General features: G+C 41.7%; 1 protein-coding gene across 8 annotated transcripts; it reads left to right on the top strand.

Annotated features, from left to right (window-relative positions):
* Positions 1-43902: 43902 nt before the first annotated feature.
* LOC143023564 (3-hydroxy-3-methylglutaryl-coenzyme A reductase-like) lies at positions 43903-64941 on the top strand. 8 transcript variants are annotated; one of them, XM_076182151.1, is made up of 9 exons: positions 43903-43998; positions 45334-45440; positions 47072-47271; positions 48686-48876; positions 49761-49865; positions 52084-52239; positions 61358-61577; positions 62153-62294; positions 62817-64206. In XM_076182151.1, exons 7-8 carry the CDS (start codon positions 61394-61396, stop codon positions 62230-62232), a joined length of 264 nt encoding a protein of 87 aa, XP_076038266.1. In that variant the 5' UTR covers positions 43903-43998; positions 45334-45440; positions 47072-47271; positions 48686-48876; positions 49761-49865; positions 52084-52239; positions 61358-61393; the 3' UTR covers positions 62233-62294; positions 62817-64206. The 8 variants fall into 7 exon arrangements, with proteins under 8 accessions (XP_076038266.1, XP_076038262.1, XP_076038263.1 ...); XM_076182147.1 differs by adding an exon at positions 50489-50599 and having other exon boundaries at positions 62153-64206; XM_076182144.1 differs by having other exon boundaries at positions 62153-64206.
* The last annotated feature ends 7148 nt before the right edge of the window (positions 64942-72089 follow it).

Below are 72089 nucleotides of genomic sequence, written 5' to 3'. Positions count from 1 at the left end.
GTGCAGGTAGCAGGAAAGCACACACGAGACCATGATACCGTGAGAACGTGAGAACGAGTCAAAGTGAGTGTTTAAAGACAATGTAACACGTGTAAAATAGTGAGAAGAAGGATATGTCCATGCCTAAGCTTGAGAAAACCTAAGATCGTGAGATCGTGAGAAAGTGTGAGATGTCAGACAAGATACAAAATAATGAGAACGAGGATATGTCCATGCTTAAGCTTGAGAAAACCTAAGATCGTGAGATCGTGAGAAAGTGTGAGCTGTCAGACAAGATACAAGATAGTGAGGAGGAAACATTTGGGTTTGAAGAATTAATTCCGTGAGAGAGTGAGATACTGTAGATCCTGGGATCTGACAAAACGTGAGTTTACCGCTAGGAGGACCCCGTGAGAGGTCGTGAGATGGAAGGCCATCCATACCAGAAAAGCCATCAACGAGTGTCAGAGTTTCAGAGCGTGGGTGTATAATCCTGTGAGGTTGCGAAGGAGGAAGAGAGAAAAAGAGAGAGAGAAAGAGAAAGATAAAGAAAAGGAAGGAGAAAAGGAGAGAGAAAAGGGGAGAAAAAAGGAGAAAGAAAATGAAAGAAAACGAGAAAAGGAAAAAAGAAGACAAAAAAGACGAAGAAAAAGAGAGAGAGAGAAAAAGAAAAAAGAAAAAAAAGAGGAAGAAAGGGAGAGAAAGAGAAAGGGAAAGGGAAAGAAAAAGAGAAACGTAGACAGACGGACAGTGAGACAGAGGGGACAGAGGAATAGAAATAAAGGAACAGAGTGAGAGATAGAGATAGAGATAGAGAAATAGGGAGAGAGTGAGAGCAAGACAGTGATAGCGAGACAGTTTTAGCGAGGCTGTGATAGCATGACTTATAGCGAGACTGATTGCGAGACTGTGAGAGCGAGACTGTGAGAGCGAGACCGTGATAGCGAGACCGTGATAGCGAGACTATGAAAGCGAGACAATGATAGCGAGACAGTGATAGCGTTAGAGCAAGACAGTAATAGGGAAAGTGATAGAGACTATAAAAGTGAGAGGAGAAGAGAGAGAAAAAGAGAGAGAGAGAGAGGGAGAGAGAGAGAGAAATCAAATGAGAAAATAGTTAATTGAAGAGCAGGGATGAAAGCAAGCGAGCATATCGTGGTAATGTGCGACTCGAGCAGTCAGAATCTCTTTGGAGAGAGAGTTCAAGTTGATACTGGCGAGGTTGTGGCGATGGTAAAGGTGAAGGTGGAATGGTGGAGATGGAGGTGGACTGGTGAAGGTGGAATGGTGATGGTGGACTGGTGAAGGTGGAGATGGAGGCGGAGGTGGAGGCAGAGACGAGGTAGAGGTAGAGGTAGAGGTAGAGGTAGAGGTAAATTGGAGATTGAGGAAGAGGTAGAATTGGATATGGAGGTGGTGTAAGTCCTGAGAGGGAGGTAGTGCAGGTGGTGACAGTGGGCTCAGATGGCAGAGAAAAGAGGTATTGGTGATTACGGTGGTGGTGGTGGTAATGGAAGACTTGCTGTGGGTGGTGGTGGTAATTTGGTGCTGTTGGTGGTGTTGGTGATGTTGATGGTGTTTATGGTGATGATGGTGATGGTGAAAATGATGGAGGATTCAGATGGCAGTGGATTGTGGTGACTCAAAAAAAATGGGTGGTGGTTATGGTGATAATAAGAGTGAAAAAATTATCACACGTGGTGAAATCACACACACACACACACACACACACACACACACACACACACACACACACACACACACACAAAGACACACACACACACACACACACACACACACACACACACACACACACACACACACACACACACACACACACATACATACACACATTCACACACGTAAAGTGTGAAAAATTATCATAATGATGATTTTGGTTACAGCAAAGTGATGATGACTGTTGTAACGATGGTGATAGGAATGAGGATGAGATGGTGAATATGTGGTGATAGTGGTAAAGATCGTGGCGGAGAGTGAAAAGAGTTATGATGTTAAAGTTGTAGGATTTCAGTTCCGATATCAGCCTCAAAGATTTTCCTCAGAATATCAGCAGAAGCAGCTTCAAGCCCCTTACCGTGGTGCCCAGCCACGACAGTAGTCTCCCCAGTAAATAGCTTAAGCTAACGGGCCCAGGCGAGACTCGACCTGCCGACCCCGTGGTTACGAGGCGAGCGCGTTACCACTGTACTAGCACTGCCCCCACGGTGGCAGACAAGGAAAACAGAGGAATGGAAATCTATGTAGCTATGTAGTCTGAATTGAGAGTTGAAAACCATCTATATTTAACCTGGCGGTCAATTTTCGTAGCAGACATTCAATTTGTAATTCCCGATCTATCACATAGCTTTGTTTTAATTAGTGATAAATTGCTCATTACGTTGTGATTGTTATTCCAACAAATTAGATAACCGTACCTTTTCTATAAACGAACCGACTGTATTGTCACACCAATAGTTTCTCAATCACTCGCAACAAATAAAAATTCATACTCACACTTTTATGATTTCTCAAAGGTGCCATAAACCAGAGCCGCATTTAGATTTTAAAACTTAATACGGCCAAGATAATTAGTTTTAGATTATTTTCACCGTCATAGACTCTTCAACACGCCTAAAAGTTCGCAAACACGTTTCACTATACACGGACCTTAATAGAACTGATTAAATCACAATGGTGAGGCACAAAGGCTACATCTTCACCCACGATAGACCCTCCAGTAAACCACACACACACACACACACACACACACACACACACACACACACACACACACACACACACACACACACACACACACACACACACACGTACGCACGTACACAGGTACACACGCACACATGTACGGACGCGCACACACGTACACACACACGTACGTACATGTTCACGTACGCGTACACACACACGCACGTACACGTACACATACAATACATACATGTCTTGGTAAGAAAAAATCACACGGATCGCGTGTTTGCCAAGCAGACGATAGAGATGCGACAAACTAAGCTACGACTAGCCAGCAGGCCATGTAAATGTATGACTCTCGAAACGCGCGTGCGCACACACACACACAAACACACACGCACACGCACACACACAATTCAGCATCGCAGCAGTACGAACCGGCGCTTAACTCTGGTGGACTAGGAGTTGGGAATAGGATCCAAGGTCACACCATTATCCATACCTCTGAGCTCTCATCTGGGAGGGTAATAGCTCTCGATCACGTGTCCAACATATGACCCAGGACCAAGATTAATCTCTCTCTCTCTCTCTCTCTCTCTCTCTCTCTCAATCACACACACACACACACACACACACACACACACACACACACACACACACACACACACACACACACACACACACACACACACACATACACGTACGTCTAAAATCGAGCCTGCTATCTCCGTATCAAATATTTTTCTCTCTATTTCATCAATTGTAATGCCTCCGTAACAAACGTTTCTTAAGGAGGAATTATTAAACATTAAGACTGTTCTCAGAACCTGCGTGGAGCAGTGGGTTTCCTTCCTGTCTCGGACGGGGCAAAAAGGAACAAAATCTGATAATAAGGAATTTCTTGCTCACATATGACGAACATCTGAAGTGAAGTCCAACAAGGTGAGGAGACTATGTCAGGAAGCGCTTTATAGCTACGGCCGAAGCCGTCACCTTTGCCTGACAATCGAAGAGAAGTACGGGGTCGGAACACACAACTAAGTCAATGCCAGACCGGCATGCTTGTGATGACGCCACCAGCGTACAGACGTGTAGTAGACCAGTCCTGTATTTCAATTCTTAGCACCTCGTTAGTCCGGTTGAGGAGACTACACTGGTTTCTGGTTTCATTTACAAATACATCCACTCTAACACGTCCAAATCTCCACATTCGCGTCTCATCACAAATACAATCTTCCCAAGTCTCTTTAGGCTAACTTGGTTAAACACAAAGGCCGTTTCACGCAACCAAGGGATAGGCCGGTCATACAATGGGCAACTGACGCTAAAATCAAACCTCTTACAGGAATTCAAATTAAATCAACTCAGCCATCCTGAGTCCACTCTTGAACAAAGGCCACCACCATCGCATTCCACGATTCACACGAAAGCGCTGACCTCTGCTACGTCACTCCTGCAAACTTCTCAATCTCTTCTCTTCACCTTCTGTCTGGTCTCTCTCTTCCACGCTTCCCATCTCGCGGCGTCCACTCAATAACACACTTGCTCCATCACTCATCAGTCGTTCGCACCAACTTACCTACCCAATTCCATTTACTGTTTTACCGCCTCCATAATATATTTCACTCTAGTCTGCTCTCTCACCCAATTTGATCTCTTTCGGTCTCTCAGCATTACTCTCATCATTTATTTTTCCATTCTCCTCTGTGCAGTCCTCAGCTTTGTTTCCATCCCTTTATTCAGTTTCCAAGTCTCACACCTGAACATTATAGATGGGAGAATGCATACATTGTAAACTTTACGTTTCAAACATAAACGTAGAGAGCCTCTCAGGATTTTATCATACTTACCACTTTCCAACCAATTGTAATTCGTTCTTTATTTCATTATCGTGATCTTTGGTCACTTTCACCATCTGACCCAAATAATTATATTTTTCAACATCTTCAATATTATTACCATCAATTACAATATCTTCACTTTGAACTTTCGAGTTGAACATTACATTGGTTTTACTCTTATTCAGTTCTAAACCTACTTTGAGACTTTCTTTGTTCAGATCCTTGTTCATATCCTGCAAGTCTTCTGCTCTGTCTTAAATAAGAATAATGTCATCCGCAAACCTTATGTGGTTTAAATATTCGCCATTAATCTTCGAACTTTTCTCTTCCCAACTCAACCTTTTCAAAATCTCTTCCAAGTAAGCTGTAAATAAGTTGGGTGAAATTGTATCACCTTGCCGTACTCCTTTCTCGATCTTGAATTTTTTGTCTCTTTATATAGTCGAATTACAGCGGTACTTTTCGTATAAATCTTTTCTAGAACCCTTACGATCCGTTCGTTTGTACCCTGCTTGCGTAGTGAGTTTTGTATTGCTATTTGTTTTACCGAGTCAAAGGCCTTCTCGTAATATACAAAAGCCAAAGAGGTATATTATATTCTGTAGTTTTCTCGATTAGTTGGTTCATCGCTTGCAAATGGTCTAGAGTCGAATATTCGCTTCTAAAGCCTGCCTGTTCTCTCGGTTACCTTCCATCTAAAACTTGACTTAGTCTATTTGTAAAGATATTGGAGAATACTTTATATGCATTTGATAGCAAGCTAATAGGTTGATATAAACTAGGGTCCCTCTGGTCTCCTTTTTTACGAAGTAAAGTCTATAGTATTATACCAGGATTGAGGAACGCTTTCTTGACTTAAGAATTGGGTGTACAACTTAACTAAATTCTTTCTGTGTCTTTCAAAAGATCTATCGATATACCATCTTCCCCAGGCGCTTTTTCCCGTTTCATATTTTTCATTATATATATATATATATATATATATATATATATATATATATATATATATATATATATATATATATATATATATGCAAAATAATCACAGACAAACTTGTAGATAGACACTGTCCACAAATTTCTCTTCTCCTGTGATTATCATGCATTTGCGTATCACTGTGATGCGATTGCTTTCATGGATATATATATATATATATATATATATATATATATATATATATATATATATATATATATATATATATATAAATACATGAAATGATAATAACTAATAGTTTTTAATAAAAGAAAAATAAATAGATAAACAGATGAACAAATTAATGATTAGGAAAAATAGATATATCAATATATAAATAGATAAATGAATAGATAAATCAATGAACATATTAATAAACCAATAATTATATAATTGAATAATACTAGTATTAGATCTATAATTTAAATATATAAGTCATTACATGACCCTATATTTGGATGATTAAGTAGTTGAATAATTAAACAATTTAGTAATTGAAAATTAGACAAATAATAATGATAAAATCAAAATATCATATAAAATATTAAAGAAATCTTAATAATTAAAAATTAAATAATTAAATAATCAAGTAATAAGTAATCAAGTAATTAGATAATGGAATGATAAATACTCAAATATTAAATTAGATAATTAATTAATTAAATAATTAGATAATTAGATTTCTAGATAGTAAGATATATGTTTAAATGATTAAGTGACGATATAACGAGATATTTAGACAATGAATAAATAATCTAACATTTTAATAATTAAAAGAACGAGATATTTAGAGATAATGAATAAGTAATCAAATAGTTTAGATATTTAGATGGATAATGAATAAATAATCTAATAGTTTCATAATTAAATAGGCAATAAAGTAATTAGCCAACTAAATAGTTGAATAATTATAATTAGATAATTTGATATTTAAATGATAAAATGATAAATCGATTAAACAATTAGGTAAATCAGTAAATATTTAAGTAGATAACTGAAAATCATGACCAAAGGGTTGTTCAAAACAGCATTAAACTAAAAGAGAGGACTAATTTAAATGAGCTAATCTCGAGAATCTTTTTTCATCCATTTTTTTCTCCTATATTATTAGAAATTACGTAAAAGGTGACGTCATATTGAACTCGTTTATTGAACTCTAGAAGTTTAATTTCATTAAAGTAATAAATTATGTATATTTAAATTATTGGATAAAATCTGAATAATTAATATTATTAATGATCAATTGCTACTGATAATTTGTAGTCTATTGAAAAAATTTAAACATTTGAAATAAATACCGAAAATTCTGGTCGGTGAAAAGTAAACAATGGTCGCGAAAATTATAGATATTGCGTGTGGCCTACGACCGGATTCACTCAAATAATAGTTTTCGTCAAGTCAGGACGCTTAGAATTTGTGTCAACTGAAACTACAGAAGATCAATTTCGGAGGAACATTTACTCCCAACTGTAAAGAGAAACCTCTCTTTAAAGAATAGAATTACATAATTGAAAATAACGGATAAACTTAAAAGGGCGAAAGGGACGTAAGTATAACTCGGCCGAGTTAAAACCGGTCTCTCGAAAATCCGCCTTTTCTAAAATTTACATCTAAATTATCAAGAAGAAGGTAAGATCAACTTTCTCTTTTGAATTAGTTTAACTATAGTAAGAATTATTTGTTTGGATGAGGAAAACAGATCCTTTTCCAATATATTTAAAGAGAGGATTTATTAACATCAAGACTCGGCATAATCTAATTCGCCATAGCCTCCGTGAATTGATTCAGTATTCGAGCCTTTTAAGTGGGCCTATTTGTTTATAATAAAAAAGTAATTGTTGATTCACTGTGCCGATTATTATTAAAAGGCTTCACATATTCGTAAGTAAATTGAGTTGTTTTATATAATAGTTTCAAGAGTTCAATTAAATGAGTTTGTCAAGTTCGCCTAGTGTATACTACGGCCTATTTGTTCTTAGTGGAAACCTTGTGTCCAGGTTGGTTTGTGTAGTTGAATTATGGCGTATGTTTAGTGAAATCGAATTGTTTTATGTATAGGCTAGTACAACCTGAATATTTTTTTTGTAATTTGTATCAATACAGTCTAATCATGACAAGTGATAATGATAATGAGGATAAGGATGAAGCTGGATTTGAGACTGCATTGGTTAAATTGAAACGAGAAAGGGGTATACTTAAAAGAAAAGTTACTCTGATTCTTAATAAATTAAAGGATTCACTTAGTAAAAAGACATTAAACATTAATTTCTGTAGTAAACAATTAGATATTATTGATCAAGTTATAAGTGAAATTAAAGTTAAAGATGAACAGATTTTAGATCTTCTAAAGGAAAATGAAGTAGATGTTAAGAAATTTGACACATTTACTAGTGAAGTAGATAAGCAAGTAGGCTATCATATGGAAATAGATGAAAGTCTATCAGAATTTGAGGAATTTAAAATGGCAGGGAATAAATCCAATAATCACTCTACAAGCTCTATAGATGCTGATAGATTTGTTGAAACACTCAATAGGCTAGACCATTTTGATACTAAACCGCCTCCCTTATCTTGCGGCGTTTTTGATGGAACAGAAAAGGATAAATTTACCTTTTCTTCTTTCCTCAATCAGTTTAATAATGTCATAGGTAATAAGGAGAGTATGTCCCAGGCAGTGAAGCTTAGTTATTTACATAGTTATCTTAGGGGTTATGCTTTGAAAATCATTAGCCATTTGTCTATCATAAATGAAAATTATGATATTGCACTAAGATTATTGAAAGATGAATTTCTGGATGTACCCTTTATAGTGGATGAAACTTTCCGAAGGATTCTAAGCGCAACAGTTCCTCAAGGATATGACGAGGAGTTTTTTGCATTAAAGTCATTCATCATTGAAATTAGAGCATACATCTTTGAATTAAAGTCTAATCATGGCTATGATTTTACAATGAAAAATTCTCCTGGAAATTTATTATTGAGTCATATTCTCTTTAATAAGTTGCCTACAGCATTCAAAAGGGAACTGGTTCATAAATATAACAACTATCCTACCTTGACTGAAATCTTTGAGTCATATAATGACATTATTAAGACTCTAATTAAGACCTGTAAAACTACTTTGCCTAAATCTGATAAAATCAATAAGGCCAAAGAAAATTCAAAAAATGCACCCAAAGAAAATAAAAGTTTTCAAATTTTCAAGACAAGTCAAAATAAGGTTGCTCCCTCTAAAAACTTTATTTGTAAATTGTGCAGTGCATCAGGTCACTCCTTAGGACAGTGTGAAAAATATTCAACTCTTAAGGATAAGACAGAGAGAGTACAGGAGTTAGGTCTCTGTGCACGTTGTGCTGGATCTGGTCACAAAGAAGATGAATGCTTTGGCAAACAAAATAAATTAAAATATGGTTGTAAACATTGTAATTCTTATGGCCATATAGCACCCCTTTGTCCTGAATTTAAAGGACCTAATACTAGTAATAATCATCTTTGTTTAACATCTCAACAAAATTCTGAAAATGATTACATTTCCCCTACTGTAACTTTGGAATTTATTCGTGGTAAACAGAGTAAGAAAATCAGATGTTTAATTGATACAGGGAGTCAGCGATCCTACATGTCAGCAAGAGTTGCTAAAGAGCTGTGTACGGATTTAGACTCGTTAAATAAGATAGACTTCAATGTAAAAACATTCATTGGAGCTGAAGTTAAGAGCTTTAAGCAAACCTTAATAGGTGTTAAAATGAATAAGATAATTCAAATGCCATTTCTTATTGACCCTTCACTCAGCATAAGTTTTGTTGTACCGGGTATGAATGAAGCCCTAGAAAATATAAAAGATCAAGGATTTGAATTGGCTGATGAAGCCTTTGGATTAAATCAGGATAATGAATTAATAGAGGTGGATGCATTGATAGGTGTAGACTTGCTTCAATTCCTTCCAGAATGTTCATTTGCCTCATGCTTGCAAGGGAGCTGCATGGTAATTGGAAATAAAGTAATTCCTATTGGTAATGTCAATCATTTTTTGACTAGGAAACAGGCTTCTCAAATTAGTAAAAAAACGGCAAGTAATAAAGTTCAAATCTATCAATGTCAGAAGTCTTCTAAAGTTCCTGACACCTCAGTTAATCTGATACTTAATCCAATTAAATCTTATTTTAATCCTCTAGAAAACATTCTAAATGATTCAGATATTGAAAATGGGATAGAATATCTCTTTAGCTTGGAATCTATTGGAATTAGTAAGAATGAAATTTATAGTTCAGAGGATCAAGAACAAATTGCTAGATTTAATGAAGCTATTCAGTTTAAAGATGGCCATTACCAAGTTAAGCTTCCTTGGTATTCAGAAAAAATAGAACTGGTCCCTTCTAATTTTCAGGTTGCCAGAAAAGTTTTAGGGAGAATTTCAAAAAATCTTAAAAAGTCAAATCTATATGAAAAATATGAAGAGGTCTTTGATAAGCAGCTTCAGGATGGAATCATAGAGCAGATTGAAATAGACTTTTCTGATGAAAAGGTGAATAATCACACTTGGATTCCACATAGGCCAGTCATTAAGATGGAAGAGCAGGTCTCGACTAAGATTAGACCAGTTTTCAATTGCTCACTAAAGACTGATAAGAATCTACCTTCTTTGAATGAGGCTGCATATACTGGAGTTGATCTAATGGAGTCCTTGCTTAAACTGTTATTTTGCTTTAGAACTAATGATATAATCTAGCTGAGTGACATCAAGCAGGCATTCCTGTCAATTAGGCTCAGCCAAGAGTTTGATAAGAACCGTTTTTGCTTCCTTTGGGAAAGGGATAAATTGATTGCTTATAGATATAGAACTCTAGTATTTGGATTTACATCATCACCCTTCATTCTACATTATGTAATGAAGAAACATGCCAGTAAATTTCCACTTGACAAATGCACTGACATTCTTTCCAGTCAATTCTATGTTGATAATTTAATATTCACAGGCAATAATTTTAAGGAAATGACTGACCTTTATCGGCTTTGCTATGAAAGAATGGCTCTTGGTGGTTTTATTTTAAGATCTTGGAATTCAAATTCACTTGAACTGAGACAACTGATAGAAAAGGATGGCAAATTAGTTGAACATTCAAATGAGACAGAGAAAATTTTAGGATACAGATTTAATCCTAATATGGATGAGATGCAGCTTGCACCTGTTGAATTTCACTCTGTCAGTACTAAAAGACAATTGTTATCCGAGACTTCAAGTTTGTTCGATCCACTGGGGTTAGTCTTACCCATTAGTATCAAAGGAAAGTTATTGATGAGGAAGGTATGGCAACACAAATTAGGATGGGATGAAAAATTGCCTGAGGACATAATAAATGAATGGGATAATATCAAACCAGGTTTTGAGAAAGCCAATCAGGTCTCCTTTAATAGGCAGGCATTAAATGAGAATGAAGAATATGGACTTAATATTTTTAGCGACAGCTCACAAAACTGCTTTGGGTTTGTCGCTTATGGTACCAGTAAGGAAAGTAGTTCCCTCTTATTTGCTAAAGCAAAAGTGGCTCCTGCTAACAAGGAAAAAGAACATAGCATCCCAGTCTTGGAGCTACTTGGAGTGATTCTTGCTTTAAAGTGCATATCCACTATTTTGAATGCCTATTCCAATATAAGATTCAACTATATTAATATTGCTGTTGATGCACAAGTTGTGCTCAACTGGTTAATAACCAGACAGACTAAACTTAAATCTAAGTTTGTCAAAAACAGAATAGGTGAAATGGATAGTAAACTACAACAGCTTGAAAGGGATTATAACATTCCCATTAGTTTTAATTATGTCAAAACTGAAAATAATCCAGCTGATCTCTTAACTAGAGGCTTAACCTACAGAAAATTCATCGATAATTTTGAATTTTGGCTCAAGGGACCAGATTGGATGAAATATGATTTAAATACCTGGCCTAAATACCCATTGTTGAGTGTGGGTTTTAATCTGATGAATCAAAATATCAATACTCTCAATACCATGCAAGGAAAGGAAGTTGAAATGAAACCTATTTTTGACATTAATAAGTTTTCAAACTATAATAAAGTTATGAAAATCACTGAGTATCTCTTCAAGTGGATTTGTATGAAAAGTGGTGAAAACTCTCATGAGAAGGCATTGGATTATTGGATCATGATAAATCAGTCAATCAGTTTTGCTAAAGAAATTAGCTTCCTTAAACAAGTGGATACACTCAAGTCAAGTAACTTTAAAAATTCAGAAGTGCCTTCCTTAGTATTGAATTTAAACTTGTTTCTTGATGAAAAGAGCATCCTGAGATCACGAGGAAGGATTTCCAAATCACTTTATTTTGATTATAATGTACACAATCCTGTACTTTTGGGAAAAGATCACTTTTTCACTGTACTTTTTACCAGAATTTGTCATGCTCAGGTACAACACATGGGAGTCAGTACTACCTTAAATTTCCTAAGGTCCCAAGGATTCTGGATCCCAAAGGGTAGATCTTCCGTTAAAGCTTCTATTAAGGACTGCAAAATTTGCCAGAAGTATAATGCACTTGCCTATAATTACCCTAAAGTAACCAGTATGCCTAAGCAGCACATGAATCTGATCAGACCTTTCAATCATGTGGGAGTTGATTATACAGGTCATGTGTTTTTGAGGAAAGATAATACTAATGCTTTGAGTAAATATTTTATATTGATTTTCACTTGCCTTAATATCAGGGCTGTCCATTTTGAGTTGTTGCCTGACATGTCAACTAAGAATTTCATTCTGGCCTTTCAAAGATTTTGTAATCAGTATACTATTCCAACTTACTTGTACAGTGATAATGCCCGATCATTTGTGAAAGGTGGAGACATATTAGAGAAAACTCTCGAGTCGAATGAATTTTTGGATGAACTCTCAAAAAACAAAATCAAACATGTAAGAATCCCAGTATATTCAGCATGGGTTGGAGCAGCTTGGGAACGTCTTATCAGAACAGTAAAAAACTGTCTGTATAAGGCAATTGGAAGATCTAAATCAACATATTTTGAGTTTCTGACTGCCCTTTCAAACATAAAAAATGCCATTAATTCTAGGCCTCTCACTTATAGAGCCAGTTCAGAAGAATTTGAATTTATAACTCCAAATTCATTCCTCAAACTTAACAACATTGGTTCATTGATGTTCAAAGATGAAACTGATATTTGGGTTAATGATGAAAATCAGGAAAATCTTGAAAATGCACTTTGCAAGCAGAATGAGATGTTTGAGGAATTTAGAAGATTGTGGTATGAAGACTATCTTCTGAGTTTAAGGGATCATGCAAAAAATCTTTACCAGAAAGAATGGTCTGACAAGATAAAAAAAGGAGATGTAGTTTTGATTAAACATCCAAATAAACCCAGACCTTTTTGGTTAATGGGAATAATATTAGAGATAATTATTGGACATGACAATAAGATTCGGATTGTTAAAGTGAAACAAAATAATGGAGAAATTGCCTTCCATACAATAAAGAATTTGTATCCCATGGAATTAAATATCACTCTTGGAAGTCAAAACCCATCACAACCTTCAGAGGTAGATACTGGAAACGACTCAAATCAAACAAATCCTCAAGCTCCATCTGCAAATAATAGAGATCTCAAACCAAAAAGAAAGGCTGCATTAAAGCAGCGTGAACTTATGAGAAATAAACTTGATTATTTATAAATTATAAATTGTGTATTAGGTGTTGGGTAAAATGCTACACCCTGGTTCTGGGGTGAGGATACACGAGTTTAGGTGGTGGTTCAGATACTTTACCCTTAATCTAAGGGTGAGAAATTGTTTTATTAAAGATTGATTAGAGGCATTAAATCTTATTGAATCATTTGTATTTATATTGATTTGGACACAAGGTTGCGTTGCATTGCATTGCATTTGTTACAAATGCAATCTCTTGTCTGGAGTATATTAGAAATTACGTAAAAGGTGACGTCATATTGAACTCGTTTATTGAACTCTAGAAGTTTAATTTCATTAAAGTAATAAATTATGTATATTTAAATTATTGGATAAAATCTGAATAATTAATATTATTAATGATCAATTGCTACTGATAATTTGTAGTCTATTGAAAAAATTTAAACATTTGAAATAAATACCGAAAATTCTGGTCGGTGAAAAGTAAACAATGGTCGCGAAAATTATAGATATTGCGTGTGGCCTACGACCGGATTCACTCAAATAATAGTTTTCGTCAAGTCAGGACGCTTAGAATTTGTGTCAACTGAAACTACAGAAGATAAATTTCGGAGGAACATTTACTCCCAACTTTAAAGAGAAACCTCTCTTTAAAGAATAAAATTACATAATTGAAAATAACGGATAAACTTAAAAGGGCGAAAGGGACGTAAGTATAACTCGGCCGAGTTAAAACCGGTCTCTTGAAAATCCGCCTTTTCTAAAATTTACATCTAAATTATCAAGAAGAAGGTAAGATCAACTTTCTCTTTTGAATTAGTTTAACTATAGTAAGAATTATTTGTTTGGATGAGGAAAACAGATCCTTTTCCAATAATATGTGACCGGATAGTGTTATTCAGCTGAGGGGAAACCCCGTTATTTAAGGGCTATAAATAAAGCCGTACCTAATATATTAGGCAATGTTTTCATACGAATTTCAATTTCTGTTTCCTATTTATTGTAGCTAGTTTTCGTACTTTATACATCTTCTCACATTAACCAAGAAACCAAGTGTCTTCCTCAATGTCACTGATAGTTGCTCTTTCTTCAGGATTTGCAACAAGAATATTTCTTATTAGATTGAAAATTCTTCTTGAGATCGATTTCCATGGCTTTTTCAGCCTCATCTCTTCAGGCGAATAACACCACACACCAAAATTAATGTCTTTCTTTGTGACAGGGATTTTCCAAGGATTCTGACCAGTAACGAGTCTAAAGAGCAAAACGCCGCATGCCCAGATGTCTGTGGGCTCTCCCAGGTACTTTCCAGAGAAGACTTCGGGGGCGATGTAGGCTGAAGTCCCGCAGATCTTTGTCAGGTACTTGCCTTTCACGAACTCGCCAGCAAGCCCGAAGTCTCCAATCTTTAGTTCATCGTCTTTGCTTAAGAATAGGTTCTCTGGTTTAAGATCTCGATGAACAATGTTTCTGGAGTGCAAGTACTTTACTCCTTTAATCAGTTGGAGGAAGAAGAATCTTGCTCTTCTTTCGGACATTCCTCTTGTACCGATCCTGTCCTCAAGAGTACCTCCATCTACGTATTCCAGGAAAACATACAGATTTTCCCTGTTCCTGTTTTCGCCCAGGAAGGCTACGATGTTGTTATGTCTTAGTTTTCGATGAATTTTAACTTCTTCTAACTGTCGCTCAAGGCGATAGATCTTAATGGTTTTTCGTGCACAAAGGAAGCCTGAAGTAACGTCCTTTACGAGCGAAACGGAGGCAAAACTGCCTTTGCCCAGGAAACGTTCTTCTTTCCATCGCATTCCTTGTGCAAAATCTATTGAAGTCTTTAGCTTCTTGGTTGTGTGTTCGTTTTCATTTCTCAATTCCGTAAATTTACGCTTCTTTGAATGCATCTGGGACCTTTGGATTTCATCAATAATGATTCCAATAATGGTAAGGCTCCTCAAGATGCTTTTATTTACTTGACGAGTGTCTTTCTTGGCACTCTCATCATGGAGCTGTCCAACTCGGTCGTTGAAGAATCCGAGTAGGACCATCAGCTCCATGATGGTGCAGACACTAACAAATGCTCGGACTCTCTGGTCAAAGTCCTTGTCAAGATCCCTTGGAGTTCCTCTGTTGCTATTTGGTTCCATCTCCCCGTCGTCTTCAAAGTCCCCGTAGAAGCTGCAGAATCCTCTTGGTCGCATTTCCACAAAATTATATGACTATATTGGCAAAGGCGATTCACAAAAAGAATGTTCCGAAGAAACTTAGATATGTCTTGTACCAAACAAGTTCCGTCTGCGCTTGATATAAGAAACATCATTGGTAGGTACAATTCCCTCTTTGCTCTTGAAGAAATGGCCGTTAGCCAAGTCAGCCAATAAGAAGACAACCATTTCTTGAAGCAGTATTAAGGTATGCAATTATGAGAAGCTGCTTGTTTATCCCTGGAAACAATATCGCACCGAAGGGGATTCATAGAGATGAAGGACATTTAAGGACGATAGTAAAAATGTACTTTTCCTATTATTGTATATATATATGAATATATATATTTATATATACATATATACACATGTATATATACACACATATATACACATATATATATATACATATATATACATATAATACATACATATATATACACATATACACAAATACATATACACACATTATAATCACACATTTATATATATGTGTATATATATATATATATATATATATATTATATATAATATATATATATTATATATATATATTTCCTGCAAATAATTATTTTCCATGAACCGTATTTTCCCTGTGTGTATATCACGAAATCAGTATACGTGAGGCTGTCAGTCTAACTCACCTTTTTTGACAACGTTACGGTGTCATCATAAATTCATGTATGGATAATATAAAATAAGGATCCTCCTTTCAAAATTTACTTCCCCGCTACATTTCCTCACAAAACAGCTGTTGAAGTCCGAATATTTTTTTATTGTTATACCCTTGTATAGTATTGGCTGTATATTTCATGTAGTTAGAGCTTCGATTTTTTTTATACATCTTCATGAATCAAGTCATTCATGCTTCTTTTGATGACTGGTGACTAATTAAAAAAAAGGAATAAATCATCATAATCACATGAAATGAACATGGAGATAGAAATAACATCGGACATATGATGATCACTTTTAACTTTTGTATATACTTTCTGCAACCCTCCTCTTTCACTCTGATCACTTCCACGTCACCACCTCTGGAGGTATATTGACACTAACGATAGAATCTGTGGTTATAGCTGACAAAATAGCAATACTATAGCTATAACTTTATCATATACATGTTACTTTACCAGCCAACATCAAACTTAGCCCCTGTGTGACGGCCCACAGACTTCTCGCCGTCTGTCCTTGGAGCCTTTTTCTCACCAACACAGAAACCCGTCCACTCTATCCCTCTCTCCCTCTTCCTCTCCATCCCTCCCTCCAACTCTTCCTCTCCCAACCTCAACCTTGCCGTACTCCTTTCTCGATCTTGATCTTTTCTGTATCTTTATGTAGTCGAATTATAGCCGTACCTTTCGCATATCGCTCCATCATTGCAGTTGTTAAGATGATGAAAGCAGGCAAGGCACCTGGTCTGGATGGATGCCATGCAGAATGTCTAAAAAAGGAGGTACAGTGATGGTGGATTGGTTTGTGAGGTTATTTAATGTTTGCTGGAGAGAGGGTAGAGTGCCTGTATAGTTTCACTTTACAAGGGAAAAGGGGACAAGTGTGAATGTAGTAGTTTCAGAGGGATTAGCTTGTTAAGTGTAGTTGGGAAGGCTTATGGGAGGATCTTGATTGAGAGGATTAGGAGAGGAAGAGAGGGAGTAATTGGTGAGGAACAGTGTGGATTTAGGACGGGTAGAGGTTGTGTAGATCAGATTTTTGTGGTAAGACATATGTGAGAAAGCTATAGGAAAGGGGAAGGATGTTTTTGGGGCTTTTATGGATCTGGAAAAGGCTTACGACAGAGTAGACAGAAAGGCACTGTGGGAGGTTTTGCGGATATACGGGATAGGAGGAAAGCTTTTGGGAGCTGTCAAGAGTTTTTATGAGAGTAGTAGAGCTTGTCAGGATTAGAAATGGAGAGAGTGAGTGGTTCGAGGTAAAGGTGGGACTTCGTCAAGGATGCGTTATGTCACCCTGGCTGTTCAACTTATACATGGATGGGGTGGTGCGAGAGGTAAATGCAAGGGTAGTGGGTCAGGGATTGGAGATGGTTAAAGAAAATGGAGAAAAGTGGGAGGTGAGCCAGCTGTTGTTTGCTGACGACACTGCGCTTGTGGCAGGATCGGAGGAGGGATTGAGGAAGTTGGTGACAGAGTTTGGGAGAGTGTGTGATAGAAGAAAACTAAAGATAAATGTGGGTAAAAGTAAGGTGATGAGATGTACAAGGGGTGAAAGTGGCAGTAGACTGGAAGTGAGCATTAACCCATTCAACTCCGATGACAAGATGTCTTGTCATTTGGTCAAATAAAACAAAAAATCATAAAACACCAAAATGTTTGATCAAACACCAGAAAAATATGACGTCAGTCCTCGCTTCGCTCGCAGCGAAGCGAGGACTGACGTCATATTTTTCTGGTGTTTTCTGGTGTTTTCTGGTGTTTTCTGGAGGAAGTGAATAGTTTTAGATACTTGGGTGCAAATGTGTCAGGAAAGGGTGGAGTGAAGGTGGAGGTAGAATGTAGATTGAGAGAAGCGAGTAAATGTCTTGGTGGATTGAAGGGTGTAATGAGGAATAGACATTTGGGAATGGATGCTAATAGGAGACTGTATGAAGGAGTGATTGTGCCAGATTGGGGCAGACACATGGAACATAAGAGAGGAAGAGAGAAGGAGTTTGAATGTGTTTGAGATGAGGTGTCTGAGAAGTATGATTGGGGTTACTAGGCTGGATAGAGTGAGAAATGAGGAGGTGAGGAGGAGAAAAGGGGTGGAAAGGGAGTTGGGAGATAGGGTTGATTAAAGAGTATTAGGATGGTTTGGACACATGGAACGAATGAGGGAAGAAAGACTAGTAAAAGATGTGGAGGGAGTGAACATGAGGGGACGTACTAGGATGAGGTAGATAGATGGGGTGAAGGGTGCTTTGGGGAAGAGGGGAATGTCTGTTGAGGAAGGACAGGAGAGGACAGAAGACAGGGGTGAATGGAGAATGGTTGTATATGGATGATGTTGTGATGCATGAGGTGGAATGGGTGGGGGGGATGGGGGGTGAGGTAATATGTGTGAGCAAAATTTGACGCAGCCCGAAGGGATTTCTCCCCGTCTTCTCCTTTTATGCATGGGGGGACGGAGAGGGGGGTCGCCGATTTAATGAAGCGGCCTTGCTGTGGACGTGCTGTGTCTTGTGACACTGCTTCTGACCCAGGGCAGTGGACAAGGTGCAGGGATGACCCGTTATCCAGGAGGTGCTAAGATAAGAGGGAGGGTGGATGGGTGCGGAGTGTATTCAGGGATGGAATTGATGGGAATGATTTTATGTTTTTTTTTTTTTTACCTCCCTTGTAAGGGGGAAAAAGCCTTGGTATATGTATGTATGTGTTATTTGTTATTTATAATTTATCATTTATTACTTATCGTTTATAACTTATCATATAATATCTATTATTTATTTTTAGTGTTTATTATTGATAATTTACTATATGTTATTAGCTATTATTTATCCTATTTCTATAATATTTATTTTATTTATTATTCGTTTTCTATTGTTTATTGTTATTACATATTTTCATTGTTTTATATAATTTGTTATTATAAGATATCTATACTTTATTATTTATTATCATTTATTACTTAATATTTATTATTCGTTAATTGATATTCATCATATACCAGTATCATTTATCATTCCTCAATATTTATTTTTATTATTACATATTCATTATTATTTATCATTATTATTTATTATTACTGTTTATTATTCATCATTTATTAATCATTAATTATTACTTATTATTTATTACTTATTGTTTATCATTTATTATTTGTATTCATATATGTTATTCACTATTTCTGTGGTTGGCTGGCTGGCTTTGTGGTTGGCTCGCTGGCTGCCTAGCTGGCTGGCTGGCTGGCTGGCTGGCTGGCTGGCTGGCTGGCTGGCTGGCTGGCTGGCTGGCTGGCTGTGTGGTTGCCTAACTGGCTGGCTGGCTGGTTGTGTGGTTACGTGGCTAGATGGCTGTAGGGCTGGGTGTCCCTCTGTGTGCCTGTTTGGCTGGCAGTGTGGCTGTGTGGCTGGTGAGCTGGTTGTGTGGCTGGCTGCCTGTTTCTGTGGCTGTGCGGCTAGCTGGCTAGCTGTGTGGGTGCCTTGCTGGCTGTATGGCTACATGGCTGGCTGTGTGGATGTGTGCCTGGCTGGTTGGGTGACTTTGTGGCTGTATGTGCTGGCTGGCTGGCTGGCTGGCTGGCTGTGAGGCTTTGTGCCTGGCGGGGTGGCTGTGAGGCTAGCTAGTTTGCCACAATGCCAGCCAGCCAACTTCCCATGATGCCGCCCAGCCAGCCAGCCAGCCAGCCAGCCAAGATGCTAGCCAACCACCAAGTCACCCAGCGAGCCAGACAGCCTGACAGCCAGTCAGCTAGCCACACAGCCAGCCAGCCAATCGCGAAGACAAACAGCCAGCCAACCAGCCACACAGCCAGACAGCTACAAAGCAAGCCAGTCAGTCACATAGTCACACAGCCAGCTAGGCCAGCCACACAGCCAACCAACCAGCCACAAAGCCAGCCAGCCAGCCACACAGCCACCCAGCCAGCCATAGAGCTAAACAGCCACAAAGCCAGTAACACAGCCGCACACCCAGCCACACAAACACCCAGCCAACCAGCCATACAGACACCCAGCCAGCCATATAGCTGCACAGCCACCAAGACAGCCATAGAGCTGCACAGCCACCTAGACAGCCATAGAGCTGCACAGCCACACAGACAGCCACACAGACACCCACCCAGCCATACAGACACAAAGCCAGCCAACCAGCTAGCCATACAGCCAGCCAACCACACAGGCACCCAGCCAGCCAGCCAGCCAGCCACACAGCCAGCCACACAGCCACACAACCACAAAGCCAGCCAACCACACAGGCACACAGCCAGCCAGCCAGCCACACAGCTACACAAACACACAACCAGCCTGTCAAGTGGAGATATCTATCTTGATTCCGAAACATGCTAAGAACATTTAAAGATCTTAACCCGAATTCCATTGATTACATTTGACACAGATTGTGTTGTAAAATGCTCATTATGCTTATTTGTTTGAACGCACCGATGCAGTGGTTATCTAACGCTTCCAAATCGTAATTCTATCTACGTTTTGGTAGTTTCTTCCCAAGTGAAGAAAAAGGATTTACTGCACCCATCTCCAGGGTCTCGAGGAGGCGCGCGCGCCATTTCAGGGGGTGGCTTGTACTTTCGACGTCATTTCAGAGTTCAATTCCAAATGGAGTTTCTTGGGTTTTATGGTATGCCAAAGTGCTGAAATGATCCGTTCTGTGACATTTTTTTCCTCTTTTTGACAATAAAATAACTAATGCTCCTGGACTATACATGTACTCAATAGAAAACGAGCCCAGAAGAATGGTGACGTCATGTCGCTTGCCCCTGACCAACCTCAGTGGAAATGCGATCACGTTTATTTTTCGTATATTTCACCTCATTCTAAGTCAGGCACCTGCGTCCTTACTTGCAACTGTTATTTGACAGAGGGAACATGATGCATTTTGATACGAATGCCTTTATCAGATAAAATTGGCAACAGATATCAGTTCTAAGAACGAGAGTTCCGGGGACCTTTACCAAAGGCGAGCTTTGATACAAAGCGGAAAAGCACCCTCCGGGTTTCGAGCGCGGGACCCTCGGGGCGTGGCCCAGTGACCCTAACCACTGAACTACCGCGACATAAATGAATATTCATTTGCTGTTACCGTGTTATCCGTATGTACCATCACACCACGGCGCCGGGCAAGAAAGGATGGAATCAGAAACTTTTATACTTTGCATCGAGTCCATTGGGAATTTCTATAAAAGCTCGCCTGGGCTGTTGTTGATTCATGTTTGTTGTCAAATTTATCTGATAAAGTATTCATATTGAAACGACGACACTCACACCGTTAGTTGATAATGGAAGTAAACACGCAGGTACCTTAACCTGCAGTGAGAAAAATGAAAAATAAGACGAATGCCACCGATTCCATCGAGTCAGAAGGTAGGTGGCTGCAAGTTTTGCAGGACGGCACGGCGCGGCGTCGCGTGGTAGTCAGAGGCAAGCAAGCAAGCGACAGGACGTCGTCGCCAATCCTCCGCATTCGTTTTCTGTGGAGTGTGAAGAAAACATCGTATTCGAGTTTCCAGTGATAAAACAGCAAGACGAGTATCGTTTTTAGACCGAGTGATAACAATCAAAATGAGGGAAACTGAATTAAGCAAAGTGGGGTTGGAGTCGTGAAGGGAAAGTGAAAAGAGGACTCGTATAAGCTAGCTAGCTTTCAGATGCGAAGAACAACTCCAGCAGGTGTTTAGACAGTGAAAGGGGGAATAAGATAAAACTGCGCTCAGGTTCATTTGCCCTACTCCATCGCCGCGCTGATGCCCCTTAGGGATTTTATTCTGGCTAACGATACATTATCAGTTTCTTTTCATTGCAATAACCGAGAAATGTCAACAAATAGAAATAAAAGTCGTACAGATAAGAAGCACTCAGGGTGATGCCACTGAGACTACATACGCGTCTATATATGGGCTCCACTGAAAATGTGGCAGTGCACTCTAATGTAGAATTCTGGTGAGGTGTTTCAGTGAAAAATAAATATGGAAAAAGGTTACCTGAACCTCGTTACAACAAAAGTATTAGTGGTAATTAAAGGCAAACCCCTTGACTAAGAGATCAGGCCTGAGCATGGACAAACAACAATGAAAACACAAACGATACACTGCTAAAGAGAATCTGCGTACACAAATGATTAGGGACAGAAACAAAACTATTACATGGTTAGCATTGAGTTGAGGGGTTTGACCGCTCTCTGTATATGTGGGTTAGGTGTAATTACGTGCATGTATGTGTTTCACCATGATCTTGGATCACGTGTTCGACTCGTGATCGACAACTATTACTCTGCAGCATGAGAGCTCATATATGCCCGGTCTATGGGTAATTCTGTGACCAAAAATAAATAAATTAATTAATTAAAAACGCCCAACTACCCACCCACTAGAGGTGGAGTGTCGGCTTACAGCGGAATGATACTGAAATTATTTCAGCCCTGGTCGAATTTCGAACACGGACCACGGGAGAGCAGTAGCGAACGCAACCACTGTGCCGTCAAGCCGTTTTGGATACGTCACGTGTGGGTGTGGGGAGGTATGTGTGTGCGTCCACTTCTGGTGTCAGCAGGCAGCAGCAGCAGCAGCATCACATTCGCCCCCCCCCCCTTTCTTTGAGAGAAGACCGCTGCGGGCACGAGCGAGCGAAAGAGGTCGGGTTCGCCGTTCGTGGAATGATATTACAGGTCAATTTGAGGGACCGGTGATTCGGTGCTGCAAGATGGACGACACGAGAGAGAGAGAGCGAGCTACCGCCCGTTCCCAAGACCCACTGAAAGCCCTCTTCTCACTCAACTCGCCTCCTATCCACGCAGCAGCAGCAGGAGCAGCCCCTGACCGACCGACGCGACGCCCGGCCTCCCTCCCTCCGGACCTCTGCCCCATCAACTCCACTCCGGCGGGTAGTTGTTCGTCTTGTTAGGCTTCCTCTTTCATGAAGACGTGGCGCGCTGACAACAACTGTTGCTCCCCTCCTGTCACTTACCACCTTCAGTCGGTGGTCAGACAGAACCAGTCCCACTCCAACGCAGCTGCTGCACAGGCAAAAAGTCCAAAGACTCTTCGCAGAGAGATCTGCGGGATGGCTCAAGGACCGTTGCCAGCCACTGTGGGGCTACCAGTTCCCCATTTGGTGAAAATCGAGGCAGCAAGTGATGTTGATGGCATTTGCGGCTGCCTGGAATGTCCTCATAGATATGTATATATCCACATCATACGCATACATACATTACATACATGCAATCAGATTACACATTCATTCATGCATGCATGCAATCATACATACTTTTTGGAAGAAAGCACACGCTGGACTCGTCGTTTGAATTCTATTCCTACGTTTCGAGCCCAGTCCAGTCCGGGGTTCGTCATGAGGGTAATGCAGTGGCAGCAACAGGAAATCTATATGTAACAAGGGCATACCTGGTACCCTGGGTTAGGTAACCCCAGTAACCGTAACACTCCCAAAAATACATGAAGTAGAACACCCAGTCACCGAAAATACATATCACCAACAACAATCGAAAATACTTCTAGATGGACCCCACCATATCGCGTTATTCACGAATCAATGTTAGTATCAAACGAAATGACCTAGCAAATGTAATCGTTGGACTAAAATATCCATGCGACCAAAATTATGCAGCAAAACCCCTCAGTTCCAAATGTAATTACCCCTTGCCCGTAATGCGAGAGAACCAAACATATAATTGAGAAGAAATAGACGTGAAAAAAACACAAAGAATGAACAACTATATGTGTAATTGGCCTACCAAAGATGGACCTAAAATCCACACATCAGGCTGCACCACATTTAACACAGGAATAAACGTAGGAACAAACTTCACATGACGAGTCCAGTGTCGTTGACCAACCTATGGGTTATTGTGACCGTACACGCAACCCGACTCCCCGCCCACGAGAGTTGGAGTAACGACTCGCAGCATAGCAGTACTGAAATTTCAGATCTGGGTAGGATTCGAATCCGGACCATTGTGTCAAGAGTTTCGATCGCTACCGCTGCGCCATCAAACCTTTTCTAAGTTATTTTACCACACGGGAAGGAGCGCTCGTGGTAAATTTGTGTGTGTGTGATTTCAGTAACAATAAAATATTAACAATTCTTGTCGGTGCAAATATAATTACTTTCACTCTTGTCGCATCTTCGCGCATTAAAATGCATATTCTACAACACGTATTTTAGCGTGGGGAAGGGAGGTAGGGCGCAACTCTGTCACGACTACCAACTGTACAGGAACCACGAACACCTAACACCACCAACCGATACTTTTTTGAGTGACTGTACGTACATACATACTATACATACATAAACACACGCACATGCATGCATGCATATATGAATACATACACATATATGAATACATACATATATGCATTCATATCTGGAGTAATATATTTATAAGTATGCTGTAGACACGTAGGATATAGATAGATGAATTAGGTAGGTGAATATCGATAAGTAGTTAGTTACACAGATGTATTGAAAGGTAAAGAGAACGACAGGAGAATGAATCGAGAAATGGAACGTATTAAGTGGGGAGCCATCTTGGTGACAACCATGGAGGCGCGGGAGAGTCCGTTGCTGATCGTTGCCAGGGGAATGTCGTGCGAAACCTTCCATTTTCAACTATTTATTCGTAAACGCAACTGAGCACTTTAGTGACATACATGCAATTATTGCAAGATTGCGCATATCAATATTTTGGTTTGTTTTACCGCTTGCTTTCCGTAGACTGTTTGTAACGGTAATTATATTTGTATTAGTTAAATTCATCCATGTCGAACACCGAAGGCAAAGCATTTGCACACCGCCTGGAGCCCCCGACTGAACAGGACCTCGCTGTTGAGAACTGAACCCCTTTATAAGACCTCGCCCATGTAAAGAAGAGTCCCCCCCCACACACACACACACTTTCGGCAAGTTTTGTGCCAGTTTTGAACATTTGTCCAAAATGCCAGCCACACCTTGTTTGGCTTAATTACATATTTATTTACCGTAGCAGATGGTTTGAGCCGTAGGCGAGTGAAAATTCATTGTCCATAACTTACTGTGTTAAGTGAAACAATTACATATATACCAAAACCACATTTAGAGCGTGCAAAAGCTGATTCTGACTTTTTTTAATTCCCATTTTGCATTAATCTAGTACAAAAATGATGATAGAATCACGGAAACTTCTACACCAAGTACAACTAACAGTGAATCGTGTTTTCCTAAGTCTTTGCAAAACGCACACTTTCCATATTGTTTCGTCATAGTTAGTACCCTCTGTCGGGGGGCAGTCGTCATTCTACTGGTCCCTACTTTAGGCGTTTTTACCAACGCATCAGAATATCAAACGCTATCTAACGCTATCAAGCATGTTTGAAGTTCTTATCAAACGACTGGGAGAGGCGTTTGAAGATACGGCAGCGAATATGCTCGGAATAGCTAACACGCACTCTGATTGGCTGGAAGGTATTGCCATTCCTATCACATTAAATAATTACAATTCTGAGGCCCTAAGGATTATGATAATTGTTTTATATGAAAAGAAGATCAAAGTAGTAACTTGTTCCTGGCATTAGAATTCCAAAGAATTGTCCATAAGACTTGAAATAAATGGTTGTGTTGTCTTGTGATACCTCAACACTGTTCAGTTCATGTGGTTGTGACTTCGTCTTCCAGTTATGTGAACTTGGTGTAGTTTATGCTATATATCCGTATAATACTTGCTGAAAAATAAGAATTAAAGGATTACCTTATTGCTGTATGCTATTGACATCCGTATTAAAGCAAATATATCGGAGAAATGATATTTGTTTTGAAATGCTGCTGAGGGAACACGAACATTGCGTACATCATGGACGACTGCTGTAACCGCTCAGATTTCATTCCAACCATTTATCCCCAAAATTTCCACCAACATGGAGCGAGAACTGTAAGTAATGAATGAAAAGTATTTTGTTATCTTATATTATTACAGTAAATAGTTTCAGCCTGTTCAAGGACCTTAATTTTAGTGTAGGGCTGTACATTGTTATTTGTACATACCATCATAAATACATTATTATGATAAACGATTTTAATATACTTAGTAATTTTATCTTTGACAATGCCCAAAATACATACATGTTTCAAAGCACATGCAGTTTATATTGTTGGTATTATTTTGAATTTTTTTATACATAGCACCAACATCACATTCATAACCAGTATTCATCTTTAAGATTATACTGGTTATGAATGTGATGTTGGTGCTATGTATATTGATTTGGTAAGAAACTAAGATGATCTTAGTTTCTTACCAAATCAATTCCTGTCTCTGCCACGTTACTATACTCACCAGAATATTGGAGAATTTTCTGTACCTTTTTTTTCTTGTTCTTACATAAGTACTTTGTTCCCCTTCAGAGGATGAAGAAGAAGTGGACAACCCAGAACCACGTGAATCACTCACAGAGGAGGGTGTCCGAAAACAGAGTAAGTAAATTAGTGGTATTGGTTGGACACTTATACTGAAATATTACAATACAAAATAATCATGTATGCCAGGGCATACATCAGTACTGTAATTCTTTGGATGAAACTCTATGTAAACAGTCCCACAGATTGTTTCTTCCAAACAGTAAAGCTTGACCATAGGGTAGCCTCTAATTTTTGTATGTTTAGGCCCTTGTGGCATGACTATGTCAGTCTTTAGTATTGTGTTGTGCTTCTAAATATACATGTAGGTCACACATGTATTTTTTCTTCACTGTTTCTTATATCCTGTATAATTTTGCACTTGAAATGATATGACTTCCTTACTATAATGAGTGCCTAATTTTTCAGGGAAGGTGAAAGAACTGTGGAATTATGAGGCTACAGAAGCACTCCTGCAACTTGTCAAGGCAAACTACACGCGCCTAAATGACAAGAAAACTACAAAGGCCGTTGTGTGGAAGGACATCACCAGAGTGTTGCAGGAATTGGTAAGTTATTATGTAGGCCATGTGAGTTCATTTTCTTATTGATATTCGCCATAATAATCTGTTAGTAACCACAATTCATTACAGCTGGAGTATCACATTTAATATATTTTTTTTTCCTTCAGGGACTAGCAGGCATCCAACTGCATCACATTGAGGTATTAGTTAAATGAAAACTGTTATGATGTATGCATGTCTATTATGTAAGCAGTGCACGTAATATGTTCCTGTCCGGATGTTGCCTACCACCAATGATGCTTTTCTGTATGTGGCATATGCTATGTGTCAGGTCCTTATGTTATAATGGGTAGCCTCTCAGTGTTACCTGCCTTTGATATTGGGAAGCTGGTTGCCAACTGCTTGATTCGTACATGATTTTGTACATGCACGTATGAATACTAATAGCTTTTTAAGTGACAGCATGGGTATGGTAACTGGATTCTGTATTATAATTTTAGTGCTTCATCATTACTTCATTCCATTTTCCTCCTCAAGGTTAAGGTACCATCGTCATGAAGCATCACACTGTAATTCACAGTGTGATCTGCATTCCAAGACTGTAGTGCCCCTGCTCTATGTCTGTGTTTTTTATGCTATGAACCTAAAAAATTTCTTCACATATTTTTGGTTTAAAAATGGTTAACCAGACCATTACTTTGTGCTTCCCAATTAATGACCTCTCTCTGTCATCCTGTCTGGATGTTGCCTACCACCTTTTCTGTATGTGGCATATGCTATGTGTCAGGTCCTTAGCCTCTCAGTGTTACCTGCCTTTGATATTGGGAAGCTGGTTGCCAACTGCTTGATTCGTACATGATTTTGTACATGCACGTATGAATATTAATAGCTTTTTAAGTGACAGCATGGGTATGGTAACTGGATTCTGTATTATAATGTTAGTGCTTCATCATTACTTCATTCCATTTTCCTCCTCAAGGTTAAGGTACCATCGTCATGAAGCATCACACTGTAATTCACAGTGTGATCTGCATTCCAAGACTGTAGTGCCCCTGCTCTATGTCTGTTTTTTTTATGCTATGAACCTAAAAAATTTCTTCACATATTTTTGGTTTAAAAATGGTTAACCAGACCATTACTTTATGTGCTTCCCAATTAATGACCTCTCTCTGTCAAATGTGTGTTTAGGAATCCATATGATGAAAAGATGCAAGTATCAATTAATATTGAAAAATATTAATTCCACTTTGACTTTTCCCCCAAATTAGATCCCAGGCCTGGAACTGAGACAAGTTGTGGCTAAGTGGCGATACCTCAAATCAACATTCCATCATTATGAGGACTACAAGAAGGCAAGTGGGAGGGGAAAGAAGACTGAGCCACGATATTACAATCTCCTGTCCTCAATTCTGAAGAATCGTCCCCTGTCCCGGCCAGATCTGTATGTGTTGGAGGGCACAGAAGTGGGTACTAGGAGTGTGGCAGAAATTGAGGTTGACAACCCTGTGGAAGAAGACCCAGCCACACAAGCCTCACTACTAGACCCTCAGCATGGTGAAGCCTCGCAACGTGCCCCAACTCCTCCTCAAGCATCACCACCAGATCCTCAGCCTGCTCATGCCTCACAAGCCCCACAGCCTGCTCCAGCCACACGTGAGGAGCCACCTGCAGCCCGAGGGAATGTCCCACCCCCACCCCCAAGAAGAACAAGAACCAGAACCAGAAGCTTAAGACCCTCTGCAGACAGAAAGGAACTGTTAATGTGCGTGAAAGAGATGAAAAATACACTGAAAACATATAGTGATGAACAAGAAAACAGTATGGCAGAAGTAAAAGAACTTCTGTCTTCCATTGTGCAATGTGATAGAGAACGCCACGAAATGGACATGGAAATAAAGAGGGAGAGGTTAAATATCCTAAGATTAAAAAGAATTGAATTAGAGCGCAGACAAAACAATAAGTGATTTTGTAATAAAATATAATACCAAATGACTATAACACAATGTTTTGACTGAAGTCCATCTTTTTATAACTTTCAAATTGTTCTGTCATACTCCTACCCCATTTCACATCTGCCCTCCTCTTTGCCTCCTTTACCTTTTGCTTTACTTCTCTTTTCTTTTCTTTGTACGTCTCATATGACTCCCCCGTCCTCTTTTGTAACCAATCTGTGAATGCTCGCTTCTTCTCTTCAACCTTCTTTGTTTCCTCATCCCACCATTCACTACCCTTTCTTCTATTTCCCCCTGTCCTTCTTGTTCCACACACCATCCTTGCACACTTTAAGACTCAGAGTCAAAACACTTTTACAAAATTTTGGGAGGCACAATCAATAAAAACCATGTACATATATATGTGAATTTTGTATATTTTTGTAACATAAACATATAAAGAAATGTAAAAAACAATATAGGCTAATTATTGAAACCCTAAACAGTCGTACTCCAGGTTGCTTTTACTTTTTCCTGTCACTCACTGTAGCATTGCCACTATTGCCTGCCTTTTTAGCACACCAGCCTGGTCTCGTGGCATGGCAGACAACAATGAAGAACTGAAATACTCAACAGCGTCATCCACCAGCCCTTCCCTCTCGAGGATGTTAATTTCATCAGGCTGAGTTATTGATATGTTGTGAAGAACACAGCATGCTTTTATTATTTTAGGTATCCGAAGAATATCGGCATCTACATGCTTCAATCGTCGAAACCTACCTTTTAAGAAACCAAAAGCATTTTCAATTGTAACTCTTGCTTTGGAGAGTTTAGTATTGAAGAGAATTTGTGCTTGCGATAAGTTTCCAGAGTTCTTAAATGGTACCATTACATGCTTTTGGACTCCAAAGGCAGAGTCTCCTACAATATGATATTGTGGTGATGGGAAATAATTTAGGTCACCGTTTTGGATTTTCTTATAAAGTGAAGTTGACTTTAGCACTCGGCTGTCATGTGCAGATCCCGGGAAGCCCACTTGAATGTAGGAAAAACTTTTATTAGGCAAGCAAACTGCAAGTAAAATGACACTGTGTTTTTGTGTTCTATCAACATAATCGGCCTGCGTGGGTGCTGGAGCTTTGATGTTAATGTGGCATCCATCCAGAGCCCCTACCACACCGGGAATTCCTCCCATTTCTTGGAATTCATGTGCAATTTCAGAAATTTTAGGAGGAGTTGGCCACAAAAAGACATCCTTTCCTGCATTGCAAATGACATCAATCAGTCTCTGGACACAGTCAAAGACTGTACGTTGCGACACACCAAACATCTCTGAGATTTCCCTGTAGGTACTCTGCGTTCCTAAATACCAGAGTGTAACGTACAAAGCTTTTCTTGGACCCAAATAAAGGCTGGATCCTGAAGGGTTCAGACCGTATGCTTCATGTATGAAGTCCAAGATGAGGTCAAAAGATTTCCTTGTGAGGCGAAGGTTCCGGAAGAAGTCCATCTCGCTCATGTTGTCCAGGATGTCTGCCAGACCCTCCTGTTTTGGATGGTGTTCCCTACAATACAAATGCGAACCAAATTAGTATACTGTACAATTGACCTTAGTAGAAGAATGAGGTTATGCTGAATTTTACAATTAGTATTGGTCGACAATAACCCAGGCAGTACCATTGACTCCCTTAGGAGTCATGTTTTGAAATATTCTATAAATTATCTACATGATCATTTTCACTTTAAATTGTCTTAAGATACAGATATCAGTAGATACTACTTGTCTATGAAGCAAAATGATGAATTTCTAAAATTTCATGACTTCAGCAATTTTGTGTAATTCACCCTTACACACTATTTCATTTTTAGAAAATAGTAAATGTTACCTTACACATTCATTACCCTCTAAATTAAAAATAACATATATTCCCCTTCAAAAAAAACTTGTGTTTAATTGTTTTCTTAAAAACTGATTTTATTCAAATTATTTTTTCTTAGTGACTCCCGATGGAGTCAATGGGACTTAGGGGTATAGATGTATACAATATATTGTTGATTATTGACATAAAGAAATAAAAGCATCAACAATAACAACATAATCTGAATATCAATAAGGGAAATTAGAATTTCACCTTTGCTCTACTGTATGTAGATTGGGTGCACACACACACACACACACACACCAAAACACTCGTGTGCACACACACACACATCTTACACATATATACAAAACAAACACATTCATATACATATACTAATACATAACATGCAGACATAATTGAGATTGGTTTCACGCACGCGCATGAGTACACACATACACACACACACATATACACACATGCGGCGACATTGTGGTCCCCCAGTACCAAAAAGAATATAAAGAAAATAGAAAGAATCCAAAGAGCAGCTACAAAAATGGCACCTGCACTTGCAAACCTATCATACATTAAAACATTAAAACTACACCCAAAGACCTTTATTACGCACAGATACTCTCTTCTCTTCCTCCACAACCACCAAATACCAACCTCCGGAAACATATTCATAATCATATCACTCACCGCTCCATTAACACACTGAAAGACAACACACTGCTGCATGCCAGACCCCCTGATATCCACCCTTCTGAATCCTCTCTCCCACGAAAGGACAGAGTCCACTTGGCCAGACTGCGATGCGGTCACCACCCAGCACTTCTAAGCTACCAGAAGAGGCTGGACGACCGTGTTGTGAACAGCTGCCCAGGATGTAACACTTCACCCCATACCATACAACACATAATGGAAGACTGCATTATACACAATCATGCACGCAAACAACACAACATACACTCTATAAAGGATTTGTGGGAAAACCCAGTTTCGGCTGTGGCCTTCCTTAGGGAGACGGGACTGCTCGGACAGACAGTCTAGGGAACGACAACAACAACAACAACCTATCATACGAGGAGAGATTGGCTAAACTGGAGTTACCGACACTGGAGCAAAGAAGAGAGAGAGGTGACCTATTGACCATCTACAGAATCATGAGAGGCACAGAGGTACTCGATAGAGAGAACTTACTTAACTGGGACAAAAGAAACACAAGAGGACATGGAAAGAAAATCAAAAAACATAGCTATAGAAGAGAACTGAAGAAAAACAGTTTTCCTCATAGAGTTTTGGACACTTGGAACAAACTGGACAATGAAATAGTATGCGCAAAAACCATTCATGAGTTTAAAAACAAACTAGACACTGCGAGATACAAAGGCGGGACATCATGAGCATAGCTCCCCTTCCCGCAAAATACAACTAGGTAAATACTTGTATACACACACATTAGAAGAAATGATGAATTTTATAGGACTCTTGTTCTTATCAGGATATAATATCAGATCAAGTGAGAAGGATTATTGGAGCAAGGCACAAGATCTTGAATGCCCTATCTTTGCTGCAACTATGAGCAGAAATTGGTTTCAGGAAATCAAGAAGTTTCCTCATTGTGCTGATAATGCAAACCTTGGTAGTGAGAAAATGGCTAAAGTGAAACCTTTATATGATTTTTTGAATGAAAACATTAGGCAATTTGGAATTCTTCATGAAATTCTGAGTATTGACGAATCTATGACGCCTTATTGTGGACGTCATTCCTGCAAGCAATTCATCAGACAAAAGCCAACAAGATTTCTATTCAAATCATGGATCATAGCCAGTTCAACTGGGATGCCCTATTATATAAAGATCTATGAAGGTAAATCAGAAAACCAGTCGTCCAAGGAACCTTTAGGAAGTAGAGTAATCCGGGAATGCATTTCTGCTTGCACTGAACCTAATAAGGACAGGTTTTATTTTGACAATTTTTTTTACCTCGTATGACATAGTCATAGATCTGAAAGAAATGGAAATAAATGCCACTGGTACAATTCGATCAAACGGAATAAAGCACTGTCCAATACCTACTACAAAAGATGAAAAAGAAGCCAAGAGGATCCTATGACTATCGATCAGAAGGAAATGTTGAAATCGTTACTTGGAATGATAATGCTGTTGTTACTCTTTGCAGTAACTGTGAGGGTCTAAATCTGATTGGCATGGCAAAACGGTGGCAAAAGGGTGTAGGAAGAGTGAACATTGAACAACCTTTCATAGTAAAAGGCATGGGCGTTGTCGACTTATTCGACAGAGGTTTGTCAGATTTTCTTCCTGTAATCAGAGGTAAAAAGTGGTATTTTCCTCCTATCATTGCTGCTCTGAACACAGGGATCGTGTTTTGCTGGCGACTTTATGAAATCAGCACAGGAACAGCAATTCCTAACAAAGAATATCGACGGTCTATTGCTCACATCCTTGTCAAAAGAACAAAGCCTGAAAGGATGCATTCAAAAGTCCTAAGGTCAGGCCCAAAAGGATGCAAAGCTCTCCCACCAAGGGAAGTAAGGACAGACAACACTAAACATCATACTGAATCTCTACTAACTTCAAGAAGATGCTTTGTGTGTAAGAAGAATGGGAAAATTCAGTGCACAAAATGTAAGGTCACCCTTCATCTGAAGTCACGCTGGCAAATATTTCACGAAAAATAGAATTTTGCTGTATGCATACCCATTGCTGCTGTACAGTTATGCACAAATCCTTTATTATGTTCTTAGATTTTATGTATTTTTTATGTATTCTATTATATGAAATGTTTCCTTTAGTATTTACTCAGCACAGGAACTTTGTATTTTTGTTTATTCCCATTTGTTGACTTGCTTTCTTTGCATTAGTTGTGCTTCCACTCATGATTGTACAAGCATGTGTTCATATGCTTATAATTCAAAGAGACTTACTTATTTGTCACTCTTATATCAATAGAATGCTGTATAAAAAGCATTCAAATAAAGTAAGTATGAAATTGACCATTTTCATTTACTCCTTATACCCAAGTCCCATTGACTCTTGGGAGTCACACCTGTATATTCCATGAAAATACAAATAATGAAAAAATTCCAGTAACAGGTAATCAAATATATCAAAAACTCTTCAGGAATTAAGTTGATCAAAAATCAGAACTAAAGCACATGGGTACCAGCTGGGATAATTACCTTTCAATGAAGTCACAAGCTACTGCTGCTGCTGCTACAGCAACCATTTCTGCCTTTGGCTGCATCCCTGCCAAGCTTGCAACTGCCAATAGAGGTATTATAGGTCCTGATAGAAGAGATTGGTTTTCGTCATCTTCCATATAAGTATCAGAGTCGGTGCTGCTGTCCATTGTCTCGTCCCTTGGCTCAATTCTTGTAGTCTGGCTTGATGTTCCCACCACGGCTGCTGTCTACGTTATGTACGTTATGATCCGTACTACACTTTTTCCGAGACGGTGCGAGCGAGGGTCGTCTGGCAGCACAGTAAGTCGTGTTTACCAATGACTTCAAACATGTTTGATAGCGTTTGATATTCTGGATGCGTTGGTAAAAACGCCTAAATGACACACTACTACATACGTACTAAAGTAGCAATATTTCTCATATTTTTGTATTAAGGGGTTATCACAGTGTTTTTCCTACCACATCCTACTTCCAGCCTCCATTTTATTAACTGGAATATGACTTTGCTTATATAAATATGGTGTTCTCTAAGAACATTTCAACAGTATGTCAAACATTCTCTTAGTTATTCGTTCAGCTTTGCTATACCTATAGGACGAAAAGAGAATGTCATACTAGGAGATTTGGGGGGAAAAATGTAACCGAAGTCGTTTTTACTCAAACGAACTCTCAACTGTCGGCGCTGTTGGACCCCGTGGAAGCCCAGTGTGACCCCTTAAGATGACCTTTCATTGACTCTTTACGTATATGTACATATCTTAATACGTATACATACGTATTTGGGGTAAAGGCCATTCAGAATGCATGTTCTGCTGAAGTCAACAGCAGTTAAGCATTGTTTAGATTGCATTCTCAAAATTTCTAACAATGTTTCGGTCTACGTTGGTAAGGTTACGAAGTAGACTTCTAAAATCCATGTTAGTTTTCTTTAGACGTCTTTCGGCCATAAATCGGCCGTCTTCAGGACTATTAACCTGCGATGAATGCACAGGTATAATTGTGTGTTACTCGTGACGTGGCTATTCATTTGGTTCATGATGACATTGGGGAGGTAACACTCGAGGGGGTAGTAACCTTTAGGGAGGGAAGTAACATTTGTGCGGTGTGTGCATGTAGACAATCTTTATGTCCTGCGTTCGGGAGGTCTCCGTAGGGTGCTATTTGTCCAATTTGTTCACGTCGTGATGCTCCGTGCGTTGCTGCTTGGGACGACCTTGTTGCCGAGGGGGGAGTGGATTCGGGCAGCTGTTGGGGGTTCATAATGGGTTTTCGGTTATGAATGTATACTGCTTCCGTCATTCTTAATCTCCTGGTGTCAGGTTCTCTGTGTTGGATAACTGTATGGTCTTCCATCTGCTTCCTACTCAGTGCTTGTCCGTGGGTTCTGTTATTATAACGACGCATTGCCCCATTCTGCAAGTGTGCTGAGATTCTTTTGGTTAATGTAGTGGTAGTGAAACCTATGTACCTGGTGGGTAGGCGATTGCAAGTATAATGGTATACTAGGCTCGCATCCTGAAGTGTATTTGTTGGTGGGAGACAGCTGTTCTTCATAACTAGGTTGGAGGTTCGACGGTATTTGCAATAAATTGTGAGCTTAATGTGTGCATCAGGATTATTGGGCTGGACAGTACGCTGGATGACATTTCTCACGGCTTTCTCGTCTTCGTATAACTTTGTCTATTTCTTCTTTCTGATACCCGTTGTTAGTAAGGAGCTAAGAGATTATTTTTTAATTCAGCGTTAGTAGCCGTCCATGTAGGGCAGTGTGTGAACGCACGCTTGACAAAAGAGTTTATTACGCCGCGTCGTTATCTCCCAGGACATTCGCTGGCCATTTAAGCAGAATCCTGGATTGGTAGCTTTTACGTACATTTCCGTAGAAAAAAACTGCCTGTGCCTCTGTGTACAACGGTGTCGAGGAAGGGGAATCTGTGGTCAATCTCAAGTTCTTGTGTAAAACTGAGGGAAAATTTTTCCCTGACCACCTCAATGATTTGAGTAACATTCTCTTCGGTATTAGCCCTGACAAAAATATCTTCAACAAAAATTATAGGGTTTGAGTTTAGGGTGTTGTGTAAATATCCTCTCTTCGATTGAGCCCATACGAAAGTTGGCAAACATGACACCTAACGGGAACCCATGGCATCACCATCAGTTTGCACTCACATATTCTTGTTGGGTCCGTAGAACGTTATTTCTTTAGTACAGGCTTGTAATAATCGACACAGTACGTCCTCAGAAATCGGGAACTGTGTTTCTCCTGAGTGATATAGTCCATTACAGATGAAGTTAATAGTCTCATCCAAAGGTGCATTGGTGAAGAGGGATTCAACATCCATCGATGCTATGATTCTATATAGACGTGTTGTCTCTATAATATCGAGGAATTCTCCATTGGACTTGGGACTGAATGGGGATGGTGTGAAGGGTGAGATCAGTGCACGTAGACGCTTAGCCAGTTTGTGATTAACTAGCGGTACCTGGCTAATGAAGGGACAAAGTGGTTGGTCGCGCTTGTGTGTGTGTTTCAACATTCCCCCTATAATTATGTAACCAAGGTTATGATCCCCCTCAGTCAGTGACTGAGTGGTAGCAGCTCGGGAGAGTTCCAGCAAGTGAATTCATGGCATCTACGAATTAGGCCCGTTCAATTTTACTCTGAGGCCATTAGCTGGGTCTCTAGAGATCTTCTTAGATATACATATACATAGGCATATATGCATATACATACATACATCTATACACGGCTCGATGGCGCAGTGGTACCGTTTGCAACCGCTACTCCGTCGGTCCGGTTTCGAATCCCGCCCAGGGGTGAAAGAAATCAGTATCACGCACACACACACACACACACACGCGCGCGCGCGCATACACACACGCACGCACAGGTAAGATTCCCGCCCAGGGCTGAAGTAATTTCAGTATCGCTACGCTGTGAGTCGTTACTCCAAATCTCGTGAGCGGGGAGTTGGGTGTGTATGTGCGTGCAAGGTCACAGCATTGTCCATAGATCGGTCATATATGAGCTCTGAGCTCTCTTACGGGAGGGTAGTAGCTGTCGATCACGAGTCCAACACTTCATCCAAGACCATGGTGAATCACACACACACACACACACACACAGTTGGTAGAGCGCTGAACTGGGAAGTAGAAGTGCTCCCAGTACCCAGTTCGAATCCTGCCCAGGGCCGAAATTATTTCGGTATCGCTGTGCCTCGGGTCGTTACTCTGACTCTCGTGGGCGGGGAGTTGGGTGTGTGTGTGTGTGTGTGCAAGGTCATAGCATTACCCATAGATCGGACCTACGAGCTCTGAGCTCTTCCAGGAGGGAAATAGCTGTCGATCACGAGTCCAACACGTGATCCAAAAACCAAGTGAATACACCCACACACACACACACACACACACACCATTTGAGGCATACTCGTATGCAGCGAGAGGGAGAGAAGGAAAGAGAGAGGGTGGGAGAGAGGGAGAGAGACAGATAGACAGAAAAACAGACAGAGGGAGACAGAAAGACAGAGACTGAGAGAATACAGGTAGACGGATAGACGAACAGACAGACAGACAGACAGGAAGAGAAACGGACAGATATACAGAGATGGAAAGACAGGCAGAGAGAGGCGCACAGGCAGACGGATAGACAGAGAGATGGACAGACGGACAGAGACATACAAACAGACAGATGGACAGGCAGACAGACAGAGAGATGGACAGACAGACAGAGACAGGCAAGCATATAGACGGGCAGAGTGATAGAAAGACAGAGAGACGGAAAGACAGACAGACAGACTGACAGACAGGCAGACAGATAGATAGACAGACAGACAGGGAAACAGGTACAGACAGAAAGACAAACAGATAGAGACTGAGAGGCATACAGACAGACGGACAGAACAGACAAGCAGACAGAGAGACAGAAAGACAGAGACAGACGGAGAGGAGAGAACAAGTAGTAGGGATGTCCTTCGTCGCGAAGGAGATGAAGAACGCAGATGATGGTGGAGGAAGAAGAAAAAAATAAATAAATAAAGAAGTCAGTACCGATGCTGAGATGCCCTTGAGAGAGGGAGCGAGCAGACAACAGGAAGACTGACCAAGGAAGAAGAACGAAGGAGGGAGAAGATGGGTCGTGAAGGTGGGAAGAAGGGTAAACGATTAGAAACGGCAAGAAATGGAAAGGGGTGAATGCACAAACAAGGCAAGGCGGCCTGGGGGGAATAATACGAACGATGGAGGAGGAGGGAAAGTGGGAAGCGAGAGGAGGAGGAGGCCAGGAGAGGCGAGCTGAGGGGGAGCGGGGAAGGGGGAAGGGAAATCAAGGAAGATCAGGCTGGGGAGGGAGAATACAGGTAGAGAAGGGAGAGAAGGGGAATAGGAAGGGAGAAGAAGGAAGGAGAAGAAATGGAGGGAAACGGGCGAGAAAAGGTAAGGAGAAGGAGTGAGGGAGGGAGGGACACTGGGAGCGGAGTGAGGGAGGGGAATTAGGGTTGATTCACACTATCGGTCCGGTCGCGCTCCACTCTCGCTACGCTCCGGTTCTGAGGTATTCAGGGTTGATTCACACTATCGGTCCGGTCGCGCTCCGCTCTCGGTTCTGAGGTATTCACACTATCGGTCCGCTCTCGTTCCCGTCATCCCCCCTCCCTCGACACCAGTAGAAGTCTTACCATCAGTTACGAAGGATGTGTGACTTTTCTGACGCCGAGTTGGCAATAATCGCTATTGCACTTGATGAAGAAGAAGAAGGAAAAAAAAGAAAAGAAAAAGAAAGAGATTGTGGGTTCATCCTATGTTGCAAGATAGGAAGACTGAAGGAGAATTTCATACTCTGTATCCTCGTCTTATTGATGATGAGAGTAAATTCCACATCTATTTCAGAATGAACAAAGGAACATTTGAGAAAATACTATCCAAAATTGAGGATGACTTGAAATGTACAAGAAGATGCTGCACTTCCTGACACTGATGTGCTTGCACCATACGTTATAGTGGGAGATGAGGCTTTCCCGCTGAAGAGAAATTTGATGAGGCCCTACCCAGGTTCACAGACTGAACATAAGGTAGAGAAGAGGATTTTTGATTATAGATTATCTAGAGCCAGGAGGATAGTTGAGTGCACATTTGGTATTCTAGTGCAAACCTTTAGAATATATTTAAGGAAACTTAAAGCTATGCCTTCTAACGCTAATGCAATCATTACAACAGCATGCATACTTCACAATCTGATACACCCAAATGCTGTTGCATTACCAGATACTGTTGTCATGCCTCCATCAAACACAGTACGTCCAATGAGAGGAAGAGGGGGAAATGCTACAAAGGAGGCTTTTGGCGCGAGAGAAACACTGAAAGATTATTTCAGTTCCCCAGCTGGTTCAATGCCTTGGCAAAATGATAAAATATAAGTAGACAAACAAACTTGTGTAGGAATATTTGTTGAGTGAGCTAAGGAGATGCATTTCCGCAGTGGATAATAGGTCGTTATTATACATATGGAATTTCTTTCTTCGGTTGATAATGTGTATTTTTTTCTCTCAGTACCTTGGCAATATGATAAGTATGCAAACATTATCACTGTAGTGCAGCGAAGTCAGGTCATACAGCTCTGGTTTACCTTTTGACTAATTCTATTAGCATTTCATCTAAATCCACAAAATTAAAGTAAGTTTTGTAGGTTATATTTTATTTAGTTGGTGCTTATGAATATCCTCGCTGTACGCATTGTCATTGTATCAGTGATAAATAAAAAGAAAATGTATTTTATAATTTTTCTAACTTTCTCATGATTCCATTGTGGTGTTTCCTTTGGATTATCCATGGTTTGGTAGGACAGAAGGTAACACTACTTGCTTATATGAAGGCTGAATCTCTACTGGAGTGGAGCAGGAGGAGCAGGACCGTGGCAACTGAGTTCACACTGGCGCTCACGGTCCAGTCACACTCCGGTCTTGCTCCAGTAAAAATATCTTTTGACGGAACCGTGACCGGAGCGAGACTGGAGCGAGAGCGCCAGTGTGAATGCTTCCATTGAAATTAATGAGACAATATCGGACCGAGAGCGGAGCGGGAGTGTAGCGCGACCGGACCGATAGTGTGAATCAACCCTTAAGGTGCTGAGGCTGGATGGCTGGCTGGCTGGGGGTGGATGGAGGAGCAACACTCCAGGTTTTGGGAGGATGAAGAGAAAATGAAGATGGAGACAGGGGAGGGGATGCAACGGGTGTGTGCCTGTAGTAGTGTCTTGAGAGGGTAAAAGATGCTATTGCTACTATTCCTTATCATCATCATCATCGTTATCATCACTGTCATTATCATTATCACTTTAGTATCGTGTTCTATCCAATGCCATTCATTTTCTATTTTGGTTTATTTCTACTTTTCTCCTGCTTCAATTCTTTTGTTGACAGAGAAAAAAGTCATGGTGACAGAGGAGAGGTGGGGTAGGAGGAGGACGGGCTGAAAAAGAAGAGAGGAGGAGGAAGGAACGTGGACGATGAGATGAGGATAAAGGATGAGAAGGGGAAGGAGGAGGACGGAGAGGAAGAGGAAAAAGAAGAGGAGAAGGAAGAGGAGGACGAGAAGGAGGAAGAAAATGAGGGTGGTCAACCGAAGGAAGAAGAGGAGAAGACGGAGAAAGAGGAAGAGGAGGAGGGAGTCACAAAGAGGGATTCAGTAGGAGGAAGTCAGGAGGACTGTCGCATCCTCAGCGGCGTGAATAGAATCCTGTGGTTGTGCTGTGCCACGCCCTTGCGGAAATAAAGTCTCCTGCTTGTAATAATTTTAAGGCACGTCTTGCTTGAATGTGATGTGTTGTGTATTATCATTGAATCTCTGCCACTCTTTGATCTTGCGTCAATTTATTCCGCTTTTCTTTTTTCTCAGTCTGGATAGCAACCCCACTCGATACGTAAGTTTACGGAAAACATTAAATGTGTGGGTCACCTCCTCGTCTACATATTCTTTGTTGCACATCCTTAGAGTTCTTAGAGAGGTTTCTAAGAGTAACTAAGGATATACAACAAAGAATATGTAGACCAGGAGGTGACCCACACATTTAATGTCTTCCGTAAACTTACGTATCGAGTGGGGTTGCTATCCAGACTGAGAAAAAAGAAAAGCGGAATAAATTGACGCAAGACCAAAAAGTGACAGAGATTCAATTAGATAGTAGATAGTGGTACCATTTGCGAAGGAGGCAAGAGCCCTGACCAACCCACTATAAAGCTAAAGCAGGCATCACAATAGCATTCAGATCCGGGCGCAAAATGAAGGGCGTCTTAGAAAAAGAAAAAGAAAAACAGCAACCAGTGAGAATAGCGTAGTGTATGGAATACCACGCAATGGATGCCCTGCAACGTACTACGGTGAGACGTCGCGGGGGTCGACAAAAAGGAAAATAGAGACCAGCAGAACATAAGAACGACCTGCGGCATCCCAGGACTTCAAATTCCCTGGTAGGTAGTGCACGTGGACGCGCACGGGCATTTAACAAAGTGGGAAGAGGCACGCCCTGTCTGGACCGGGCTAGAGAGGAATTAGAATGAGAAGGCTGGTCGAGACCGCGTGCATAACAGTGGGAAAGGTCAGCAACCACAACAGAGAAGGGTTTGCCAGTCTGTCGTCTGCAGCCGCCAGATTGGTCATGGAGGAGGAGGAGGAGTGAGTATTATACCGGGGGGGGGGGACCAATCACAGGAAGGATGCGACATTCTGAAACGCCCGCCCGGATGAGCCGTGAGGAGGAGGAGGAGGACATGATTATATACTGTCTATGTACGTTGTCTGTCACTCTGATGAAGAAGGCTTCCAGTCGAAATGTCAGGAATATAGTGTTCTCGCTCCAACCCGCGTTGCTGTACCATATTTTCCACTCATATATATATATATATATATATATATATATATATATATATATATATATATATATATATATATATATATATATATATATATATATATATATATATATCGTCCTACAGCAACATGATTAATGTGCATTTATATATATATATATATATATATATATATATATATATATATATTTATGTGTGTTTATATATATATATATATATATATATATATATATATATATATATATATTTGTGTGTGTGTGTGTATGTATGTATATCGTCCTATAGCAACATGATTAATGTGCACTGGATACTCTAAACAAATTATACCTAGAATATCACCAACTATAGAACTAACAAATTAATATTCAGTATCCAATACATATTAAAAATAAATTTGTGAAATATAATGATAACGTCTCACATGCCCAGCCAATCAACGTTCGTAAAAATAAAAAAATAAAAAAGACACGCGCATGGCAACACTACATTTCTGCCATCATACGTCGCTCGCTAGCCAAGATATTTTTCGTACGCAAAGTTTTTTTCTTTCTTTCTTTATTCATGAATGGTAAAATCGAGTTTGTGGTCATTGGATTCGAGTACCACCAGCGTCTGGAATCTGATTCGTCAGTTCTCCTCGGATCCATCCGTGGGATTCGAGTCCAGTACTCGGATCCCGCCCAGCCCTACAGTGAGTGTGTGCGTGTGTGTGTGTGTGTGTGTATGTGTGTATTCACCTCGGATCTGCTGCAGTCTCTGTCGAGACAGCCAGACACCACCCTACGGCAGTGAGCTCAGAGCTTATTATTTGCCGATCTCTGGGTAGGTCTGAGACCACTCACACACCACACACCGGGACAGCAAGGTCACAACTCCTTGACTAACGTCCCGTACCTACTCACTGCTAGGTGAACAGGGGTTACACGTGAAAGGAGACAAACCCAACTTATCTCCTCCCGGCCGGGGAATCGAACCCCGGTTCTCTGGCTTGTGAGGACAGTGCTTTACCAATCCGCCACCGAGCCGTGTGTGTGTGTGTGTGTGACTCACCATGGTCTTTGGATTCACTATGGTCTTTGGATCACGTGCTGGACTCTTGATCGACAGCTATTTCCCTCCCCGGAGAGAGCTCAGAGCTCGTATTCGATCGATCTAGGGGTAATGCTGTGACCTTACACGCACACACACAACTCCCCGCCCTCGAGAGTTGGAGTAACAACCAGCAGCGCATCGATACTGATATTATATCAGCCCTGGGCGGGATTCGAACCCGGACCTACGTAGTGGCAGCCGGGAACTTTACCAACTGCGCCACGAGTTGTGTGTGCACAATACAGCGGCACCCCCCCCCCCCGAAGGCATGATTAGCTCCCAAAATTTAATTCCTGGTTTCATGGCCGGGGGGGGGGGGCATATTCAACCTCGTAGTCCCAGGGTCTTCCTCCAATCTCGGCTCACTACGTCGTCAGACCCTGGGAACACAATCGGTTGAACTGCAAGAGTCTTGCAATAAAAACTTTAATAATTCAAAATATTCCGTTTAAAGCTCGAACCAATCAGGTTGCAGGATTCGACTTATGTAGCGCAAACATTAAGCCCATGGCATAGGCGCGGCCTGTCCAATTACAATTGCGTTTAATGAAACCGAACAAAATACATGGTTTTGTAATAAGCACAACTGCACGTGCCCCCAGGCCATCCAACAGCGCTTTTCTGTAGGCCTTATTAATAAGGAAAAGAAAAAATATATTTAAAAATGCAGCTCATACTCATGTAAGTGTTAACAATTGAAATATTTTATAATTATAATAATACAAAAATATTAGGAAAGAACATGTGCAACATGAATTAAAAAAAATGCAAATGGTCATGGACTGATGCTGGGTGTGGACGGCCGCAGTCACAAAATGGCTTATGTGCATTTGTAATGGACGCGTGCTTTTTACAACATAGTACTCGTGCATCGTGTGCATGTGCGTACGTTGTTTCCAATGTCATGTCTTATTCCCACCTACATATTGGTTGCAGATTTTTAGAATCAAAATAAAATTCCCTCTTATCAATAAAACAGTGTAGCGAAACGATCGAGCAATGCAGCGAAAAATTGGTTGCTAAGATGCCACTTAGCCAAACGCCCTGCGACGGTGTAACCGTACGCATTGGAACAACAGAGTAAACAAGACAGCGAGATCAAGTAAAGTATTATTATTTGTGTTTATTGACTTAATGATAATTCATAATTAAAGCGAAAGGGGTGCACTGCTAGTGCACCCTGTCAACAAAAATGGAATGTTGTAGCTTTGAAAACAATACATTTGTTTGTTATCGATACATATTCATAATGTCTCCTGACTTGATTTTGTAAATTGTTTGAGTTTTAATCTTTTATCATACAAGATACTTGTAAGGAACATTATTTTATGTCATTTCCAAGTTCACGTAGTTCTGTGCATTCCATGACATGGTGTTGTAATGAATGGCCTTTATTTTCGTGACACTGCATGCAATCCCACCAGTAATAAGTATTTATATCATGTTTATTCCCACTTATCTCGTTACTATTGACTATTGTGTCCTACGTGCAATTATGCCGCCCATAAACGAATTTACAGTTGTCAGTTGCATTCGTATCGATAATTATAGTTTATATACTTTTATTGTTATTTCTGATTGATAAATATGTACTGATATATCATATTATAAAAAATCTAAACTTCTAAATGTAAAGAGAACAAGATAATAGATTGTGATAGATTGCCTACTTCACAGTTATGCAAAGGCCCAATGTACCTGGTACATTTTTTTATGTGAAATAGATAACATATCATATATCAATTATAAAATTACCATTAATACTTTTTGCACTTTTCTATTGTGAGCTTATGTCCATAAACCAGCCCAAATGTTGTAGGACTAGGCTGTAGTTCCATGGCCAAAACATCCATAGCCCAACTGTCTTAGGACTAGGTTGCAGGTCCATGGCCATGGCCCAAATGTCCTAGATTTGGGATGTTTTGGCCCTATTCTGATTATTTAGCACTTGCTGTCTTGACTTGTTACCAGTTAATTGTACAAAATTTAATTTGTTTATTTTCTGTGCCACATAAGATTAGTTTTTTTTTTCTTTTAATATAAGCCTTACTCTTTGGTTTGCATCATGACAGTCAATGTCAATAATTATTGTCAAGTGGTAGGCACTTGGAACCAGAAATGAGATCACAAGAACATACATCATTCCTATGATATTTTATTTGTTTGCAGAAATAATTTATGTTGATTCGTTATTATTAATGTTATTATTATTATTATTTAGGAACTGCATGCACGGGAAATTGACAAAATATCGACAACAAAGAAATGGACTTTCATTCATTTTCTTTAACAATTTTTTACAGCCCATTTGAATCTCAAGTTAACGCATATCCACTGACAAAAATATAGAAAATCAATTATTATTGCCATGATATTTGTCTTTTTAACCTAAATCACGTGGAGTAACACTGCATCAAAATGTATTTCTGTACCGCAGGAATATCAAGGGGTCGACGTCGTCCTTGTGACAGTAGTCCATTGCGGAGCTCTACACGTACCATCAATTCAGCACCCTTCACACAATTGGCTCAAAGTATATGTTAGGTAAGTATAGAAAACAATGACACTATCACACTGGACCATTTCCTTCAACATCTAGAACTTTTTTCTACAGTAAAATAACTATGGTAAACTATTTTGTTTTCTCAACAATTGACAGAATGTCATTTGACATAGATTTTTTCGTGGAAGCTGCCTTAGTTTAGGATTTGCCGTGTGGGTATCAAGTTTATTCTTCAAGTCGTTAATCATCAAGTACTCTTGATTAAATTAATTTAAATTTAGTTCTTTTCATCACATAAAATACATTATAAAATGCATATTTTAAAAGAATGAGAGATAGTGTGTCAATAATATTACTGTCGTTGAATTGTCATTTGAAAACATACGTTTAAAGTCGTGTCGACAAAGTCCAAGATTCTCTGTCAATATTGTTTCTTTGATTTAAATGTAGTACATTTCCCCCCACAGATAAAATACATGGTGAATTGCTACTTTAGAAAAGAGAAATTGGCAAAACAATTTGAATGATACCAACGATTATATTCCGTAAAGAAGAAGGGGAACTTTGTAATGTTTTCTCAAAATATCTCGGGAGAATAGTTGGGGCGTGAAATGCAGAGTTTGCAGATCTGAACCAAAATCTCAATCCTGCTTTCAACATATTCATTTGATATTCATGTTTTTGTATATATCATGTCAAGTGATTTTAATTTTTGGCTACCCCCCCTTACACGGAGGGGGGGGGGTAGCCAAAAAGAAAAAGGCATAGAAACCACTCCCACCCATTCCACCCCCTATATACTCCATTCCCCTCCACCCTCCTCCCTCCCTCTCATCTTGGCACCTCCCGGATGACGGGTCATCCCTGCATCCTGTCGACTGCCCTGGGTCAGAAGCAGTGTCGCAAGACACAGCACATCCACAGCAAGGCCACTACATAAATTGGGCGACCCCCCCTCTCCGTCCCCTCATGCAGAAAAGGAGAAGAAGGGGAAAAATCTTATTGGGCTGCGTCACTATATTTCTCATACACACTCCCCCCACCTACCCACTCCCCGTCATCATGCATCACATTTAGATTTGAAGACATCAACTTCTATTGTTTGAACTTGGACTATGTCACCTTGTAAGCTATACTGTACACTTCTATATGGGAAATGGCGTTTCTTCACATCCTCTAGACATGTGAGCTTTTTGTTCTTGTTGCCTCTGAAAGCCCTTCTGTCCTAAAACAAGAAATCTCGGTTGTCTGTGCGTATTTACCTAATTGCAGTGTACAGGAAAGGAGCAACACTCGTTAGTCCCGTCTCCTCCTGTTCTCCAATTTTCTTCTAACATAGTACCTGGACTCCAATTCATGTATGGTTCCAACTTAATCTATATCTTTGATTTCCAGTTATCATGTTCAGATTTGGACTCGTGTATTGTTTGAGCTTGGCCTGTATCACCTGTGCGTGTGTGTGTGTGCGTGTGAGTGCACGTGTGTTAGTTATGAAATAGTTCATGTACTGATTCTGATGTCTTTTTTTTTTTTTTTTTACTGGGGGATCTCAAATTACACATTGGAAGCTCATTCATGGGTCACGTCTCGAAATCTCCCCCCCCCCAAATTGGGCTGTTCTTGTTATTATGTTACGTGTCACCCGGTGTTAATACTTGCTTCTTTGATACAGGGATGCCCTCTTCTTCTTCCTCCTGCTGGTGGACCTGAGCAAAGCCTCCCTGCTGCTGGCCCAGTTCACCCTGTCATCCTGGTCTCGCAGCACAAGGTGGCGTCCAACATTGCCCCCGGCATGGCACAGTTGGGCCCCTCACTCACGCTGGACATGATGGTCGAGGCGCTGGCTATCAATCGGCGCAGGAACTCTTTTGGGTAAGCCAGAGGTCATTTCGGGAGAGGAACGAGTTTTGTCGATGCTCGGTGGGTGGGAGTTGTTTCTATGCCTTTGTTTTTTTGGCACTTGTGTGTAAGGTGGCGGGGGGAAGCCTTTGGTACATGTATGTATGGTAAAGGGACGGTGGTGGTCCTGTTGGAGAGAACAATTTCCTTGCTGCCCCCCCTTATCGTAAGGCCTCGGCACTCGCACGTCCGTCTGGCTCCTGAGGTTCCTGAAGGGCAGACGCTCAGTTATAGGAATGGGCTCAAGATTTCTCTCTCTCTCTCTCTCTCTCTCTCAACTTCTACTATATTTCCTCCAATTACTCGTGAATACTCTGCTGCCACTATAAACCACTGACATACATACAACAGTGCTGTAGGAGGAGGCCAAAGGGGAGCAGCTGCTGATTGTCACCGCTCCTTACGTGGAAAGGAGGTGGAGGCATGACAGTCGTTACAGCTGATTGAGAAATCCTGAGCTGCAGTCCAGAGAACACCATCAGCCCCTCAGAGCCCCTCCTCCGAAAGGACGCGAGAGAATTGACGGGTTTTGAAAGACGGACCAGCAGGAGGGAGACGAGTCTCTTGGCCCACCGTCTTGCAGGACAGACAGTCAGCGACAGGCACCCATCGTTTGTCTTGTTGGTTTAAAACTACTTGCAGCGGGGCCCAAGGTGATGGCGGTTTGTCTGCCCCCCATAGAGTTGGACCAAGGGCATGGCTCGTAAAATTCCGTGACAAAAAGTCTTTTCTCTCTCTCTCTCTCTCTCTCTCTCTCACTGGGAAGGGGAACTGTCCTAGCCTCTGATAGAAGGGGAGGGGTGCAGTTTGCAATGGGAAACTGAATTGTATAGATACGAGTATGATAAAAGATGTATTACAAGAGAAGAATGTGTTGGGTAACCAGATTTAAAAGGAAAATTAAATTATAATGTTCTTTTCTTAGTGATTCTGAGGATATCAAAGTATGTAAATTTTCATGTGATGTGTGTATTATGTATATTACACAGAAGGCACAAAACACAGAAACCTGTACTTCCTATATTCAGACTGCTGTACAGATTTTTTTTCTTCTTTTCTTCTTTTCCTTCTTCTTTTCCTTCTATTTCTTCTTCTTTTCCTTCTTCTTTTCCTTCTTCTTCTTTTCCTTCTATTTCTTCTTCTTTTCCTTCTTCTTCTTTTCCTTCTTCTTTTCCTTCTTCTTTTCCTTCTTCTTTTCCTTCTTCTTCTTCTTCTTCTTCTTCTTCTTCTTCTTCTTCTTCTTCTTCTTCTTCTTCTTCTTCTTCTTCTTCTTCTTCTTCTTCTTCCCCGCCGCCGCCACCACCACCACCACAGGACCTGTGGGTCTCAGGAAGGAACCAAAGGCAATATCTCTGTAATCATTTTATCTCTTTGTTTTCCCAATAAGGTTCCCGACCTCCTCCTCCTTCCCATACCACGTAAAGAGTACCTTTCCATGACACGTTTTACATGTGTTGCTTGGTGTCAGGTGTGAGCCGGTTGGAGCAGATGTGTGGCTTCGCCTGCCTCTCGGTGGTCGTCGTTAACTACTTGGTACTCGTGATGTTCTACCCCGCCTGCCTTTCACTTGTCCTCAAAGTTAGTACCGTGTATTCCCATTTCGTGTCTGTGTATTGATGACTGTCTGTTTTTACCAAATGTCAAAGTATTGTGAGGAAAAGGTATTTGATGACACAGGATGGATCGCTTGTCCACAGCTCATTGTATCGAACGATTGACATACCTTTGGAGAATATTGATCACATCTGCTCTAGGTTTAATCCCCCCCCCCGTGTGTGTGTGTGTGTGTGTGTGTGTGTGTGTGTGTGTGTGTGTGTGTGTGTGTGTGTGTGTGTGTGTGTGTGTGTGTGTGTGGAAGGCAGAGGTGGAAGGAATGAACATGAGGGGTGACCTAGGATGAGATGGATGGATGGGGTAAAAGGGGCATTGGGAAAGAAGAGAATGTCTGTTGAGGAAGGATGGGAGAGGACAGAAGACAGGGGTGAATGGAGAAAGGTTGTGTATAGATGATGCTGGGCTGTGATGCAAGAGGGGGAGTAGGTGGGGGGATGGAGGTGAGGGAGTATGTGCGAGAAATAAGGGATTTCTGCACGAGGGGAATGGAGAGAATGTGGGGGGGGTCGCTGAATTAATGAAGCGGCCTTGCTGTGGATGTCCTGTGTCTTGCGAAACCATTTCTGACCCAGGGAGGGCAGTGGACAGGATGCAGGGATGACCTGTCCTCCAGGAGGTGCCAAGATAAGAGGGGAGTGGGGTATGTTGGGGATGGAATGGGTGGGAGTGGTTTCTGTGCCTTTGTCTTTTGGCTACCTCCCGTATAAGGGGGACAAAAAGCCTTTGGTATATGTAGGATATATGTAGTTTGTTTACAGGTATCTGTACGTGTGTTTGTATATGTTTGTGTGTATCGATTTAGGCCAAGAGAGTGTTTTATTGACATTTTTTCATTATCCTCTTCCCAGCTTTCCAATAGATGTTCTTTGGGACAGCCCCCGTGGCAAATGGCCTCGCTTGCTCGTGCACTTGGGGACCACAAGAAGCCCAACCCCGTGGTACAGCGTGTCAAGGTAGGCACCATTGTCATCATTGTTAGGAAATGGTAAAGGGAGGCTCTTTTGTAATACATGGACATTGTAGACCACTGTTTCACAACCACTGGGGTTGCCAAGGAAGGCTTTTTTTCCGAAATAGATTTGTGGGGTTGCAGCAGTCATATCATGAGGATCATATTGGGGTCGCCTGGAAAAAAAAAAAGAAAAAAAAGGTCGGGAAATGCTGTTGTAGACATTGTAAAGTTGACTCTTGGCAGCAATGGTTACCTGCCCCAAAAGTCAGTCCAAAGCACACCAGGCAAAGGTTAAAACTTGCGCCGCAGATCCTCGGCGCTCCTCCCTGGTGGCAAAAGCACAACACGCCTTGCCTCCTTCTTGTCTCTCTCTCTCTCTCTCTCTTCCTCTTGACTGCCCTGGCCTGGCCTGGCCTCCTTGAGGGGTTAAGATCACATCACATCACATCACACTGGGCTATGGTTCCTCCAATCAGGGGACGGTACTGCCACCGCCCTCCTCCTCCTCCTCCTCCTCCAGAACTTTTTCTGCCGTAAATCACTCTCTGGCAAACTATTTTGTTTCCTCGGCAAAAATACGTGGAATGTCGTTTGATGAGCTGGATGAGAATTTTTGTCTTGCAGCTGCTGCATATCATCAGATTCCTTCCCGAAAGCTGCTGCTGCGGTTGGCTGGCTGGCTGGCTGGATGCTGCAAATCCGGTCCAACAGTCGGAGGAAAAATAGCTCCTCAAGGTGATCCATCATGGTTTTACTATCTGATCTCCATTTTCGTATGCATATGCATGTTTCTCTCTCTCTCTGTCTGTCTGTCTGTCTCTCCCTCTCTGTCTGTCTGTCTCTCCCTCTCTCTCTGTCTGTCTGTCTCTCCCTCTCTCTCTGTCTGTCTGTCTGTCTCTCTCTCCCTCCCTCTCTCCCTTTCCCTCCCCCTCCTCTCTCTCTCTCTCCCTCCCCCCTCTCTCTCTCCCTCCCCCCTCTCTCTCTCCCTCCCCCCTCTCTCTCTCCCTCTCTCTCTCTCCCTCTCTCTCCCTCCCTCTCTCTCTCTCCCTCCCTCCCTCCCTCCCTCCCTCTCTCTCTCTCTCTCCCTCTCTCTCTCTCCCTCTCTCTCTCTCTCTCCTCTCTCTCTCTCTCCCTCTCTCCCTCTCTCTCTCTCTCTCTCTCTCTCTCTCTCTCTCTCTCTCTCTCTCTCTCTCTCTCTCTCTCTCTCTCTCTCTCTCCCTTTCCCTCCCTTTCCCTCCCCCTCTCTCCCTCTCCCTCCTCCTCTCTCCCTCTCCCTCCCCCTCTCTCCCTCCCCCTCTCCCTCCCCCTCTCTCTCTCTCCCTCTCCCTCTCTCTCCCTCTCCCTCCCCCCTCTCCTCCTCTCTCTCTCTCTCCCTCCCCCTCACCCACCCCTCTCTCTCTCCCTCCCCCTCACCCACCCCTCTCTCTCTCCCTCCCCCTCACCCACCCCTCTCTCTCTCTCCCTCCCCCTCACCCACCCCTCTCTCTCTCCCTCCCCCTCACCCACCCCTCTCTCTCTCCCTCCCCCTCACCCACCCCTCTCTCTCTCCCTCCCCCTCACCCACCCCTCTCTCTCTCCCTCCCCTCTCTCTCTCCCTCCCCCTCACCCACCCCTCTCTCTCTCCCTCCCCCTCACCCACCCCTCTCTCTCTCCCTCCCCCTCACCCACCCCTCTCTCTCTCCCTCCCCCTCACCCACCCCTCTCTCTCTCTCCCTCCCCCTCACCCACCCCTCTCTCTCTCCCTCCCCCTCACCCACCCCTCTCTCTCCCTCCCCCTCACCCACCCCTCTCTCTCCCTCCCCCTCACCCACCCCTCTCTCTCCCTCCCCCTCACCCACCCCTCTCTCTCCCTCCCCCTCACCCACCCCTCTCTCTCTCCCTCCCCCTCACCCACCCCTCTCTCTCTCTCCCTCCTCTCTCTCTCTCTCCCTCCCCCTCACCCACCCCTCTCTCTCTCTCTCCCTCCTCTCTCTCTCTCCCTCCCTCCCTCCCTCCCCCCTCTCTCTCTCCCTCTCCCTCTCCTCTCCCTCCCCCCCTCTCTCTCCCTCCCCTCTCCTTCTCTCCCTCCCCCTTCTCTCTCCCTCCCCCCCTCTCTCTCTCTCTCTCTCTCTCTCTCTCTCCCCTCCCTCTCTCTCTCTCTCTCTCTCTCTCTCTCTCTCTCTCTCTCTCTCTCTCTCTCTCTCTCTCTCTCTTTTTAATATCCGAATACTTTCTTGCAGGTGATAATGTTGTGCAGGGCTCCTCCTCCTCCTCATCCAGGGGATCATCATCTGGCATTTGTCGCTGCCCTTGGCCCACCATCTGACGTCGTCTCTTCCACATTCCACTGAAAACCTCAGTTTCAACACCTCGTCAGATCCGCACATCACTGTCAGGTCAGTTGGTTGTTGATGCCCATCTGCATTATTGTGACAGTCCGTACGTCAAAGTAGCTGAGAATTTATGTACACTGTTCATGTGTTGATAACCTTAATGTAGAGTATTTTGGATGTGCAGGTTCTGTTTCTTGTGCTTATGCTTTAGTTCTTCATCTTTCTTCTTATTCTTCAAATGGCTTGTAACCCCTAATTAGGAAACAGAAGGGATGGATCAAATCTCATATTTGCATTACATACATATATTTGCCAGATCACATGAAGAACCGTCACCCCATGACTTTGACCGGGTGACAATTCTTCATGTGGGCTATCCTCCTAGGGTGACAATTCTTCGTGTGGGCCATCCTGGGTATACGATTCTTCGGATGTGTAAGTTGATAACAATAAGCATAACCCTCATTCAACCTAACCTAACCCTAACCTTAACCCTAACCTAACCTACTCTTTATTCCACTGTTGATATTCAGCGTACTGGGGTGACAGTTCTTCAGGTGGGATCTCATGGGGTGACGATTCTTGACGTGGGCGTTCTGGGGTAACAGTTCTTCATGTGCCCCCAAGGCTCTTTCCCCCTTACCAGGGAGGGAGGGAGGGAGGTAGCCAAAGTCAAAAGGCATAATTCCATATCTCTCCACCCATTCCACTCCCGTCCACTACCCCTCCCGCCCTCCCTCCCTCTCATCTTGGCTCCTCGTGGATGACGGGTCATCCCTGGGTCAGAGGCGATGCAGCAAGGTCACTTCATTCATGTAATCAGTGACCCCCTTTAACAACCACTCACTTCCATACAATGAATCCTCCTGCATCGATTTCGTGGGGTGTCTTGATTACATTCATTTTGTAGTCGTAGCCGAGTGAACCCCACATTCTGTGAACTGGTTTGATCGTGTTTTCTGCGTTTGTTAATACTCGGTGAAAGAGAGTGATTAATACCAGCAGTGACTTCATGTTTTATGACGCCAGTAGTGTGATGCATCGTGCATTAGGCATCCGATGCTGCGCGAGAGAGGATTTGACTCCTATTGAAGAGGTTAGCCATTTCCTTCCTCTGAATCCCACCCCGTATTATGGATCTTCCTTTCTATACATTACATACATCTACCAAAGGCCTCACACGGGAGGTAGCCAAAAAGAAAAGGGCATGGAAACCGCTCCTACCCATTCCATCCCTGATACACACCACTCCCCTCCACCCTCTACCCTCCCTCTTATCTTGGCACCTCCTGGATGACAATGGGTCAACCCTGCATCTCGCCCACTGCCCCGGGTCACAAGCAGTGTTGCAAGACAGCATATCCACAGCAAGGCTGCTTCATTAATTCAGTGACCCCCCCCCCTCTCTGTTCCCCAATGCAGAAAGGGAGAAGATGGGGAGAAATTCCTTCGGTCTGCATCAGATTTATTTCTCGCGCATACTCCCTCACTCCCCTGATCTTCCTTTCTGCCGCATTTAGATACAAAGTCTTCTTGAGCGCAGTGCCCTTGGCAGTCCTCCCCAGAAAGGTATTAACCACTTCAGTACGAGTCAAATTCTCGCACAGAGCATTGGCTGTCATATGTACGATGCATCACACTACTCGCATTCTAAAATATATAGCCACTGCTGCCGTATTAATTGTTCTCTTTTACTCCGAGTAATAATAAACCCAGGAAAGGTGATCAAACCAGCTCACAGAATCTGGGGGTAACTCGTGTACTGTACAACTACAAAAAAGAAAATGTATAATCAAGACGCTTACGCCGCTGGCATCCACACATACCCACTCGCGCCTCGTGACGTTTATGTAGGAATCGAATCATCATACCAAAGTGCTTAAATTCGAAGTCTTCTTGAATGAAGAGCCCTTGGCATTCGTCGCCAGTTACGTATTAATTGTGACAAAGATGATCACTCCGTCCGTTGCCCAGAAAGGGGGCATCAGGGGGGGAGGGGGTGCATCCACAGAAGTGTAACGGACTTTGCAGGTGAACATGGGTGTAACGGACTTTGCAGGTGAACGTGGGCGCGCGCGCGCGACATCGGTGGTCAAGAAATCATCGCGAAGGGCCACGGACGGGGTCACGCTGTGGCCGGCCCCAAGAAGAAGAAGAAGAAGAATGGGGACCTGATGAGCAAGGTATCCTCTCTCTCTCTCCCTACCTCTCTCTTTCTCTCTCTGTCTTTCTGTCTTTCCCCTCTCTCCTCTCTCTCCCTCTCTCCCCTCCTCTCACGCCCCTCTCTCCCCCATCTCTCCTCTCTCCCCCTCTTCTCTCTCCCTCCTCTCTTCCCCCCTCTCTTCTCTCCCCCTCTCATCTCTCTCTTCTCTATCCCCATCTCTCTCCTCTCCCCCTCTCCCTCTTCTCTCTCCCCTCTTCTCTTTCCTCTCTCCCCCCTCTTCTCTCTCCTTTCTCCTCTCTCCCCCTCTCTCGATCTCCCCCTCTTCTCTCTCCCTCCTCTCTTCTCTCTTCCCCCCTCTCTTCTCTTCCCCCTCTCTTCTCTCCCCCTCTCTTCTCTCTCTCCCCTCTTTTCTTTCTCCCTCTCTCTCCTCTCTCCGACCTCTCCCCTCTCTCCTCTTTCCCCCTCTTCTCTCTCCCTCTCCTTTATTCCACTCTGTCCTCTCTCTCCTTTCTTTCATCCCCCTCTCCCTCTTCTCTCCCCCTCTCTTTCCTCCTGTCCTCTCCCCCCTCTCCCTTCTCCCCCCTCTCTCTTCTCTCCTCTTTCACCCTCCTCTCTCCCCCTCTCCTCTCTTCCCCTCTCTCCTCCCTCCCCCTCACTCCTCTCTCCCCCTCACTCCTCTCTCCCCCTCTCTCCTCTCTCCCCATCTCTCCTTCCTCCCCATCTCTCTCCTCTCTCCCTCTTCTCTATCATTTCTCTTAGCCCATCTCTCTTCTCTCCCCCCTCTCTCCTTTCTCCCCCTCTTCTTTCTCCTCTCTTTCTTCTCCCTCTCCTCTCTCCCTTCTCCCTTTTCTCCCCCTCTCTCTTCTCTCCTCTCTCCCCCTCTCTCCTCTTTCACCCTCCTCTCCCCCCTCTCTTCTCTCGCTCTCTCATCTCCCTCGTTTCTCTCTCCCCCCTCTTTTCTCTCTCCCTCTCTCCTTTCTCCCCCTCTCCCCTCACTCTCCTCTCCCCTTACTCTCCCATCTTCCCCTATTCTCCCCTCTCCCCCTACTCTCCCCTCTCCTGTCTCCTCTCTCCTCCTTTCCTCTCTCCCTCTCTTTTCTCTCTCCTCTCTTTCATCCCCCTCTCCCTCTTTCATCCCCCTCTCCCTCTTCTCTCACCCCCCTCTCCCTGTCCTCTCCCCCTCTCCCTGTCCTCTCCCCCTCTCCTCTCTCCCTTCTCCCCCTCTCCATTCTCCCCCTTCCTCTCCTCTCTCCCCCACTCTCCCTTCTCTCCCCTCCCCCTCTCTCCCCTCCCCCTCTCTCCCTCCTCTCCCCTCCCCCTCTCTCCATCCTCTCCCCTCCTGTTTTAGAACTAGCCAAGGAGGACGAGTTTGAAACTCGTTTAGTAGGGGACTCCATAGTGAGGCACCAATCCGAAGAGTTCTGTGGCCGTTCTTCAAATGGCCACAGAAAGTGCTATATGTATAGAGGTGCCGGACTCGATGACATCGCCGAGTCCTGTAACAGTGTCACAAAAGAAGCGGACGCAAATACGGTATTCATAATCCACGCTGGTACGAATGACGTCGAATCAACTCGATTGGAAGAACTCATCGAAAAGTACCGGAGTACAATCAGGAAATTTAAAGAAAAGGTTCCCGGGAAAAACCTTGTCATCTCAGGGATCCTTCTCAGATTCCAGAGAAGGGGAAGATATTTCGACATAGACAGATTCTACGACAAAGCATTCAGTGCAAACAACAGAGTAAAATCCCTCTGTGAAAAGGAAAAAGTACACTTTGTCAATTTCTGGGACAACTTCTACTTCGATAAAACTCTTTTTGAGGAAGACAGTCTCCACTTGAATGTGGCCGGAGTAGCAAGGTTAGGTAGGCTGCTCAACAATAACCTGACCGACATCAGAAGAAAAAACTCCTCAGTGGAGCCCCCTTCAACACCCCCGTAATAGAGCAAAACAGAAAAGTGGCAGATATTAATCTATGTTACGTTAATGCTCGCAGCGTGCGAAACAAGTTCGAAGATCTGGAGATTCTCGGAGCGACAGGTAACTATCACGTGATAGGAGTAACAGAGACATGGTTGGACACATCAAGTCGAGATTTCATCGCGGAATACTGTTTGCCAGGCTACACAATTTTCAGCTGCGAAAGAGAAAATAGAACAGGTGGCGGAGTAATCTTGTATGTCCATAACTCCCTCCAATCATCACTGTTAAAAACAGAGACAGTAACAAATGTTGATATATTGTTTGTTGAAATAAGAACCAATTGCAGTAAATCTAAAGTAATAATTGGACTTGTTTATAGACCACCGGGTCAGCTACTAGTAAATGACGAGAAATTATTCGATCTAATCGTAGAAACTAACCAACGCTGCGAGACAGTCATCATGGGAGACTTTAACTTACCGGTGAAGAGATGGGGTGAAGATTTGAGTTCGCATACAGGACGAGACTTGTCTAGTAACTTACTGGAAAGTGGCTTCCACCAAGGCGTAAACAGCCCTACCCGAGGAGATAATATCCTTGACCTAATATTCTCTACAACAGAAAATCTTGTAAACAAAGTAAATATCGGCCCAATATTCAGCACTAGCAATCATCGTACCATCACATTCAAAATTAAAATGGAAGCCAATTTATCAAAGACCAGCAAAGAAAAGTACCCGACTCCGTAGTAGAGCTAATTTCAATAGACTCCGATCATTACTAGAAAACTTAGACTGGAGTACAACATCGAACGAGATTGATATTGATAAAGCGTGGCAAAACTTCACCACAAACCTAAACAATGCTGTAAATCTCTGTGTTCCCTATCGTGGGAGACGTCCGGCAACAAATAAACCAAAGTGGTGGAATAGGGAAATTAGTAACAACCTCTCTTGCAAAAAGAGTGCATACAAAAAGTATTTATCAACTAAAAGCCAAGACGACAAACTAACACTAGACAGAATTCGCCACGAAACCAAAACACTGATAAAGCGTAGTAAGAAAGATCTTGAAGAGTATATTGCTGAGGCAAGCAAGTCGAACCCTAAAGAATTCTATAGTTATGCGAATAAGAAGAAAATGCTTACCTGCGGCATTGGACCATTAAATGACGATGAAGGAAAACATACGGATGATGAAAATGAGGTGGCCTCAATCCTTAATATTTTTTTTGCATCCGTCTTCACAGACGAAGATTGCTCAGTGTATCAGCCACCAGAACATAAAATGTCCCAAAACGTTTTAAATCAGCTCATAATTACCGAAAGGGATGTCGTACAAGTGATTGATAAGCTCAAAATAAAGCCCTGGGACCTGACAAAATTTCACATAGAATTCTGCGAGAAGTCAAAAATCAAATCAGTAAACCCTTGTGCATCCTCTTCATCAAATCATTAGCACTCGGTAAAGTCCCATCAGATTGGAAATATGCTAACGTAACACCAATATTCAAGAAATGGGACAAATCACAACTGCAGACCGATCAGCCTGACATCGATTGTGCGCAAACTGCTAGAGACAATTATCCGTGACAGTGTAGCAAAATTTTTAGAAGAAAATAGAATTATGAAAGATTCGCAACATGGCTTCCGTAGCAAACGCTCATGTCTAACTAATCTCCTTGACTTCTTTCATGACGTCTTTAACAAATACAAGGAATGTAGATCTGTTGATATAATCTATCTAGATTTTCAGAAGACATTCGATAAAGTCCCCCACAAACGATTGCTCGACAAATTAAAAACGCACAGTATTTCTGGTAATATCCACAACTGGATTAAAGATTGGCTCTCAGAGCGAAAACAGAGGGTCGTAATTAACGGGGCATCATCTAGCTGGCTCAACGTTAAAAGTGGCATACCGCAAGGATCAGTTTTGGGACCCGTCTTGTTCTTAATATATATAAATGATCTAGATAACGGCCTCGTCTGCAAAGTATCAAAATTTGCTGATGACAAAAAAATTGCCGGTAAAGTAACAACCACCAAAGAGAAAGAAACTCTACAATCCAATCTAGATAAATTATCAAGATGGGCTAGCAAGTGGCAAATGAAATTTAATGTTAACAAATGTAAAGTCATGCACATTGGAGGTAACAATGATCACATCCAATAGCAAATGAATGGTGAAATACTGGATTCAGTAACAAAAGAAAAAGATCTAGGAGTTTTTTTAATATCAAATGACTTGAAGCCAAGTCAACATTGCTCAGAAGTTGTTAAAACAGCAAACAAATTAGTTGGCTTCATTGGAAGAGTCTTCGAAAATAAATCAGAAAAAATATTGCTAAACCTCAGTAATTCCTTGGTCCTTCCCCATCTCAAATACTGTTTACAATTTTGGTCCCCATACTACCAGAAATATATTAACAAACTAGAAAGAGTGCAACAGAGAATGACCAAAATTATACCAAGGCTGAGAAATCTGCTGTATGAAGAAAGACTCAAAAGTCTAAACTTATTTTCACTTTCAAAAAGAAGAATGCGAGGAGATTTGATTGAGGTTTTTAAAATATTCAAAGGCTCTGACAACATTAATGTCAAAGATTACTTCTTATTAGGCCAATCAAATACAATAAGACGCCACGATTTCAAAGTAATTGGCAAAAGATTCTCTACGAACGAAAGTAAGCACTTCTTCTTTAACCGGGTTGTTAACGTGTGAAATTTGTTACCTTCCACTGTCGTTGAAAGTAACATAACATTTAAAAATCGCTTAGATAAATACTTGGAATCTAATCCGCAAATAAAATATTATCCTTTGCAATAAATGATATGACAACCAGACATTTAATCGCAATTGGATAGGATAGTGATAGCAGTAGTGTTAGTTCACCTTCTATCGCCTAGTTGCCCTGTTTCCTTAACTGTAGTGTAGTTTAGTTAACACAAACAGCCTTGTTAGGGCCAGTAGGCCTCCTGCTGTTGTTTGTTCTTCCTTTGTGTTCCTCTCCCCTCCCCCTCTTTCCCTCCTCTCCCCTTCCCCTGTCTCCCTCCTCTCCCCTCCCCCTCTCTCCCTTCCCCCTCTCTCCTTCCTCTCCCCTTCCCCTCCCCTTCCCCTCTCTCCCTCCTCTCCCCTCCCCCTCTCTGCTTTCTCCCCCATCTCCCCTCCCTCTCCCTTCTCTCCTTTCTCCCCCATCTCTCTTCTCCCCTTCCCCCTCGCTCCTCTCTTTCCTCCCCCTGTCCTCTTTCCCCTCTCCCTCTTCTCTCACCCTTCTTCTCTCTCCTTTCTCTTCTCCCCCTCTCCTCTCTCTTCTTTCTCCCCCTCTCCTTTCTCACCCTCTCTCCTTTCTCCCCCTCTCTCCTGTCTCCTCCCTCTCCTTTCTCCCCCTCTCTCTTCTCTCCCACTCTCTCATCTCTCTCCACCCTCTTTTCTCCTCCTCTCCTCTCTCCCCCTCTCTCATCTCTCCCTCTTCTCTCTCCTTTCTCTCCCCCCTCTCCTCTCCTCTCCCCCCTCTCCTCTCTCCCCCTCTTTTTCCCCTCCACTCCCTTCTCCCCCTCTCCATTCCCCCTCCACTCCCTTCTCCCCCTCTGTCCCTGTCTCCTCTCCTCTTTCCCCTCCTCTCTCTCTCTCTCCCCCTTTCCCTCTTCTCTCTCCTTTCTCTTCCCCCTCTCCCTCTTCTCTCCCCCGTCCCTCCTCTCACGTCTCCCCTTTCTCTCCTCTCACGTCTCCCCTTTCTCTCCTCTCTACTCTCTCCCTCCTCTTTTGTCTCTCCCTCCTCTCTTTTGTCTTCCCCCACTTTTCTCTCCCCCTCTTTTCTCTCTCCCCTCTTTTCTCTCTCTCCTCTCCCCTCTCCCCCTGTCTCCTCTCTCCCTTTCCTCTACTCCCCCTCTCCTTTTTCCCCCTTCTCTCATCTCCCCCTCCCCTCTCTCCCTCCTTTCCCCTCCCTGTCTCTCCCTTCCCCCTCTCTCTCCTCTCCTCACCCCCTATCTCTCCTCTCCTGTCTCCCCCTCTCTCTCCTCACCCCCTATCTCCCTTCTCTCCCCCTTTCCTCTTTCCCCCCATCTCTCTCCTCTCACCCTTCTCCCTCCTCTCTCCCCCTTTATCTCCTCTCCCCCTACTCCCTTCCTCTCCCCATCCCCTTCCTCTCCCCCATCCCCTCACTCTCCCCCTCCCCCCTTCACTTCAAAATGTTTCAAAAGAGCTTTCCTGAGCTAAGAAAGGAAAAATGACCTTCTCTTTCTCTCTCTCTCCAGGTATTTATTGACGGCACTTTGGAGGAGCCCTGCACTGCCTATTGTGCAGGCGGAGGTTCCTCCCCATTTCAGGTTGTGTGGGGGTGGGATTGGGGCTGGGGCAGAGACTCCAAGAACGGTTTGGAGGCTCCAAGAACAGTTTGGAGTTTGAATGTACAGGTTCCTCTCCATTTCGGGTTCTGTGGGATTGGGGCTGGGGCGGAGAACTCCAAGAACTGTTTGGAGTCAACAGAATGTAGCAAGTGGCCCTTGGTGGTAAATGGAGACCGTAAATGGAGACCTTACAGTACACAAGAGATGTGAGGGATGACTCGTCATCCAGGAGGAGCCAAGATAAGAGGGAGGGAGGGAGGGAGGTGGGGTGGATGGGAGTGGAGTATGTGGGGATGGAATAGGCGGGAGTGGTTTCTATCCCTTTGTGTTTTGGCTACCTCCCTTGTGAGGGGGAAAAAGCCTTATCCTGTGGCTCGCTTCCAGTACACCCCATAATGGCTTGGAAAGCATGTTTAGAACCTAAAACAGCTACATTGGTAATGAAAACATGAAGATAAAGCATTTTGTTAATTTATTTTATTCTACATAATAGTATAGTACCCATAACATTATTATTTTCCTCTATCTTTTCAAGCAGAACTCCCTCAGGGTTAAGGCTAAGGCTTCAAACCCCCCCCCCCCTTTTTTTCCAAAACAGGTTCCTGGTTTTGCAGGTAGAATTGTCTGTTGGCTAACTGGCTGTCAGTGGACATACTGTTTCTATTCTTGAAATAATTCCATAGGAACATTTTTTTTCAGGCTGATCAGACATGTTATAATAGTTTATTAATTTTATTTTCAGGCAGCTGCAGAACGCCAAATAATCTTACTCTTAGAAATGGTGAATGCACGGGCCCTGAAGAACACACAATTGCTATATGCAATTCAGCGGTCTGGTGACAGGCAAGCTACAAGTGAAGAAGGTATAGAAGAGATTGGGGTTGAATCTGCCCTTGACATCCCTTCCACAAATTGTATATCTGGAAGAGAGGCTGAAAGACGAGGCCTTCAAGCGAAATCTAGTGAGTGAGCTTTGCTGAAATTCTTACCTGTGCAATTGCATGACCAGAGATGCTTTTATCAAACACACATTTAATTGTAGAGAATGTCTACATTTCCACATCCCAAATTAGTTTTGTTAAGTACCTGTCAAGGTCAGACAGAGTTTGTTCCGTGCCTGTCAAATGGTTTTTCTCTCATCCCTGACATGCAATGACCGTTGTAAAAATTGCAGTGTACATGCCAACATGTGGGACAGTAACCAAAATGTGCCTTTCAAAGTCAGTTTTGTGCCTGATATAGTCCTTGACCATGTTGACAAGTGCCTTAATTAAGGCTTGCATTTCTGAATGTACTTCACATCACATTTTGTTATTAATGACGTACATGTACATTCCTACACTTTTGTTAAGTAAAGAAATTGCATTAGTATTTAGGTATTATTAGGTATTAGTATTTAGGTCCACAGTAGGCACGACTTTCAATGTCCCAATTTTTCTAATGCAGTGTTGTCGTAGACAATAAAAAAGCCTTATTTTTATATGTGATGCTTACATCGTTAATGCTGATACAAGTAAATGATTTGTTTAATTTCCAGGTTACAAACCTGAGCATCCTTGGAGGAGCCAATACCACCTAAGCAGCGAAGAGGATGCTAAAACTTGCTCTCCAATTTAACTGGATGGGGAGGGGGGAAAAGTCAAGTTTCAAGGTTCTTCTTCTGAGTGATGTAGTATTATGTAAGTTCCACTTTTTCCTACATGTCCTATTAGCTGTGAATATTCTTTTCATATACAGAGCCTGTGCAGACGACATCATCCATTGTTACTCCTGTATTTGGATGACATTTGCTGGGTGGCACAACAAGTAACTTGTTGCCATAAATGCTTCGTACTGGTTAGGCTGTCAACTCTAAAACCTAGACTTGAAAATTTATGCAAAATGTGTGAATCTTGAAAATATTCTCACTCCACACAATGCTCACATTGAAATTTTTTTTTACCTGTAATTACCATTTCTCAGGCCAAGCATCGGTGGTCTAAATTCACCACAACATTACTGTACAGTATGTCCTATTGGTGATTTTACCATGCCTTTTCAGTGTATACAGCCTAGTCATTGCCAGTTCATGTACCATAGTTGCAAAATAACGTGTTCTGGTCATGTTGGCAAATACCTTTAGATAAAATATTATGGACTACACGTATTCATTGGTTTATTTCATGAGTTATACAAAAAAAAATCCACATCTTTTGCCACAGCTGATAAGGTGGAGACAGTAATAAAGGATTGGCTGCGTCATGCGGGCAACTGTTCCGGAGGAAGAGAGGCTAAACTGCATGAACGGGAGGAAGAAAGACAGAGAAAAAGGAAAGGAAGGCAGGAAAAAAGACTGCAGGAACTGGAGAATGCTGCCATGGTTGGTAGAGAATGGTAACAGTGAGCACCTTGGCACAGATATAGTAAGTGTAGTTACATGGACATATCCTGCCCACCATTTCAAATGTCCCAGAGTCGACTGCATGGGTAATGGTTATGCTGAACAGTACAGCATGCATGAAATCTGACTCAATCTCCAGTTTCGGAGGACATGCACTTGACTTCTTTCAAAAATTAGTTGTTACTAGGCATCCAAAGCATATTTTTGGAAAAGAAATGTTTCAATTTTGAAAGGTTAGGTTAAGATGTTTTTTGTATATTCTATTACAAGTTTATTTACTTGTTTATTTATTTTTATTTTATTTATTTATTTATTTTATTTATTTCTACTTTTTTAGATACTTATCAAAATGTTAAATTTAACATTGGAAGTGCACATTTTGCTCCCCAATTAACTCGTTCCTTCCACCGTCTCAGGGCGTCTTTCACTTGCAACTTGTTAGCCTGGTTGGTTGCCATGATCATTTCTTATGTGGGTCACTCCACACTGAACTGTATTAATGTGTTACATAAGGTGTAGAATTGTAATCTGAGTTTTCCAAAATTTTTAGTTTCAAGTTAAGATAAATCAAGTCATCATTTTGTTTTGATCACCTCTCGAACACTGGTGGAAAGTCCACATTGTGGGTGTAACATGGATACCAAAATAGGCTCAGTTAATAGATATTTAAATGTTTTTCAAGGCCAAATCTTTCTGATGACTTGATTTTGACCTAAGAATGATATACAAAAATACATCTAATTTATGATGAGAACTTCACCAGTCAGGGAAGTTATCTATCCTTTGTCCATTTTCTTCCAGTGATACTGAATATTCTATTCGTGCTTGTGATTGTAAATCAGGTAAATTATGCAATAGTAAATTTGCTCAAGGTCAGAAAAAGGGGCTCATCACTTGTTACTGACTGTTTTGTCATAGAACAAAAGATTATGCATTCTGTATGTAACTTGTATCTTGTTGTGGATGTAACATGGACACATGTCATAATAAATAGACATTTGACTGAACTATTGATGAAATGTTTATTCTAAATGCTTTGCCCTGATGAATCTGGTATTATCCAGTGCAAATGACAGTCAGAATGTAATCCATTGTTACCAGTTTTCCCTAGAAATTGCTGGAGAGCTGTATTTTGACTCTCCATAGTTTGATTTCAGGAGAGTTGTCACTCTCCATCAAAGGCAGTGGTTCCCAAACTTTTTTTTTTTCCAGTTTTACAACTATGTTTTCTCAATTTTATTTTATTTATTTTTTCATTTTTTTTTTTTTTTTCTTTTTTTTGTCACCCCTCCATTACCCCCAAAAATTTGTTACCACCCCCTGGGGGGGTAATTTACCCCCAGTTTGGGAACCACTGATCTAAGGCAAATGCAAAGGAAATTCTGTTAACATGGGGAGGGGTTGACAGCTCTCCCGAGGGCAGTTTTAAGGGAGTGATGGGGACTGAGAGTGATCACTCCCTATAAATGTAAAAGCCTAGAAATTGAAACATGTTTCCTTCCTACAAATTTGTAGGCACCAATTGACAAATTGAAGGTGCTTTCTATCAATCAAGTCCTTTGCAACATTGACTTTTTCAATGACCAAACAGGTTTAGTTTAATGCACTTGTTTTGTTTGTTTATTGCAGCATGCATCATTTTGTTGTCAGTTGTAGTCTTCTGAGAGATTTTGTGGTTTGTCATCATATGGACATAAACAATGAGCTGCAGCAGGTCTGTGGAACAGTCAATTAATTATCAATATGGCACATCGCAAGAAACTGCAAGGAACAAATTTTTACAGTGAGATTAACGAGTATAATAGGGACTCGGGAATGTTGAACATAACAGAAATGCTGATATTCTGTGAGTTACTCCACTCTAAACTTTTGATATGCAATGGTGGAAAAATTATTCTAAGCCGGAATATATTTTCAGTTTTTTGCAGTAAATTCAGTATTTTCATTCCAAGATAAAAAAAAAAAAAAAAAAAAAAAAAAAAAGCACATTGTATTATACCAATTTTTGAAGGAGTATATTTTTCAGGACCTACACTCCAACCGTAGCTACATGTACAATTAGTATTGAATGCCCCCCAAATATTACCCGGGTTATTACTCTCTTTTCCTGAATCTCCATACTTTTGTATCAAAATATTTGTTGCCAGAACCCTGCTCAATTTGCCAGGAAGTCAGTGTTATTCAATGTAAACAGCCAGATACTCAGGTTTTATAGATTTATACATTGTATAACCTTAATTGAATACAGTATATTATGGTGCATGCAATTTCATATGTTCTACTGTTTCGAGCAATAAAGTTATATTTTTGTGAAAAATGCTACTTATAGTTTTGTGTTTTAATGCTACCTAGCCCAACAGCATGCTGTAGCCTTCACACAATGTTCCAAGGAACAATATAAAATTCGCATGAGGATTTTGAGCTGTTCCATGAGCATCAAAATGGATTGAATTTACATTCCCACGGTCAAACATCAATTCAAACATGTTTGACAAACATGATTGACAAATGGTTTGTCAAACATTCTCATGGTCAAACATCACTTTGTCAAACATTCCCACGGAGTCCATTTTCTATATCGGAAAATGGACCCCGGGGTCCATTTTCTATGGCAGGAAATGGACCCCGGGGGGGTCCATATTATATACTGGAAAGTGGACCCCGGAGTCCATTTCCTATAGCGGGAAATGGACCCCGGGGGTCCATATTCTACGGTGGAAAGTGGACCCCGGGGGTCCATATACTATAGTGGGAAATGGACCTCGGAGTCCATTTTCTATAGCAGGAAATGGACCCCGGGGGTCCATATTCTATAGTGGAAAGTGGACCCCGGAGTCCATTTTCTATAGCGGAAAATGGACCCCCAGGGGGTCCATATTCTATAGTGGAAAGTGGACCCCGGAGTCCATTTTCTATAGCGGAAAATGGACCCCGGGGGTCCATATTCTATAGTGGAAAGTGGACCCCGGAGTCCATTTTCTATAGCAGGAAATAGACCCCGAGGGGTTCATATTCTATAGTGGAAAGTGGACCCGGAGTCCATTTTCTATAGCGGAAAGTGGATCCCGGAAAAGGAAAGAAATTTCTAACCCATCTCTTCAATATTTCCTTGGTAATATTTTTGGATGCAGCAATAATGTCTTCTTTATAATATCATGATATAGAAAAAGTAAAATAAAATTTTATAATATAAAAATACGGAGTTAGAACACTTATCGCTTCAGTTTAGAAGTTTACGAAGACCTTGCTGTCAAGACTTCACATCGAAGAGAGTACCAGGAAGGATGGGTGAGAAATACGGCAGGAAATTGCTGTAATAGAACAGGGAGGGGCAAGACGAAGAGGAGAAAATGGAAATAAGGAAGAGAAGAATTTTGAAGTGTTAGAGGGGGACGACGGAAGGGATTTGCTATTGTTACTTGTCACCATGGTAAATGAGTAGTACTGGCTTAAGAGGAGCAACATGGAACCAATTCCCATAGCTCTGATGTTAGTTAGAGGGCAGGATAGATAAGATGGGGTACAGCGCGGGAGGGGGGGTTTAGTGTATGGAAAGAATGAAATGGAAGGAAGTTAGTTACAATAGGTGTGGGGCAGACCCACTTGCTCGGTTAGTTTAATAGTCTCGTGGACTGCTAGATATGTTTGCAATTTGAATAGTAAGTTAGTGGGCAGGATAGATATGTTTTGGAAAGAAATTAAGACAGGAAGAGGAGGCCAATCAAATAGAGAAGAAAAGGTAAAAGGTGCAGATGGAGAGATGATAATGGAAGAGAAGGCAGTAAGAGGAAGATGGATAGAGTATTTTAGAGTTCCTAAATGTGAAGGAGGATAAGGAGGGAAAGGTCGATGCCGTGGTAAGCGCCAAGAAAATGACAGTGATGAGTGAAGAAAATGGAGGAGAAATAAGGGAAGATGAGGTGAAGGCAGTTGTTAAGATGACGAGGGCAGGTAAGGCACCTGGGTTGCATGGGTGTCATGGAGAATGTCTAAAAAAAAAAAAAGGGAGGTACAGTGATGGTGGACTGGGTAGTTGAGGTTATCTAATGTTTGTTTAAGAGAGGGTAGAGTGCCAGAGGACTGGAGGAGTGCCTGTATAGTTCCACTTTACAAGGGAAAGGGGGACAAGTGTGAGTGTAGTAGTTTCAGAGGGATCAGCTTGTTGAGTGTAGTTGGGAAGGCTTATGGGAGGGTCTTGATTGAGAGGATTAGGAGAGGAAGAGAGGGAGTAATTGGTGAGGAACAGTGTTGGTTTAGGACAGGTAGGGGTTCAGTGAATCAGATTTTTTGTGGTAAGAGATGTGAGAAAGCTTTAGAATAAGGTAAGGATGTTTTTTTGGGCTTTTATGGATTTGGGAAAGGTGTATGACAGGGTAAACAGGAAGGCACTGTGTGGGAAGTATTGCAGATATATGAGATAGGAGGAAAGCTTTTAAGAGCAGTCAGGAGTTTTTACGAGAGTAGCAGAACTTGTGTTATAATTGGAAATGGGTCAGTGAGTGAATGGTTTGAGGTAAAGGTGGGACTTTGTCAGGGATGTGTTCTGTCACCTTGGCTGTTCAATTTATACAGGGATGGGGTGGTGCGAGAAGTAAATGCAAGGGTAGTGGGTCGGGGATGGGAGATGGTTAAAGAAAATGGGGGAAAGTGGGAGGTAAGCCAGTTATTGTTTGCTGATGACATTGCACTTGTAGCAGGATCATAGGAGTGATTGAGGAAGTTTGTGACAGAGTTTGGGAAGGTGTGCGAAAGAAGGAAGCTAAAGATAAATGTGGGTAAATGTATGGTAATGAGATGTACAAGGGGAGAAAGTGGCAGCAGACTAGAAGTGAGTATTAAGGGAGAAAGAATGGAGGAAGTGGATAGTTTTAGGTGTGAATGTGGCAGGAAAGGGAGCAATGGAGGTGATAGTATGTAGATTGAGAGAAGTGAGTAAATGCCTTGGAGGATTAAAAAGTGTAAAGAGAAATAGACATTAGGGAATGGATGCTGAGAGGAAATTGTATGAGTGATTGTTCCAACAGCACTGTAAGGGGCAGAAATATGGAACATAATAGTAGTTTGAATGTGTTTGAAATGAGGTCTAGAAGTATGATAGGGGTTACTAGGCTGGATAGTGAGAAACGAGGTAAGGAGAACGGGGGTGGAAAGGGAGGTAGGTAGGGTTAATGAAAGAACATTGGGATGGTTTGGACACATGAAAAGAATGAGTAAAAGATTAGTAAAAGAGGTGTGGAAGGAGTGAACATGAGGGGGCAACCAAGGATGAGATGGGTGGATGGGGTAAAAGGGGCACTGGAACATGGGGAATGTCTGTTGGGGAAGGATGGGAGAGGACAGAAGATAGGGGTGAATAGAAAATGGTTGTGTATGGATGATACTGTGATGTATAAGTGGGTGTGGGTGGGAGATAGGGGGTGAGAGTATGTGAAAAATAAATTGATGCAGCCCAAAGTGATTTCTTCCCATCTTCTCCATTTCTGCATGAGGGGGTGGAGAGGAGGGGGTTGTTGATTTAATGAAGCGGCTTTGCTGTGGATGTGCTGCATCTCATGACACCACTTCTGACCCAGGGCAGTGGGTGAGATACAGGGATGACCCGTTATCCAGGAGCCAAGATAAGAAGGAGGTGAGGGGGTGGATGGGAGTGAAGTATGTAGGGGATGGAATGGGTAGGAGTGGATTTTGTAAAGGGGGAAAAAAGCCTTTGGTATATGTATGTATATCTATTCAACACTATTTATTCCAGCAAGTGTAGTTTAATTTGTCCAGTTTATATTAGAAAGATTAAAATTACCCAGAATCATCTTATAACAAAATTGTTTGTTGCTGATTTCTTGCATCACTTTAAGCAGTTTATCATTTTCTGCCTTGTTGCTACTTGGGCTTCTATATATTGAAGCAATTGATATATCTTTGTTCCTACACTTAACTTTAATGCATAGGTTTTCACAATATTGCTGTTCCATAACAGTTTCTCTGTAGGATAAGTTCTGTATGAAAGTGGCATTTCCCCACAAAAATTTTAAGCCACCCCTCCAAAATCCCCTCCAGTAGACATTTGCCCGCCCTTCTTTCTTTCTTCTCCCTTTGGTTCAACAGTTGTGAGCTGATGTCCTTCACCTAGCCAACTGTTCCATCTTATCCTAAACCTTTCCTGTTCCCAGACATTTGGTCCACCTTCTCCTTAACCTTTCCTAATATTCAGTGACCCCCTACCTCCCTTCCTCTCTCCTTCCCCCAGTTCTTCTTGTTTAATCCCAGTCATGTGCATTACAACTATGTACTTGAAAAAGCGGTAATAACAAGCAAAACGGCATATCAATAAAGGCTTCGTCCTCGCTTGTGGGCAGGGGCCTGCTTGTCTATGTAGACAAGCAGGCCCCTGCCTTCCTCAGCATTATCAACAATTTCCTCTATTATTTCATATCCTCTAATGTTATACTCAACTAACATGCAATCAGTTCTGGGATTTTTAGGCCTGACTTCTTGCAGAGCAATAACAGTGGGACTAGTATTATCTTTTTCCAGCCTCATTACCAGTTGCCTGTGTTTATCTGGGTTGAATACATTCACGTTACTAAACATAATACAGAGCTTGCTTATTAGCACTTTGTACATTTGGCTTGTTGCTTTGTTCAGCTAGGCCTGCGTGTCCTCCCCCACTGGGTGGTCTCCCTTTGCCGCCACCTTTTGTCCTCTGTCATGATATTCATTCTACCTTTGTGGTCGTCCTTTGTCATGTATTGTGCTGCATTTTCTCCTTCTTCCTCTGTCATATTCCTGGTTCTTATCTCTGCATCTTTGTCTCTCCTCAGTCTCAACAGGTACTGGTTCCATGGGTCACCCCTCACTACAAAGAAGTTTCTTGTTCCTTCTTGTATTCGTTCCTATGCTTGTCTTCTTCCCTGAGTTGCTTGTCTTTCAATCGTTCCTCCTTATCCATGTCATGTGACAATATTACTCCACTAATTACATCACTGTGCAGAGTATTTAAGTCTTTCAATTTGTAGGCATTTCTTAAGATCTTGTCCTTCATACCTTCTCTGAGCATCGCCACTATTGGCCGTCCTTTTAGTCCGGCATCTCCCGCCTCTTTATTTGTTTCCCTGTTATATTTACCTATTCGTCTTATCTCAATTGGATCATCTTCAAAATTTCATTTGTTACTTTCCACATTTCCTTAACAATCATTGTATCCTGTTTAGTTTTTTCAAATCTAGGAGTGAGATCATGATCCTTGATTTGTTCAAGTACACCATATATGACCAAGTTATTTATGGCCTAGTGTAGGCCTTATGGTCTTTTGCAGTCTCCTTTATTTATTATGTTATTCTTTCTGCCTGTCCTCTGTAGCTGCATTGTTGCCTTCTCCACCAAATCCCTTTCTACTACCTGGTTGTTTTCAATGTGTTGCAATCGACAGGACATCTCTATAAGAATCAATATCAATCTTCTTCTTACCTGTGTTAGCTTTCTTTCACCTCTGCTATTTCACTAGACACTGGTATCTTCATTTCTTCTAATTTCTTAATCACTTCCTCATACCTATTTTCTGATTCCTGTGCTAGCACATTTAATCTAGCCTCCATTTCATCCTGCCTTTTTGCCAGAGTAGTAATCAGTGTCACTTATTTACTAGTCACTACATTACACTTGTTACAATACCAATGAAGTGATGCAACATCATGGATCACTGAAAACTTGTAAACATCTTCCACATCTGATATGATGCCACGTTTCACATAAATTACAAAGTAATGCTTCATCCTTAATATTTACATTACCTTTACGGGTACTGCATTTATATTTCAACTGGTTTTGTTTGCGTGCGTGTCCCAGTCACCATGGAATACACAATGACCCAATGGGTCAGTGAAAACACCAGGTATAGAAACAATGAAGAGCCATCGAAACTAGATTTAATATTTACAACAGAACCTAAATTGTGGACAAAATCCACTACAAGACACCACTTGAAAAGAGTGACCATATACTCATCGAAACTGTACTAAAGGAAGAAATAGACATGGAGAGAAATGAAAAGCATAGGAAAGGAAGATTGATGTACAACAAAACAGACTTTGCAAAACTAAAGATATTCTTCCGGAATGCAAACTGGGATAAATTCTATATGGAAGAGACAACAGTGGAAGTTAAATGGAGTATATTGATGGAAAATTACAACGAAGGGGTGAACAGGCATGTACCAAGACAAAAGTGAGAGAGGGAGTACATTAAATGTTGGTTCAACAAAAGATGCAGTGAGGCAAAAGACAGAAGGGACAAAGCTTGGAAATGGTGGAGAAAAGACAAAAAACAAAACAAATGGCAAATTTATATAAACTATAGAAATGAGTATGTTTATGTGAGAAGAGAGGAAAAAAGGAACCATGAGAAGGATATTATAGATAAATGCAAAGATCAACCCAAACTATTCTATCGGTATGTGAATACATACATACATACATATACCAAGGCTTTTTCCCCCTTCCAAGGGAGGTAGCCAAAAAAGGAAAGGCATAAAAACACTCCCACCCATTTCATCCCTAAATACACTCCACACCCCTCCCACCCTTCCTCTCATCTGAGCACCTCCTGGATGACGGGTCATCCCTGCACCCTGCCCACCGCCCTGGGTCAGAAGCAGTGTCACAAGACACAGTACATCCACAGCGAGGCCGCTTCATTTAATCGGCGACCCCCCCTCTCCGTCCCCCTTTGCATATAAGGCGAGGACGGGGAGAAATCCCTTCGGGCTGCGTCAAAATTTACTCACGCATACTACCCCACCCCCCACTTCCCCGCCCATTCCTCCTCATGCAGTCACAACATCATCCATATACAACCATTCTCCACTCACCTCTGTCTTCCGTCCTCTCCCTTCCTTCCTCAACAGACATTCCCCTCTTCCCCAAAGCCCCCTTCACCCCATCCATCCACCTCATCCTAGGACGTCCCCTCATGTTCACTCCTTCCACATCTGCCTTCCATACCTCTTTTACTAGCCTTTCTTCACTCATTCTTTCCATGTGTCCAAACCATCCTAATATTCTTTCATCAACCCTATCTCCCAAATCCTTTTTCACCCCTG

This window comes from Oratosquilla oratoria, unplaced genomic scaffold, assembly GCF_046742065.1.
Source record: "Oratosquilla oratoria isolate Oo_2021 unplaced genomic scaffold, ASM4674206v1 SCAFFOLD51, whole genome shotgun sequence".
Taxonomy (NCBI): domain Eukaryota; kingdom Metazoa; phylum Arthropoda; class Malacostraca; order Stomatopoda; family Squillidae; genus Oratosquilla; species Oratosquilla oratoria.
Note: the sequence above shows the minus strand (reverse complement) of the source record. Positions and strands in the feature narration are given on the sequence as shown.

Coding starts and splice junctions, on each gene's coding strand:
- LOC143023564 (XM_076182145.1), top strand. CDS start 48,748: ATGTGTTGCTTGGTGTCAGGTGTGAGCCGGTTGGAGCAGATGTGTGGC. Junction 48,877..49,760: donor GCCTTTCACTTGTCCTCAAA/GTTAGTACCGTG, acceptor TCCTCTTCCCAG/CTTTCCAATAGATGTTCTTT. Junction 49,866..52,083: donor CCGTGGTACAGCGTGTCAAG/GTAGGCACCATT, acceptor ACTTTCTTGCAG/GTGATAATGTTGTGCAGGGC.